The sequence below is a fragment of the Onychomys torridus genome, chromosome 7, assembly GCF_903995425.1.
Source record: "Onychomys torridus chromosome 7, mOncTor1.1, whole genome shotgun sequence".
Taxonomy (NCBI): domain Eukaryota; kingdom Metazoa; phylum Chordata; class Mammalia; order Rodentia; family Cricetidae; genus Onychomys; species Onychomys torridus.
Genome location: NC_050449.1, coordinates 33,121,526 through 33,187,878, shown reverse-complemented (window position 1 = coordinate 33,187,878; position 66,353 = coordinate 33,121,526). Strand labels below are relative to the sequence as shown.

General features: G+C 39.7%; 2 protein-coding genes across 2 annotated transcripts; both read left to right on the top strand.

The window, feature by feature from the left end:
• Positions 1–16,544: 16,544 nt before the first annotated feature.
• On the top strand, positions 16,545–48,604 carry LOC118587557 (von Willebrand factor A domain-containing protein 5A-like). Its single transcript, XM_036193590.1, has 18 exons — positions 16,545–16,602; positions 18,251–18,308; positions 18,424–18,626; positions 18,896–19,118; positions 19,232–19,407; positions 19,674–19,788; positions 22,834–23,003; positions 23,257–23,345; positions 23,536–23,680; positions 24,120–24,199; positions 37,971–38,085; positions 38,836–39,000; positions 39,267–39,367; positions 39,657–39,904; positions 41,565–41,684; positions 42,140–42,270; positions 47,924–48,050; positions 48,525–48,604. Exons 2-18 carry the CDS (start codon positions 18,266–18,268, stop codon positions 48,602–48,604), a joined length of 2,331 nt encoding a protein of 776 aa, XP_036049483.1. The 5' UTR covers positions 16,545–16,602; positions 18,251–18,265.
• Positions 48,605–57,513: 8,909 nt separating this feature from the next.
• LOC118587811 (olfactory receptor 149) lies at positions 57,514–58,479 on the top strand. The gene has a single exon (XM_036193901.1). The coding sequence runs from the start codon at positions 57,544–57,546 to the stop codon at positions 58,477–58,479; it is 936 nt and encodes a 311-aa protein (XP_036049794.1). The 5' UTR covers positions 57,514–57,543.
• Positions 58,480–66,353: the final 7,874 nt, after the last annotated feature.

Below are 66,353 nucleotides of genomic sequence, written 5' to 3'. Positions count from 1 at the left end.
TGAGGGTCACACTACTGGGGCCTGTGCCAATTTGATAGGCATGCACTACCATCTGGGCAATGGTAAAATCCAGACCCACCTGCTGATGAGGACTGTATCTGGCTCTTTGGTCTTACCATGGCTGGAGCCTATGCTGAAGTACAAGTCCTGTTTTGCCACCAGAGGTCACATTGAAGCCCAGGGGTGGGGCCACAAACTGAGGCCTTGGTAGTGCCCAAGCCAGAACTGTCCTGACCTGAGTGGCTAATAATTCCACCCAGAGCCAGGATGTTGTCAGAGCCCAAGCTGCTACTGAGGGCCATGTCTGGGCTGTGGTCCAGCTGCAGCTGGGGTCTGTGGCCCATGTAACCTCAGGAGCCATGGGGACCATGTGAGATGAAATCAGAGGGCCATGCTGAGCCATCCCCACCATTTGCTGGCTCAGGGAAAACTGGCCTTGCTTCTCACTTGACATTGCCACGTGGGAGAGCTGGCCCTTGGACTCAGGAGAGATGGCCCTGGCCTTCACTACAGGCAAGGGTGAACTGACCCTGAGGGCATGGGCTTGGGAAGCTGACTCTGACTGCTTGACTGGGGCAAGTGGCCCCGGTGGCCTGGACTGACCATCTTAGTTACCACCCAAGCCCACTGTTGGGCCTTGAGTTGGCCTACCCTAACATCTACCCCATCTAAGACCTGCTGGAACTCATGAAGGGACTGGTGCTGTGGAACAATATCTTCAGGATCTCCATGACTCGGGCATCAAAGGGATACCCCAGAGGAGTTCTGGTGAGAGTCCAGTGATGATGGTGTACCAGAAACCAGAGACCTTGAACCAGACCAGTGACTCATTGCAATGAACATTTGCCCGTCAAGTTGATTAGACAAAAGGGTATAATATATGACACCTCAAGGCTCCCAATGCCACCAGAATGAATGAAGAAGTGTTGGAGAGGTGAGAAAGACATTCTAGCCAGTAGGTAATTGCAATTAGTAATATTAATATTAATATTAATATTACTCATAGTGATCTGTATCCTCCCAAATCAATTGCCAATCAAGAAAATATAAGATAGGTTTGTTCAAGAGCTAATCTGGTAAGTATGTTTTCTTAATTGACTCTAGCTTGTGTCAAATTGACATAAAACTAACCAGCACAGACAGAATGGGCATCAGTATTCTTATGTAGCTGTGAACAATAATAATAACTGGCATGGAAAGATGTGTCCATAGGTTTCATAGTTACATGGATGCTATGGGGGTAATCAAGTACTTTCTGGTTGGATTTAAGGACTGTTTCACAGGAGAAAATACATTCCTGGTACTGCAAATCTGTCCTAAAACATGTGGTTGGGACCCTCACAAGCCCCAGCAGTAAGCCCCCTACTATTATTTTGATAAATAGACAAAAAAATCAAACTGTCATATCAATTCCTAACTGTACCTATAGATTAGTTGCAGTTCTCAGACATCATCAGAGATTCTTACTTGTGTAGCAGAAGGTGATTAACACAGAAATTCACAACTGTTCAAGTATAGAGAATAAATGTCTGTGGAGTGCTCTGGTACAAATGGAAATCTATATCACAATCTGTCCCCCAAAGGTCAGGGACCATTATGGAAGAGGGTGTAAAAAGACCCTAAGAGGTAAACAAAGGGAAGACTGGGGGAAAAGTATTTATAGACAGGACAGAACCTGTGCACTCAGGAACTCAGCAGCTGTGGTTGCCTGCACAGTGCCTGCAGGAGATCAAATCAGTGAATTTTCCAGAAGGATGGGAGAGGGGATCATGAGCCCTGACTCCTAACTGAGAAGCTATTGACAGATAAAGGCTTCTAGGGAAGGTAGAGTTATTTCTCTTTAAGAGTGTGGCTGCTGGAAAGTTGATCAAGTTCCAGTATATGACCACACACCCATGAGTTTTCTGTCAACACAAATTAAGCTCAGTGGGTCATACAAAAAAATTATAAAGAGGACACTAAGTTAGAAAGGGTACAAAGGTAGGTAGGAAGTTGATTTGGACAGAGTTAGAGGGAGTCTTGGGAGCTGAATACAATCAATACATAGTTTCATGGATACAGTTTTCAGAAAATTATTTTAAATATTATAGTAAAAAACTGTATTTAAAAGACATCATCCATACACTGAAAAACCACTCAAGTTGTGTCTCTAGAGATTTACTGACTAACATCTGTTTTCTTCTAACTTTCTAGTTGGCCATGTCCTGCTGAGGGTAACCATGCCCAATCCTTGGTCACTTATTATTGCTTACTAGAAAAGCTTAAAGAATGTCTATATACTGAAAAGTTTTCAATACAATGAAATAGGTTTCTGGCCTCATAACTGAGAATTTACTGATGATTTTATATAAAACCTTTCTTTCTGTGGATATTGCTCTGTATAAATAAAATGCTGATTGGCCAGTAGCCAGGCAGGAAGTATAGGTGGAACAAGTAGAGAAGAGAATTCTAGGAAGTAGAAGGAGGAGGTGGAGATACCTACCAGCAGGCACCAAGACAAGGAAGATGTAAGGTACCAGTAAGCCACAAGCCACATGGCAAAGTATAGATTAATAGAAATGGGCTGAATATAAGAGTAAGAGCTAGACAATGGTAGGCCTGAGCTAATGGCCAAGCAGTTTAAATAATGTAAGTGTCTGTGTGTTTATTTTATAAGTGGGCTGCCAGACTAACAGGGCTTGGCAGGGACTGGAGAGAAGGTCTCCAGCTACACTTTCTTATTTCCTTAATGCACATTCTGTTTTTATTCCAATTAAAGAAATTGATCTCCCATATTGCTATGGATGGGAGGCATCCCAATAATTTTATGTATTGGAAACCAAATCTTTAACACAAAAGTAATGAGATGTGGGATCTTTGAAGCACAGTCACTGTGAGGCAAGTGGAATGATGTGGTTATGACACCAGTTATCATGTTTGTGTTCCCAAACTAAGTATCAATTCTGTTTTCTTCCATCTCCAGTGTGTAGGCTCTTTTCCCATCAGATTCCATTATGACAAAAGGCCCACATCATATGTGAACTTTTGATCTTAGTTGCTCTAGCCTTCAAAGACTTAGTTAGCCAAATAATACCTGATCCTTATACATGACCTAGAATGTCTTATACTTGCATCAAACAAACAAACACACATATCCTTCAGTATTTTTGACTCTCTCTATTGGCCAGGTGCCTATTTCCTCTGTCTTCCTTTGATATCACAGGTGACATCAAGAAACACCAGTTCTCATCACAGAAGCTCTATTTTCTCTTGCTGGGGACCAGCCTCAGCAGTTTCTGGGGTCTGAAGGATGGGATACCTGGAAGGCTCAGTAACGACTCAGAGACAATGTTCGTGCAAGCTGACAGGTCACTTCGGGCTTCTGCAGTTGCTAAGTTTCTTTAGCTTCCCTAACTTTTATTAACTTCTCTTAGCTTCTGCTTTTGCTCTGGTGACCTCAGTCTTTCCCATCCCCCCATTCCCTCCTACAAGAAGGTAAGGCTTCCCACGGGGAGTCAGCAGAGCCTGGAACATTCAGTAGCAGTAGGTCCAAGCCTTAAGCTTTTAGTGAACAATATCATATCTTTCTTTATATAGACTATAACGTACAGGTTATCTCCCTTGCTTACTAACCCAACACTGTTAAAGGTTCATACACATTCAATAATTCCATTTTGTCTCTTTCACCTTCCACACTTTGTTAACAATTGCTGTTTTCTTTGCTTCTAGGGAGTTGTTAATAAATACATTCTGTAAGTGAATCATTCAGGATTTGCACATTTATGACTGCCTTTTTTTCCTTCATTAAATTGTTTTATTGAAGTTATTTCCTGGCAGGGATGAGAATACTAATAAACATAAATCCATACAGTTATCTCAAACCCCAATGCCCTAATCAATTCTGGGTTTACAAATAGTACTGTGTAGACAAGATCTCCATCCAGACAGCCAATAAGTATTTCATTTTTTATTTTATAATTACTTTAATTTTACATATCAGCCTCAGAATCCCCTGTCCTTCCTCCTTCCACCCCCAACCTTCCCCCCGAATCCACTTCCCATTCCCATCTCCTCCAAGGCAAGGTCTCTGCTGGGGATTCAGCTCAGCCTGGTAGATTCAGCTGAGGCAGGTCCAGTCTCCTCTTCCCTATATCAAGGCTTTGAGCAAAATGTCTCAGCATAGGTCCTAGGTTCCAAAAAGCCAGCTCATGTTGGCCTTTAAAAAAAAGAACAATAAAATATCTTAGGTTTCACTTGGTTTTATTCATGTTGTTTGAAACTAGAAGATTTTCTTTGGAGTAAAAGATAATTATGCCAGTTATCAAAAATGCAATGATGATTCAGAATTGACACAGGAATGATAAACTCAATCTAGAACTTTTTTCCCCTCATAGTTTTCCTAGATTACTAAACAAATGGACAGTCCTGGGTTATCTTGAAAAAAAAAAAAAAAAACTTTCCTAAGTCCTTTGTAGTGACATGCACATAATACAATTTAGCTTTGTATTTGAAAATAGAAAATAATACTTCAAATATATGTGAACTTGGGGACCATCTTGACTAGTCAAACATAGGTTTGGAAATCCATGGTGCTTTGTCTGCTTGTCTTGAAATAAAGTATTCTGTGAGTAACTTGGGTGAGACAATACAAGAAATTAACCTGAAACTGATGAAAAGTAACAATGAATATGTACATTATGGTAATGATTAAAGAAGGTTTTATTTGCTGTAAATGTGAGCTAATACTAAAATATTTAGTACTGATAAGTAAAAATGCTGCTGTGGAGATTAATGACACAGAATCATCAGTCTTCAGAATGTTACAAACTAGAAAGCAACAGCAAGACCAACTGGACAATGAAATAATATATGCACCTTGATTGGGCACATCTTCAGGAACAGAGCTGTTGCAACACTAGACCTGAATTGTGTCGATTGAAGCTTTTTAACAGAAATATAAGACTGTAGCAATGAGTTAAAAAGCTGTACAATATCCAAGAATGAGAGGAATTAGCAGGAGGCTAGAGAGATGGCTCAGTGTTTGAGAGCACTGACTGCATGTTCAGAGGACCCAGGTTCAATCCCCAGCCCTCACATGGAGACTCACAACTCTGAAACTCAAGCATGTGGAACACAGACTCATGCAGGCAAAACATGAATACATATAAAATAAATAAAAAATAAAAAAGAAAGATTAACGTAGCAGTTTTCATGTTCAAAACATGTAGGTCCATCAAAAAGAAGTATCTATGGACTAATGAACTATAAAAACTGAAGACTTTTCACCCATAAAATAATTATTCAAATAATGAAAATTTATATAAAGTAATTTACCTCTAGTATCTACATGACTAATACCACAAATGAGCACTACATATAGCATGTGTTATCTCAGAGAAAAGAGCTACAGCTGGAGATAAACTGCATTTTCATAGTGAAATTGCTCTAACCATGAAGCATGTCTAGAAGAAGAAATACTTTAAATGAGAAAAAGATTGTTGTCCATGTTCTCATGTGTCAGAGAAAATTGGCTATGATCAATTTCTCCTGGCTTTAGCAAATTCTTATAATGTGTGGAGACTAGAATTCATAATGGTCCTTCAACATCCACAAAACTGCCTGAAAGATGCTCAGGCAACTGAAATCAAGGTACTACCTTTTTTTTTTTTTTTTGGCTTGAAAACCTGCTGTTGACCAAGTGCTGTTAAGTGAGATAATTATGAGCAGTGATGCTGGCATTTCAAAATACAATATCCTTGCCCTTTTCACTCAGTGTATATATACATGTTTGATTACAAATATGTACATATTCAAATGCAGAAATTGGCAGGGAGAAGAGAAAAAGAAAGTGAGGGAGAGAAGAACAGCAGAAGAGAGGGAAGGGACAATTAAGAGAGAGAGATAAGAAGAGAGATTGGTAATAAGAATAGGACTGTGAGATTATCAGAAGACAGCTAGCTAAGCTTTCCTTTTATCCATCCTACAGGATTCCTGAATACCATCAACCTACAGAATGCTTCAGACATCATGCCTAATTCCATACACTTTTAGCTTAGAGTTTTAAACTTCCCCAATAGTTAGAAGGAAAGCCAGTAGTTAGGTGGGTGTATCTTACTCTCTCTGTATGGTAAATGCACCATCCCTAGTTCTTTTAGAGGTCATAGGAGTCAGCTAGCTTCTAGAACACCAGTGTTCTGAGCTGCAGCATGAACTGTTAGAAGGTCTTATTAATAAAAACAAACCTGGAGCCAGGTGGTAGGGTGAACGCTAGAAGATCAGAAAAGTAGAATAAGCCACGGATTCCTCACCTCACCAATTCCTCAGTTGATCCTGTTTCCTCAGACTGGAAGCCACTGAGCTGTCATCCAAATGGATCTCAGATGAACTGCTGCTAAAAGCTGAAAAGCTTAAGCAGTCTAGTTCCTGGTTTTCACGCCTTATATATTTTTCTGCTTTTGCCATCACTTTCTGGGATTAAAGGCTCACTCCTGGGATTAAAGACATGAGTGCCATCATGCCTGGCTGTTTCCAGTGTGGCTTTAAACAGATTCCAGATGGATCTCTGCCTCTGGAATACTAGGATTAAAGGTGTGAGTGCCACCATTTTCTGGCCTCTATGTCTGTCTAGTGGTTATTCTGTTCTCTGACCCAAGATAAGTTTATTAGGATGCATAATATATTGTTGAACACAATATCACCACACTGAGCAAAGTGAAACAAGTTGTAGTCAAAATTTCTCTTAAGATCTGCTACAACATAAGCTGTCTTCAGTGTTTTTGATCTTAGCCATTCTGATAGGCATAAGATGGTATCTCAGAGTCATTTTGATTTTCATTTCCCTGATGGCCAAGGAAGTTGAATACTTCCTCATTTGTCCTCCAGTCATTTGAGACTCTTCTGTTGAGAAGTCTCTGTTTAGATATGCACTCCATTTTTAAATTGGATTATTTGGTGTTTTGATGTCTAGTTTCTTGAGTTCTTTATATATTTTGGCGATCAGCCCTCTGTCAGATGTGGGGTTAGTAAAGATCTTTTCCTATTCTGTAAGCTGTCATTTTGTCTTATTGACTGTGTCCCTTGCCTTACAGAAGCTTCTCATTTTCAGAAGGTCCCATTTATTAATTGTTTCTTTCAGTGTCTGTGCTACTGATGTCATACTTAGGAAGTGGTCTCCTGTGACAATGCGTTTAAGACTACTTCCCACTTTCTCTTCTATAAGGTTCAGTGTAACTGGATTTATGTTGAGGTCTTTGATCCATTTGGACTTTAATTTTGTTCAGGCCAAGAGACATTTATCTATTTGCATTCTTCTACATGTAGATATCCAGTTATGCCAGCACCATTTGTTGAAGATGCTCTCTTTTTTTCCATTGTATAATTGATCCCATCTTGCGCCTGTCAGAATGGCTAAGATAAAAAAAAAAAAAAAAAAACAAAAACAAAAAAAAACACTGATGATAGCTTATGTTGGAGAGGGTGCAGAGCAAGGGGAACACTCCTCACAACACTCCTCACTCCTGGTGGGAGTGCAATTTTGTACAGCAACTCTGGGAATCAGTATGGTGGTTTATCAGAAAATTGGGAATCAATCTACTTCAAGACCCAGCAATATCACTATTGGGCATATACCCAAAAGGTGCTCAACCATATCATAAGGACATTGTCTCACCTATTTTCATGGTAGCACTATACATAATAGCCAGAATGTAGAAACAACCTTGATGCCCCTCAACCAAAGAATGGATAATGAAAATGTGGTACATTTATACAATGGAGTATTATGCAGCAGAAAAAAAAAAACAACCTCATCATGAAATTTGTAGACAAATGGAGGGAATTAGAAAAAAAAAATCATCCCGAGTGAAGTAACCCAGACCCAGAAAGACAAACATGGTATCTACTCACTCATAAATGAATACTAGACACAAAGCAAAAGATAAACAGGCTATAATCCACAACCCCAGAGGAGATATGTAAAGAGGAGGACCTTAAGAGGGACATGTATGGATTGCGCCAGGAAGGGGAAAGGGTTAAGATCTCCTGGGTAAACTAGGAGGGGGCATTGGAGTGGAAGGGTTTGGGGTGGGGACATGAGGGTTTGAGATGGCTGAGTTGCAGGAGGGACAGAGAGGGAGAGCAATTAAAGAGATATCTTGACAGAGTGAGTCATTATGGGGTTAGGGAGAAATCTGGTGCTAGGGAAATCTCCAGGAACCCACAAGGATGTCTCCAGCTAAGACTCATAGCAATGATAGAGAAGGTGCTTGAACTAACCTTCCCCTGTACTCAGATTGGTAACTACCCTAATTGTCATCATAGAACCTATATCCAGTGAATGATGGAGGCAGATGCAGAGACCCACAGCCAAGCACTTGGCCAAGCTCCTGAAGTTTAGCTGAAGAAAGGGAGGAGAGATTATAGGAGCAAGGGGGTGGGGTCAAGATCATGATGGGAAAAACCACAGAGACCTGACCCAAGCTAGTGGGAGCTCACAGACTCTGGACTGACAGCTGGAGAGCCTGCATGAGACTGCACTAGGCCCTGTGACTGAGGGTGACAGTTGGGTGGCTTGATCTGTTTGTGGGTCATCTGGCAATGGGACCAGGATTTATTGCAGGTATGTGAACTGGTGGTTTTAAATCCCATTCCCTATGGTGTGATGACTTACTCAGCCTTGATGCAGCGGGGAGGGGCTTGGTTCCTTTGTTGAATACCCAAGGGAAGCCTTACCCCCTAGGAGGAGTGGATGGGAGTGGTATGAGGGGAGGTGGGTGGAGAGTGGGAAAAGAGGAGGGAGAGGGGAACAGTCATTGGTGGGTAAAATGGAAAAAAATTAAATAAAAAGAAGAAAAAAACCTGCTATAAGCATTAAAAATTCTATTACTCCATTTAAAACATACCTAGGACCATTTCCATCCAGGTAGAGCCAAAGCACCCTCAGGAAGTTGACTAGGGACACACACATGCACCTGCATGTGTACAATCAAGTACACTGTAAGTACATTCTATTTTTATAAGTACTAGACTCTAAAACACTTTATTTTATTTTATTTATTTTTATGAATGCAAAACTAGTACTCTTGGGAGGGAATGGTCCTATGACTATGTAGGAATCTTATCTATTAACTTTTCTCATAGCAGAACTGCTCCCTATTTGCTAATTTTTTTCTAGGAAACAAAAGAGACATGTAGGCAAAATTTGAAGAGTTCAATCTTGAGTCTGGAGGAATCAAAGATAGGGCTTGAAGTCAGCCACAGATACTCCATAGCAGTTTCTGAGGCAAAATGAGACAGTAACACCCCAGTAATGAAGCTACTGTGGCACGGCACTGAATCTAGTTCATATTAAGTTCATTTTTCAAATATTAAAACTTAAATATGTAATATGTTAAGCACAATAACCAATAAAGTGTCCATTTACTGACATTATCAAGAGTTGTTCACAAATCATGAAAATAAAACCACAACTCAAGCTGCATCTCTTCCTGTATGAGTCATAAGAATGTTAAAGCTGAGCTTTGCAAAGGACAGTAGATCACACACCCCAAGGCAGTTCTGGGTTCTGTGCATATTCAGTAACTTATTTCTGTTTACATAAAAAAGAAGAACAAGAGGGAGGAGAGAAGGATGAGGAGTAAACAGCAAGGCAAAGAGCAGCATGTCCATTAGTCCTGGCACAAAGGATAGAAGTGGGAGCTTATGAATCAACAGGTATAAAGTTAAATTAGAGAACACAGATACATACTTAAGTTCTGCTTTATAGCATTATTATTATAGTCAACTATATGGTATATAAGTATTTGAATCCATTAGAAGTTCTGGGTTTTTTTTGAAAGAATTTTTGAACCATAACCATTATATGAATAACAAAGCACATGAAAGTCCAGCATAGACTGAAAGGCAAGATGTGCCCACTTGGCCCTAGTTACAGGAATAACCAAGCCTCTTTAGTTGGTTTTGAGGTCCACTCCATAAGACACAAACCATGCCTGGTACTGTAAATTAATTATAAAACTCATGGCTGAGAGGATGCTAGGGCCTAGAGACAAAGTTACTGCTGCTAAGCTAATTTTTCATGTTGCTAACCTGGCTTTCTAAAGGTTTATGCTTATACCACAATCATGTGCTAATCTCACTTTTAATTAGAGAGGACTCTGTTCACAATGAATGGCAGTGAAAGCAGAGAAACGTGCCTGCTCAAGGTACTGAGAATATGTGACAGTGGATTACTTAACCTTAAACAGGGCATTTACATCTCCTCTTCTAAGCCTCAGGAATCATTATGGGGAAAGTAACAGGAAGAATATAAGAGCCAAAAATATGGAGCAGCACTATAAAATGCTACATTCTGGGCAGAACACAGCCAATGAAATCATGACTTTATAGCAGCTTTGGATAACTGCACTGAGCCTATATAAGGTTGGGCTTATCATCAATTACACATTTCTACCTATTGAACTATTGACTACTGATGGATAGTAGTAGAAAGGGCGTCACTCTGTTCAGTTGAATACCCACTGAGGTGTTCACCAGACTCCAATGACAAGTTCCAAACTCATGGTCACACAGACCACTCTGGTTAAACTCAGTGGGACACAAAGCACAATAAAGAGAAATGAATTATCTCACTGAACATGGGGAAGTTGAGCTGGTACCTAACTAGAGCCTTTATACCTATTGATTAGTATTCATGGTGCTGGAAGGTACTCTGCATGCTACCAAAGAAGGGAGACAAACACCAACCCAGTTACAAACCCTATACTATACAATAGTGAGCTGCCTGCATGATATACTGCTATAATGGTGGCACAAAATTTATGGAAGTTACCAACCACTCTTTAATTGTATTTAAGGCCCACTCCATGAGATGGAACTCATACCTGACACTGCTCAGGTGGCCAACTATCTGAGGTGGACCTAGGTGAAAACCAACTACTGCTGTTCTGCTAAATAATATAGCAATACAATTCTGATATTCTCCTAATGATATTCTGCTTTACCCATAGATCAGTGTCTTGCTCAGCCATCTCCAGAAAGGCTGATCTCTTGCAGTAGTTGGTAATTAAGACAGAGATCCACAACTGGACAATGTGGAGAGAGTGAAAGACCTTGGAACACTCACTCCTAAAGGGGATGTCTTATCAATCTCTTTCTACCTCAGGGGGCAGAGATCTATGTGGGAGAGGAGGCAGAAAGATTGTGAGAGCCAGAGGGAGGGAGAACACCAAGGAAAGAAGATTATCCAGATACTGACTTACACAGAACTGACTCATGTACCTACCCATAGAGACTGTGGCAGCGTACACAAGGAGGGCTTGCACAGGTCTTCCAGATACAATTGGCCTGACTCATGTATGTACTGAGAGACTGTGGCACTGTGCACAGGGAGGGTTTGCACAGGTTCATGCCAGACAGGATCTCAGGGCTGAAAGTGAGAACTGGATAAGACCTCCCATTCCTAACTAAAGATATCTCCAATCGATAACTGCTTGCAAAGGAAAAATCAGTTTTCTGCAATGGAGTCTCATTAGGTATAAAAACCACACTTAAGAGTATGCTCTGTGTCCCACAGTAGGTGACTGTCCCAAAACAAACTCAGTAGTGTTTTTGTAGATTTTTTTACTGCATGTTGCTTTGTTTGGGCAGTTTTATCTTACTTGTCTTTTGTTTGTATACTGCTGCTTCCAATATTTGGTGTCATGTGTTTTGTTTTTTGGTGTGTGTGTGTGTGTGTGTGTGTGTGTGTGTGTGTATCTATGTCTGTGTCTCTCTGTATATGTGTTTCTTGTGCTTCTTCACTGCCTGTTAAAATGATAGTTTGTTTTCTAGATTTTTTTTGTATGTTTATTTTTGAAAAAAGAAAAAGGGCATGGAGTTTGATTAGTGGGGAGGATCTGGAAGGATCTGGGATATGGGAAACCTCAGGCAGAATACATTACATTAATTTTCAACTAAAATAACAGGAATTCAAAAAAGAGACTTGTAGAGAGGAGGGGAATAATAGGATGGAAGGCATACTAGAATATTATTATGTGATATTTAAGAATATGTCTAAGAATGCTAAATCACAAAATGATACCCTAGACACCATAGTGTTATAGCTCCGTGTTCCATGGAGTAATTACATGGTATAATTCTGATGTAGAGAGCCTGCTGTACTTGGAGTCATGTACTGGCATTGCACATGCAAATGCATAAAGTGCATGATTGTTGATATTAACAATGAATAACTATGAGTTTATTATAAATTATATCCAATCACACTTTCAGTGTTTTATCATTCACTCCTTCTGTTTATATAAAAACAATGAAACTAGTATAGGACAATAAGCCATGCTATTCCAGCACTGACTTCATCCCCTTGTGTTACTGTGTCTCTTGATTGCATCAAGAGCTGTTAAGGTGGTTGATATAATGTATTCCATCTGTGGCTGTGCAAGAAGTTGCAGACAGGCTTTTGGAAAATGTCCATGGTTAAGAAACACAGAGTTCTTTTCTATTCAAACAGTTTCACTGCCAAATACATTGCTAAAGAATGAATTACATGTTTTTCCATAAAATCCTTGATTATTTAATTTACCAAATATTTTATAAGAAGAGTCAACTTTGCTTTCACAATGAACAACACAAATAAAACCAACGCAAATGAACACATAAATAAAACTCATTCAAGCTTTAATAAATGTAGAAGTTCACATAATTTTGTGTACACTTTTATGTAATTTTCCTACAGATAACCAGCATCCTAGATGTGTTACTTGGTTCACTGACTTTCAAGCAAACTTTCACATCTGCTCTGCAGGCAACATCAAATTCTAGACTTTGATTTTACCACACCAGAGGACAAACTCTGCCAGCTTTGCCAGCATTTATTTTCCCTACCCATATACTGCAGCCATCAGAGATCACTTACACTTGGGGAGAGGGAACAACACAGGATAAGACTTCCACAGAGACTCATTCTATTTTACAACCAGTTCAACATATGGAAAAAAGAGAATCTGTGTTCACACTGAGCTTTACTATATATTTGCATATGTATGTGTGAGCCTCATATCCAATTTGATCTATTATAACAAAACAGTCCAGGAGGTAATTATAAATTTATCTTAATTTCATAGACAGAAGAACATACAATTTAGGAGAAAAATATTTGTTAGACATGTGTGTCCTGTCTCCAGATATAACCTATAGACCAAAACCAATTCTATAATATAAAGCTTATCATTTTCCTATTAGTCAGGTTTAGCACAGAGCATGCTTTTGGTGAGCAAGCTTGTGAAGGAGCTGTACAGCATTTTATAACATTTCATTTTAGATAGTACAGCTGCAGTATTCAGCCTTGAAAAACAAAAACCTAGAAGGGGGCAGGTCTTCTCAGATGTTTGACTGTTGCTGCTTCCACTTTGTTTTACAGCTGCCAAAAGCAGATGGGTCTTGAGGAAGTGGGTGGAGACTCTGCTCTGCCCTCTCTTGGGAGAAGCCTCCCTACTGCATCTAAAGGCTAAGAGCCTCTTATTCTAGCCGAAACCACAAAGACTTGTAAGTGCCTTTTAGCTGGAAGCCCTGAGGTTTGGGGGATGCTGGTGGAAACTCATCCTGGCGTGTGATGCCTGAAGATTTTTTCGAGATTGATAGCATATAAATGATCCTAATTTCAGGTTCATATTCTCTCTCTGTGTTGCCAGGGATGACATATAAGATGGCTGACGTGCTGTAAGCAGAGATTGGAGAAAAGGGGACCTGGGGTTGTGGACCATCAACCCTCCCTGTGTTCCCCTCTAGATCTTCTGCTTAGCATGCCTCTAGAGGGCCAAGGCAGAAATGTCCCAAGGTCATGCTTTATGGCATGCATATGTCATGCCCTCCTCCATATAAATACTTCTTATAATACTAGTCTTTTTCTTCTATCTGATCTTCATGTTCTGTGTTCCTAGATCAATGGTGATTTCTGTGATACAGGAAAGGAGTGAAGTAAATATCACAGGAAATTATACAAAGATGATCACTCAGGCTGGAGTTAAGGCAGTTATGTAGTTCATGGAAAAGAACCTGCAGCCTGGGGAAGCTTTTTAGGCTTGGATAAACTGTACCAAATATGTGGTTAACTATAGCACATGGTATGATATGTACTAACACACTGGATTTCAATTGGCCATGATGAATAATTCAGTTTCTGAGGATATTCCAAGGACATTGTGTAAAACTTGAGACACTAAGGGGTATTGGCTGAAGACTATGGATGGAGTAACATATAGATGGGATGACAAACTGAAAGTGTGGGTACCTAGAATAAGAAGAAAATAGTGGCCTCTACCAAGAAAGGGAGATGGCAACTTTAACTCAGATATTTTTTATTCCTCCTGAAGGAGTGTGGAGATAATGTGACAACTGATGGAGTGATTGCTACAAGCTTTATTGGGTTCCTAGATTGAAAAGAGCTGCCAAGAAAGGTGAGATTCCTTTCATAGAAGCTCTGTAAATTAGATTAGGTCTTCCTTGGAATTGTTGGATATAGAAGGACAGAAGTTGCTGACTTGCAGGGACAGATTTCTTGTCTGAGGTCATTGTAGCCCACCAGTCATGGAGCTTAGTGTTTGCAGAGGGCTGAGGAGTAACTTAGGTGGCTACAGAAGTCTTGAAGTCGGAGGAGGCTGTGTGAGAAGGAAATGACTGTCTGGTATATTAACCACTGTTCTTATTTTTACCTTTTTTTGTGAAATTGCATGTTGCTAGCCTTTGGGTCAAGTGCTCAGAAGATTGTATAATCATTAATGATAAAATAGATTATGCTTGCTTTGGTGTTAAGTCTGGGATAGTTCCTATGTTTAGTAAAAGATGATGAAGAATATATTGGTGATTTTCTAAGAATAATCTTTGGAAGCATGAGAACATTTTGTCTTTGGTGATTTCTCCTTTCCTTTCTGTTCACCCTTTACTTATATTAAAAGACTGAGGTCACCAGGGCAAAAGCAGAAGCTAAAGAAGCTGTAGCAAAAGCTAAGAGAAACTAGGAGAAGCTAAGAGAAGTTAGAGAAAGTAGGAGAAGCTCAGAGAAACTGAGCAACCGCAGAAGCCTGGAGTGACCTGTCAGCTTGCAAGAACACTGTCTCTGAGTCATTATTGTGCCTTTCAGGTATCCCATCCTTCAGACCCCAGAAACTGCTGAGGCTGGTCCCTGGCACTGCGTGGTGATATATTGTGTACCCTAATAAAATTTACGTGAAGATCAGAGGACAGAACAAGCCACCAGATTAAACATAGAGGGCAGGCAGTGGTGGCACACACCTTTGCTCCTAGCACTCAGGAGGCAGAGATCTGTCTGTATCTCTGTGAGTTCAAAGCTACCCTGGACTGCATGAGATTGATTCAGTCTAGGAGAGAAACAGAGCCAGGCAGTGGTGACACATACCTTTGACCCAGTACTGGGAAGCACACATGCCTTTCATTCCAGTAAGCGAAGGCTGGGCGGAGAAAGGTGTATAAAGTGTGAGGAGACAGGAACTAAAGGCTTTTCGGCAGAAGCGTCTCTTTCAGCTAGAGGCTTTTTGGACTGGAGCCTTTCGGGTGAGGACTCAAAGGATTTCAGTCAGAGGATTCCTAGAATTGGTGAGGTGAGACATGGCAGTGGATTGTTCCTTTGTCTGTCTGATCTTTCAGGATTTACCCCAATATCTGGTACCATTTCTTTTTTTATTTATTAATAAGACCTTTAAAAATCGAGCAAATTGGTTTGGGGATTTAGCTCAGTGGTGGAGCGCTTGCCTAGCGCAAGACCCTGGGTTCGATCCTCAGCTCAAAAAAAAAAAAAAAAAAAAATCGAGCAAATCTCTCTCTGTCTTTGCCTCTGTCTGTCTCTCCCTCCCCCCCCCCATCTTTCTTCTTCTCACTCTTCATCTATTTCACAAAATAGGTTTTTGTTGTTGCTTTTTGTTTTTCTTTTCAGTTTTAGGTAAGTTTGTCCTATGAACATGGAGCTTTCATTCTCCAACCACCCTGATCCGTTGCAGCCCATAAATGCTTTTCTATAGACATTTGAGAGATTGAAGTTGTGTCTTTTGTAAATTTTTGGCACTGAAGGTCTTGGATCGAGAGTCTCTGATTAAATAATTATTTTTATTCACTCCACACTGCCATCACTTTTCTGGGCTTGAAGCACGGATTGTCCCCTTCCTGCAGCAGTAACTAGCAGGGTGTGGCCAGCTGATTCATCCTACTTCCTGCCTGCCTTTGAGCTGATACTGTCCCAACAGTTACAAAGCTGCAGGGCCATCCACCACCCAGGCAACTCCCCAACCCAAAGTCCTTCGTTATCTAGTGTTACACAGTTTAAGTCTGTAACTGGTCACTTCGGGAGCCAGTCTCTACCTCAAGGACCTTTGAGAGCTTCCATCCTGTGCGGCAGAAGGAACACTTACCACAGGTGACCGAGGAAGGGTCAGGAGAGGGTAAAACACCATTTGGGGAAATTTGTTCTGAGGTTGGATTCAGGAAGTCCCTGTTTCATTGTAGGAGACGCTTGTCTGTCTGCCTCTCTCCTCTCTCAGCCTCCTGCTGTGGCCACTGCCAGCCTGAGATATCTGCTGCCAGACACAGTCCATCCTTCAGCTGAGCTGCTCTTGGGTGAGTCTCCTGCTCTAAGCTTCCTGCTGCTGTCAGTAGAAATTCTTCTCCCCCTGCTCCAAGCTCCTCTACATGTCCCCAGGGAAAGTCCTTCCCAGTGCTTGCTGCTCTCCTCCCCCTCCTTCCTGCTTCTCTGTTACCTCTGTCCTGCTGTCCAGAAATGAGCCATTCTAACACTGTCAGACTTTTCCAATAGCTCAAAATCGCAGGTGTAGAAAACAGACACTTTTTTGGTAGAGATTTTTGTGACTGAAATGATAAGAAATCTGTAGAAAACACCACTGATATCAGAGGGATGGTTTCCAGAGAGACTAAGACAGTGTCCCCAGCCTTCAGCCTGGCCTAGGGCTTAGATATGGAAATCAGGATTTTGTACAGGCTGACAAGTTTTATTGCACTGAGCTATCACCCTAGTCTGAGAGCTTTAAAGGGTCATGAGGATCAGCCTGAAGGACCTAGAAAAAGCTCTCCAATGCCTTCAGAATCCCTAATACTCAGAGGACCAAGGGTGTTCTTTCAAGAGGGTTTTCTTGCCTGTAGATCTGAAAGACAAGGCTGGACTTTTAAGGGACTCATCCTTGGGCATCTAAACAAGCATGGTGTGTGTTCCCAGTTGAGACCTTTTAGGTCCTTAGGATGAATTTCCATGAAAACCACACTTGATGGTGTTGGGCACAGTGACAACAGAGGGAGGCAAGCTAGCACACAGTCAGGTTTAGAAAGGCCCAGAAGAGCTTTGAGGGTTATCAGGACCATGATTGAAATTAGCCCAATCACTAGACTCTGTGGATAAAATAATAATGTAAATAATTACCTAGGATAATCCATGTATTTCTTTGTCTTTCTGTTACAAGCAAGATTTGTAAAAAAATATAATTCATGAACTATATTTTGGAATGTCTATTTTAAAAGAAATGTTGCATGCATAATCTTTATATGCCTGAGTATGTCTTTTAAATTAAGTACTATTTTTAATTTATCCTTTAAAATCTTTATAGATATGTGCAATGTATTTTGATTAGTCATCCCATTCCTACCTTCTAGCTACCCCTCACATCTGCAACAGGTCCCTCTCCTAATAGTATATCCCTTTATTTTATTTTTTCTTAACCTATTGACTCGAATTAGTGCTGCTTATATGTGCAAAGGTTCAGGGTCATCTTTTGGAGCATGAGCAATCTAACAGGCTCCAAGTCCCTGAGGAAAAATGACTGTCCCACTCCAAGAAGCTCTCAACTTTAAAGCTCTTCAGGTTGGTATTGGACTGTATGTACCGTACCCCTCTCCAATGTGTGCTGAACTGTGACTGGTTTGACGGTACATGTCTTGTGTGGGTAACAACACCTGCTTTGAGTTCATGACTAATATGGCCCTGTCATGGACAGAAGACACTGACTTACAGTAGTCCTCTATGACCTTTGGCTCTCAGAAATTTTCTGACACTTCTCTCTGATGTTGGTTGAGGTGCGATAGGTGTGGGGGTACAGACATGATGATCTAGATGGTCATTTAGGGCTAAGCATTCCACAGTCACTTATTTACTCTCTGCATTGCCCAATGTGGTCTGAGAGAGAAAAGCATATAACTGGCTGGCATTGATTGTGTGACACTATCATGAACCTCTTAGTGATGTGTCTTCTCTGCACAGAAACCTGCAGTCACCATGGAACATCACTTTGGTTTAATCACTGTCAACAAGAAGCCAGGTAAGCCTGACTTACAACTCTTAGTGATGAGGTAGTTGTACCCAGCACAACTCCTCATTTATAATCCCAGACTGGTAAAGTTTGTGGATCTCCTAAACACTGATATCTTCCCCAGTGCCACTGAAGAGCATCTCAGTAAACCTGTCCATCAATGACTTTGTGGCTGGGGTGTCTACAACCTTAAATTATGAGAATAAGGAAAAAGTCCCACTAGAGGCAATCTTTGTGTTCCCCATGGATGAAGACTCTGCTGTCTACAGCTTTGAAGCCTTGGTAGACGGGAAGAAAATTGTGGCAGAATTGCAGGAGAAGATGAAGGTCTGAAAGATGAGTACATTATCTTTTCTTTTAAACTGCATTCTACCTTTATCTTTATAAACAATTCATGAGGTTACCCCATCAGATATTGACTGTTCTTTTATTCACTTCTAATTACTATTTGCCTAAAATCAATAAGGCAGAGGAAATCAAGTAGAAGCTACCAGAATAATTGTGAAGTTCACAGGATCCATGGCACTCCCTCTGAACAGTCTGTGTTTTCTTTACTTCACATGATTTCATTTCAACCCATCCTGCTCTTGCTCTAGGCCCATAGGACCTATGAGGATGCCCTCTCCAAGGGCCATCAAGCTTACTTATTGGAAGAGGATGACTATTCCAGGGATGTCTTTTCTTGCAATGTGGGGAACCTCCATCCTGGGTCTAAGGTGGCAGTTACCCTGAGGTATGTGCAAGAATTGCCTCTGGAAACAGATGGTGCCCTTCGCTATGTGCTCCCAGCAATCTTGAATCCAAGATACAAGCTCTCTGGTAAGTAATTTCTACCTTTGAAAACCAGTGGTAGAATGGCTGGGGAAATACACAAATTATGTTTGTGTTGGAAATTGTTGACATGGAAACAGAATTAATGTACTATTTTGTAGAAAGGTCAGCAAACAGTTGCTTGAATATAAAGACCCCTATAATGCCTTTGGAAGACCTGCCCTACACACTCAGATTGGTTGCCACCATCACTTCCCAGCATGGCATTGAGAAGGTCCAATCCAACTGCTCCTTGAGTCCTATTCAATACCTTGCAGATGACATGACTTCTGCTCAGGTGAGTAGTAAGAGAACACTAATGTCAGTCCCCTCTGTCTTCATTGTTGACTTGGTCCTTAATCATTCTTCCCACATTTCCCTTGTTTTTTCTGGCCATGCTTGAAGAAGCACACTATCTACCTTCTCTCCTCTGGGTATTATGTAGACTCTGTTTCATCCAGTCCTTCCTGTACTTCTGATTGTGCTCCTGATGTGAGAAGCCTGAAACACTGAAAGCAATCAGTGGCAGTTCTAACATGGCTACTCTGATGGTATTCTACTCAGGTTTCCTTGGCTGAAGGATACACATTTGACCGGGATGTGGAACTCCTGATTTACTACAATGAAGTGCACAGTCCCAGTGTAGCTGTGGAGATGGGGATGCCAGACATGAAGCCAGGTATTTTCTACTTCCCACTATAGTCCCTTTCTAAGATGTAATTCCCAATTAGCCTTGATTTTCTACCCTCTATCCAGGATCAGTATATGTCCACTAAAATATTGACTTTTCACTTCCACATGGAAAAATGACAGGGCTTAATAGGTAATCAGATGATTATGTCTTACAGGCTAATTTACATAGGTTACTAGGTAATTAGAGGGAAAATAGGACTACTTAATTCACAAGAAAATATGCAGCTCCTTATCAACATGTAACAATGACTGGTCTTACAAAAAAGGCAAATAGAAAGTAATCTTGTGACTACTTCTCCTGTCATAGGATCAGTGATCTCCCAATCTGACAAAGTCTCATGCTTCACATGGTATGGTGAGTTTACACTGTCAGATAGTGTTGGAGCAAGTCAGTTGTTTTCAACTGTTTTGAAAGTATTTGGGCTACAAATAGTAAAGTAATTACTCATTTTGACAATTCTAATATTTACAATATTTCTTTTGATATAAATGTAAATGTCTATATGATATGCAGATGATATTGATCAATATTATAATAGTATCCAATATTTGTAAATGATGAGAAGGTTATGTAGTCACTATTTGTGTCATCAGTTACATGATTAGTTACAATGTCATTATTAAAATAGTGTACATTAACAAACTGGAAGAATTTAGGTAGAAGGTCTCCAAATAATGGGATGGAAAAATTAGTTATAATTCCTAATAGCACTATAAAATAATAGTTCAAAAAGGAAAATAACGTACTATAATCTAGACAATGTGCAAATAGTTATTTGTAGGTGAAAATAATGACACTTTAAATAGATTTTTTTAATTAATTCATCATAACTCAATGTCATCTTCTTGACAGTTCTCATTTTCTTGTCTTATGACTAATAGGAAAGGTCAAATTTAACACAGAATTAATTTTAGGTCTCCTGTGTGCTGTAGAAATTGAACTTGGAAAAAAGAATCACAAGAATCCAACTCAAACTCTTTCCTTGTAGCCTACTTGATTTTTTCTTGGACTAAATTTAGTTTTCCAGTGAGTTTTGTTTCTTATTTACATCTAGTGATTGTCATATAAAACATTTCCTTATATGTATACTCAACTTTTATAAAAGCTGGCACAGCCCACATGGGTGTTTTGCTTTCTCTGTCTCTTTTGGCCCATTCTGCACTGAGTTACAAAGATCATCACACAATATAAAAGGTTGCTGCAACTCTTCATCTCCAGGTTGGATATATGGAAGCTCTTTGGGGGCCAATGTTATTCACACTGTGACATCTGAGCTTAGGCTTATCTGCTGTCACTGTAAAGCAGTGTGAGGACTTTATAATGTACCTGGGTTTCCATACTCAACCCCTTCCAATATATCATTTTCAAGTATGACCTCATGCTGAACCGCAGGTAGGGGCTTCTTCTCACACTGGTTGGCCAGTTCTCTCTGAGGTCACTCAGGGGAATTCCAGTTTCCCTGGGTTTCTTCCAACTTGCTCATCTCCCCTGTAGCTCTATGCTCTATCTTTGTTGCTGTTGATTTCTTGATCTCCTGTTTGGGTTTTCATAAAATATTCCAACTCAGACTTGGTCTTCAGTCAGGAGTATTTTTTTTTTTTTTTTGAGCTGAGGATTGAACCCAGGGCCTTGCGCTTCCTAGGCAAGTTCTCTACCACTGAGCTAAATCCCCAACCCCAGTCAGGAGTATTTTTATCCACCATATAGAACCTTAAGATGCTGCTTCTTAATAGGTAATAACTAAGGTCTCAGTTTCTTCCTTTTTATGGTGTCTCTTTGGTTCCATGAATATGTTCTCATCTCTAGTCTATGATCAGATTTGCAGGTTATCAGTGAACATAGTTGATCATATCTCAATCTAATTCCTTCCATCTATGATTCCTCATTTCTGCTTCCCACTACATATATTTTACAAGATATCTTCCTGTTTTCATGTCCTTCACAAGCACAAGGGTATTTTAATAGGCTTGGCTCACTAAAACCCTTGAATGTAATACCAACATGAAGCACATAAATACATGAACTAAATTATGTGTTAAACTTAGACTATATAATTACACAAATTTAAAAGTAGAAAAAAGTATAAAATTATAATTAACAGCTCAGTGTGAGCTAAGCCTTACCCTGAATTCTGTAAGCATATTGTATCACTTAAGCTTACAATAGTGCTATAGGAGGAATTACTACCTTGATGCTTCAGAAGAGGCAACTGAGGCTAAGAAATAGAGCTGCCCATTTATAAACAATGAACCTCTGACTTACAAAGTGAAATCACATGAATTGGTTGGAAAGAACTAGTAGACACCATACAAGGAGTGCTGATACCTATAAGACCTTCTTCTAAACAGTGTAGATATTCATTCCCATCATTCTCATGGACTTGTGGCTTCTCAGTAAGAGTACTGGTGTCATGCTAACGATCTGTCTCCCAGGGTGGCAAGAAATCTACTTTACACATTCAAAACAATGCTACTCTTGCATCAGCTGTATATCTAAAGATCTGTATCTGGTACATATGTATAATGTTTCCCCCAGTTTTCTAGGGGTACTTTCCTGAGTGGCCTGCTCTTGGAATTTGTCATTTAAAGAAATATGCATATAAGTATCATTTCCCCCCAAGGTTCCAAATGAAGATATAATCAGTGACGCAGGCATCACATTCCCATTAATAAAATTGAAGAGATTTATCTCTGTTAGGAATATTGTCTGTATCTTTGTGTCATGATGGAAGCTGCTAAGCTATTGTGCCCTCTTCAATTGTTAAGATGCCTAGAATTTGCACACACTGATACTGCTTTGTTATTGTCTGTTAATTCCTACCTTGTTTCCCCCCCTCTCCCTCTGTTCTGCTTCTTTTTCTTTTATGTTGACCACTCACATTATTCATGTGCACACAGCACAAAAAGAGAAAACACATTTATTTGTTTTTTGAGTTTCTCAGTTCTCTATTGAATTGATAATTGGTTCTTGGGGACTTTAGAACATTTGAGTTTCCTTGTACCTTACAGGGTTCTTCTTCTTTCTGTACAGATATTTTGATGGGAGCTCCTTCTGTAATGGTGAGTTTCTATCCAGATATTCCAGATGTGGAAGCCTCAAGGACCTGTGGAGAATTTGTGTTCCTCATGGACTGCTCTGGAAGTATGGAGTCCCCCATGAACAACCAAAAGGATTCTCAGCTACGCATAGAAGCTGCCAAGGTAAAGCCAGATTCTTCAGTGTTTGGGAAGTGCCTTGTGAGGATGATTGGGAATGCTATGGGTAAGGCTCATTTATAGTTGTAACAATATCTATATGTCTATAAAAATAACAAGCATGGCCACTCTGACCTCAGCCTTGCAATAAAAGGTGACATAAGATGGTGACTTTTTCTAACCTTCAGAACTAGACTGGGGTCTGTATGCTTGGTAGAGCTCTCTCTCACTCCATCTCCTCATCTTTACTCACATTCAGGAAACTTTGTTGCTGTTGCTGAAGAGTTTACCCATGGGTTGTTATTTCAACATCTATGGATTTGGATCTTCCTATGAAAAATTCTTTCCGTAAGTTTCTGTGAAGAGCATGGACTGTGAAATAATGTACTTTAAAGTAGGGTCAGCACTTTTAAACTGACTATAGCAGAATAGTTAGTAATATTGGGATCATCAGAAGCAGTTTTAGTGATAGTAATTTCGGGATAGGAATAGCAATGTGTGCGACTCCCACGTGACTAGACATGCTTGTTTCTCTAAGGGAGAGTGTGAAGTACACTCAGAAATCAATGGAGGAGGCAGTGGAAAAAGTGGAGTGTTTAAAAGCAGACCTAGGGGGCACTGAAATCTTGAAACCACTCCTGAACATTTACAAGGCGCCCTCCATTCCTGGCCATCCCTTGCAGGTGAGCTTTGGAACCAAGCTAAGAGGGCAAATTGTGAAATTGTCCATTAATCTGATTCCCAGTTCTCCCATATATAATTATGTAAATAGTGCATAAACTTAAGTCATCTATTATACAGTGAAGAGAAAAAGACCAGAGGCAGTGTTCTTCCACTATTCCATGGTGCTGGCAATCAACTTCTTTTGTGGTACCAAAAGTTTAAGATGAGAGATGGGTGGGAGGATGTGAAACTCTTCCCAGGGTGTGAAACTCTTCCCACTGCAGAGTCTCTATGGCAACATGGAGCAAGTGACAGTGGAGCACTAGGGTCTCCATCCCTTTGTGAAGAAGCTACAAAGACTGTAAATAGTTGTGGTCCATGAGGACCAATGCTGTTGTCAACCAATGAATTTGGCAGAAGCCAGATGAATGCATCTTTGTTTGTTTGTTTGTTTTGCAGCTCTTTGTCTTCACAGATGGAGAAGTCAGTGACACATTTAGTGTCATTAGAGAGGTTCAGTTAAACAGCAAGAAGCACAGGTAGGAGGAGAGTGTGGTTCTACTGTGATGCCTACACCCCAAGCATGGCCACATATGACTTGTTCCATGTGATATCATGGGATCCCAAGCTTCTAAAGGGACAGTGTGACTCAAGTTAGTTAACTAGCTGACCCCGAAATTTCTATAAAGTTTTCAAAAGGAGTTTTCCACTTAACAATGATACCACAAGGTCTTTGTTCCTCATTTTTCCAAAGCTCTGAAGGACATATTGAATCATGTTTTCATTACAAAGGTGCTGACAGGTTCGAATAGAAAGTTACTTAAATCACAGGTATCTGGGTAGATGAGCTGTCGTAGTGTGCACACACTGCATCCATCACAAGTACAGAGCTAGTCAGTTATCAGTCTTCTTTTGCTCTTTCCACCACTCACTAGTTTACACCTAGATCAAATATAATTTTTGTGGATTATGTGAAATCTTCTTGTTTTGGTATTATACTGAGTCTCACGGTAGTTGTCTCTTTCCGTATAACTCACCTTGATTCTTTATCTCACTAGTTTGTTTAGTTGTACACATAATTTGTATATAACTGTAGTCAAGTTGCATAAGTGTATGTTTTTCCATGAAGTAGTTCAGTATATTTTATATTGACGCACATAATGATGGACTTTCTTTGGGCTTTGTAGTGATTGTATTACATATCACAAGCCATCTACTGGAGATTTAATTTGTATGGGAGGATGTGAATAAGCTAAAGGCAGATGTTACAAAGTGTTTACAAGGGATCCTGGACCAACTCTATAGAAAGCAAAGCAAGTCACATGAACACACCCAAATGTACTGTTCTTTAAGTAGACAAGGCTGTCCAATTTCTGTGGAATGGCAGTTTCACAAGCTGTAGTAATTTAACTCACATCAACTTGATACATGGATTCTAGTTGCTTCATTCCCTAACAATTTTAGGATTTGAGTTGTTAAAAGTTAGCCAGTTTTGTAAATGGGATCAAAGCGTCTCAGAGTTTAAAGTGTGATTTTTCCTGATAGCTCTATTTCATACAACTTTTAATATTTAATAGCCATTAAGTGGTCTCTTTAGATATTTCTTAAAATCTGTATACTACTGTTATTATTTTCTCTAGTAGATTTTCATATTTTATGGAGATGCATTTGATTTTCTGTTTTGAATATGAATATATTGAAGACTATTTTCTTTCTCTGTAGCTCATATCTTCACTATCAACAATGTTACCTCTATCTTGTTTTTTTTATTTTTTTCCCTTTTTAAAATTTATTATATTTGTATTTTAATTTTACACATTAGCCATGGGTTCCCCTGTCCTCCCCCTCCTGTTTCCACCCCCACCTCCCCACCAGCCCCTCCCCTCCATTCCCATCTCCTCCAGGGCCAAGACTCCCCTGGGGATTCATTTCAACCTGTTGGATTCAGTACAGGCAGGTCCAGTCCCCTCCTTCCAGGCTGAGCAAAGTGTCCCTGTGTAAGCCCAAGGTTCAAACAGCCAGCTCATGCACTCAGGACAGGACCCTGTCCCACAGCCTGGGAGCCTCCCAAACAATTCAAGCCATTCAATTGTCTCACTTACCCAGAGGGCCTTCTCCAGCTGGGGGCTCCACAGCCTTTGGTTCAAAATTCATGTGCTTCCATTTGTTTGGCTATTTGTCCCTGTGCTTTTCCAATCTTGGTCTCAACAATTCACACTCTTACAGTCCCTCCTCTTTCTCAACAATTGGACTCCTGGAGCTCCACCTGGGGCCTGGCCTAGGATCTGTGCATCCACGTCCATCAGTTATTGGATGAGAGTTCCAGCACGACATTTAGGGTGTTTTGCCATCTGATCACCAGAATAGGTCACATCAAGCTTTCTCTCGACCATTGCCAGCAGTCTACAGAGAATGTGTCATTGTGGATATCAAGGGTCCTCTCGGCACTCTGCCTATACCTGTTCTCATGTGGTCTTCATTTATCATGGTCTGTTATTCCATGTTCTCCCTTTCTGTTCTTGATCCAGCTGGGATCTCCTGCTCCCCTAAGCTTTCTTTCCCTCAAAACTTGCCCTTCATTACTCCCACTGTCATCCAGGTTGTTCATGTAGATCTTGTCCATTTCTCTGTCACTGGGTGATCTCTGTGTCTTTCCTAGGGTCCCATTTTCTAGGTAGCTTCCCTGGAGTTGTGTAGCAGTCTAGTCATCTTTGTTTTACATCTAGCATCCTCCTATGAGTGCGTACATACCATGTTTGTCCTTCTGAGTCTGAGTTACCTCACTTAGGATGATTTTTTTCTAGATCCATCCATTTGCCTGCAAACCTCATGATGTCACATTACCATATTTTCTTTATCCATTCTTCAGTTGAAGGGCATCTAGGTTGTTTCCAGGTTCTGGCTATTACAAACAATGCTGATATGAACATAGGTGAGCAAATGCCCTTGTGGTATGATTGAGCATTCCTTGGCTATATGCCCAAGAGTGCTACAGCTGGGTTTTGGGGGAGATGGATTCCCAATTTTCTAAGGAAGCACCATATTGATTTCCAAAGTGGCTGTACAAGCTTACATTCCCACCAGCAGTGGAAGAGAATTCCCCTTGCTCCACATCCTCTCCAACATAAGCTGATTTCTGTGTTTTTGATCTTAGCCACTCTGACAGGTGTAAGGTGGTATCTCAGAGTCATTTTGACTTGCATTTCCTGGATAATTAGGGATGTTGAGCAATTCCTTAAATGTCTTTCAGCCATTTGAGCTTCCTCTGTTGAGAATTCTCTGTTTAGTTCTATAGCCCATTTCTTAATTGGACTGTTGGGCATTTTGATGTTTAATTTCTTGAGTTCTTTATATATTCTGGATATTAGCCCTCTGTCAGATGTGAGGTTGGTGAAGATCTTTTCCCATTCTGTAGGCTGTCGCTTTGTCTTGCTGACTGTGTCCTTTGTTCTACAAAAGCTTCTCAGTTTTAACAGGTCCCATTGACTGATTATTTCTCTCAGTGTCTGTGCTACTGGTGTGATATTTAGAAAGTGATCTCTGGTGCCAATGCATTCAAGAGTACTTCCTAGTTTCTCTTCTATCAGGTTCAGAGTAACTGGATTTATGTTGAGGTCTTTGATCCACTTGGACTTAAGTTTAGTGCATGGTGACAGATATGGATCTATTTGCAGCCTTCTGCATGTTGACATCCAGTTATGCCAGCATCATTTGTTGAAGATGCTTTCTTTTGTCTATTGTACAGTTTTGGCTTCTTTGTCAAAAATTATATGTTCATGGGTGTGCAGGTTAATGCCAGCGTCTTCCATTAGATTCCATTGTTCCACATGTTGGTTTTTATGACAGTACCAATGTGTTTTTATTATGGTAGCTCTATGGTGGAGCTTGAGGTTGGGGATTGTGATGCCTCCAGAGGTTGTTTTATTGTACAGGATTCTTTTGGCTATCCTGGGTTTTTTTGTTTTTCCATATGAAGTTGAGTATTATTCTTTCCAGGTCTGTGAAGAATTGTGTTGGTAATTTGATGGGGATTGCATTGAATCTGTAGATTGCTTTTGGTAAGATTGCCATTTTTACTATGTTAATCCTGCCTATCCATGAGCATGGGAGGTCTTTCCATTTTCTGACATCTTCTTCAATTTCTTTTTTCAGAGACTTAAAGTTCTTGTCATATAGGTCCTTCACATGCTTAGTTAGAGTAACCCCAAGGTATATTATATCATTTGTGGCTATTGTAAAGGGTGATGTATCTCTGATTTCCTTCTCAGTCTGTTTGTCTATTGTATATAGGAGTGCTACTGATTTTTTTTTTTTTTGAGTTGAACTTGTATCCTGCTATGTTACTGAGGTGTTTATAAGCTGTATCAGTTCCTTGGTTGGATATTTGGGGTCACTCATGTATACTATCATGTCATCTACAAATAGGGAAATCTTGACTTTTTCCTTTTCAATTTGTATCCCCTTAATCTCCTTATGATGTCTTATAGCTCTGGCTAGAACTTCAAGTATTATATGGAATAAGTATGGGGAGAGGGGACAGCCTTGCCTTGTTCCTGATTTTAGTTGTATTGCTTTGAGTTTCTCTCCATTTAATTTGATGTTGGCTGTTGGATTGCTGTAGATTGCCTTTATTATGTTTAGGTATGTTCCCTGTATTCGTGATCGCTCCAAAACCTTTATCATGAAGAGATGTTGGATTTTGTCAAATGCCTTTTCTGCATCTAGTAAGATGATCATGTTTTTTTTCTTTGAGTTTGTTTACATGGTATATTTCATTGATGGACATTTGTATGTTGAAGCACCCTTGCATCCCTGGAATGAAGCCTACTTGATCATGGTGGATAATTGTTTTGATGTGTTCTTGGAGTCTGTTTGCAAGTATTTTATTGATTATTTTTGCATCAATGTTCATGAGGGAGATTGGTCTGTAGTTCTCTTTCTTTGTTGCATCTTTGTTTGGTTTAGGAATCAGGGTAATTGTAGCCTCATAGAAGAAGTTTGGTAATATACCTTCTGCTTCTATTGTGTGGAACTGTTTAAAGAGTATTGGAATTAAGTCTTCTTTGAAGATCTCGTAGAATTCTACAGTGTAACCATCTGGTCCTTCGATTTATTTGGTTGGGAGACTTTTAATGACTGATTCTATTTCCTTAGGGGTTATCGGACTATTTAAATGGTTTATCTGGTCTTGATTTAACTTAGTTATGTGGTACCTATCCAGAAAATTATCCATTTCATTCATATTTTCCAGTTTTGTGGAGTAGAGGTTTTTGAAGTATGACCTGATGATTCTCTGGATTTCTACATTGTCTGTTGTTATGTCCCCCTTTCCATTTCTGATTTTGTTAATTTGGATGCTCTCTCTCTGTCTTTTAGTTAGTTTGGATAAGGGCTTGTCTATCTTGTTGATCTTCTCAAAGAACCAAGTCTTTGTTTCTTTAATCCTTTGTATTTTTCTCTTTATTTCTATTTTATTGATTTCAGCTCTCAATTTGATAATTTCCTGGAGTCTGTTCCTCCTGGGAGACTTTGCTTCTTCCTGTTGAAGAGCTTTCAGGTGTGCTGTCAAGTCACTAGTGTGAGATTTCTCCAACTTCTTTATGTGGGCATTTAGTGCTGTGAATTTCCCTCTTAGCACTGCTTTCATAGTGTCCCATAAGTTTGGGTATGTGGTGTATTCATTTTCATTGATCTCTAGGAAGTCTTTAATTTCTTTATTTCTTTCTAACCCATTGGTGAATCAGTTGAGCATTATTCAGTTTCCATGAGATTGTATGATTTCTGTAGTTTTTTTTTTTGTTGTTGTTGTTATTGTTGAAATCTAACTTTAAACCATGGTGGTCTGATAGAACACAGGAGGTTATTCCAATTGTTTTCTATCTGTTTAGATTTGCTTTGTTGCCAAGTATGTGGTCGATTTTAGAGAAGGTTCCATGGGGTTGATGAGAAGAAGTTACATTTTTTTTTGTTTGGGTGGAATGTTCCGTAGATATCGATTTAGTCCATTTGAGTGATAACATCAGTTAAATCCATTAGGTCTCTGTTAAGTTTCCATTTGGCAGATCTGTCCAGAGGTGAAAGTGGGATGTTGAAGTCTCCCACTATTAATGTGTGGGGTTTTATATGTGATTTAAGCTTTAGTAATGTTTCTTTTACATATGTGGGTGCCCTTGTGTTTGGGGCATAAATGTTCAGAATTGAGACTTCATCTTGGTGGATCTTTCCTGCGATGAGTATGTAATGTCCTTCATCGTCTCTTTTGATTGATTTTAGTTTGAAGTCTACTTTGCTGGATATTAAGATGGCTACACCAGCTTGCTTCTTAAGACCATTTGATTGGAAAGTCTTTTCCCAGCCTTTTATTCTTAGGAGGTGTCTGTCTTTGAATTTGAGGTGTGTTTCTTGTATGCAGCAGAAAGATGAGTCCTGTTTTCATATTCATTCTCTTAGTCTGTGTCTTTTTATAGGTGAATTAAGTCCATTGATATTAGGGGATATTAATGACCAGTGATTGTTTATTCCTGTGATTATTTTTATTTTTTGGTGGTTTTGTGTGTACTTCTCTTCTTTGGGGTTTACTGCTCTGGTGTTATCTAGTGCCTGTGCTTTCATGGGTGTACCTGACTTCCTTAGGTTGGAATTTTCCTTCTAGTGCTTTCTGTAGGGCTGGTTTTATGGATAAGTATTGTTTAAATCTGTTTTTGTCTTGGAAGGTCTTGTTCACTCCATCTCTGATGATTGAAAGTTTTGCTGGGTATATTAGTCTAGGCTGGCATACATGGTCTCTTAGTGTCTGCATTATATCTGTCCAGGTCCTTCTGGCTTTCAAAGTCTCCATTGAGAAATTGGGTGTTATTCTGATGGGTTTGCCTTTATAAGTCACTTGGCCTTTTTCCTTTGCTGCTCTTAATATTCTTGCATCTGAAGTTCCTGTTCATTTACTCAGATTTTCTATTTCCAGCATTCCTTCTGCTAGTGTCTGCTTCATTTTTTCTATTTCCCTCTTCAGGTCTTGGACTGTTTTCCTCATCTGTTTTGTTGCTTTTTCATGATTTTCTTTCAGGGACTTATTATTTTCTTCTGCTTTATTTGTCCTTTCCTCTAATTTTTTTTAGTGTTCTTCCCATTTTTTGTTTGTCTGTTCCTCCACTTTATTTTTGATTTCTTCTATATAAGGCTCTAGCCTCTTCATGATGTTACTTATAAGGTTGTTTTCTTCTGCTTCTTCCATTATATGATGTTCATGTCTAGCTGTTGGAGAAGGGCTATGTTCTGGTGAAGCTGTATTGCTCTTTATTTTTTTGTATGTACTTCTGCTTTGATGTCTGCCCATCTTCTTGTGGATTCCTTCTTGGTCTTATCAGTGCACTTGGTCCAGACAGAGCTGACAGATTTAGGGAGCCTCTCTCTGGTCCAGATGGAAGTTCTGGGCTGGATGGGAGCTCTGGTCTAGATGAGAGTGTTGGCCGGATGGCAGCTGGGGGCTTGACTCTGAGTCTCAAGAAGTCCTTGCAGTCTCCTTATCTTGTCCAGATGGGAGTTCCAGTGTAGGATGGAAGCTCTGCTCCAAATGGGAATTCAGAGGTGGATGGGAGCTGGGGGCTGGTCTCTGAGTCTCAGGAAGTTGCTGGGGTCTCAGGCAGATAAGGGTGGAGATTGCAGAGTCTGCCTGCAATCTTGGAAAAGATGAGCCTTCCTGCAGGGCCTGCCAAATGGCTGGAAACTGGGGCCCAGTTGGGCAGGTCTTCCCGGGATGGCTGGTGACCAGGGGTAGGACCTAGAGGTGGGTGCCTCTCTTACTATAATCCCAGACACTCACCTCTGGTCCAGATGGGAGTTCCAGGGCAGGATAGAAGCTGGGGTCTGGTTTCTATGTCTCTGGAAGTGGCTGGGGTCTTGGGCAAATGGGTATGTAGGTCCACCGGAGGGTTTTGGAGAGGGGGAACTTTACTCTGGTCCAGATGAGAGTTCCGGGGCGGATCTATTTTGATTTTAAAATAGGCTTCCCTATGCAGTCCTGACTTGTGGTGGCATTGTGTTCCCAAAATATCATGCACCCTAATAAACTTATCTGGGGTCAGGGTACACTAGATACAGGGGCTAGAAAATGGTGGCACTCACACCTTTAATCCTAGCATTCCAGAGGCAGAAATTCCTCTGGAACTCTGTGAACTGAAGGCCACATTGGAAACAGCCTGGTATGGTGACACAGGCCTTTAATCCCAGAAAGTGAGCCTTTAATCCCAGGAAGTGACTACAGAAAGCAGAAAGGTATATAAGTCATGAGGACAAGAAACTAGAAGCATCTGTCTGGTTAAGCTTTTAGGCTTTGGAGCAGCAGTTCAGCTGAGAGGCTTCCGGTGTGAGGAAACAGGATCAGATGAGGAATTGGCAAGGTGAGGAGGCTGTGGCTTGTTCTGCTTCTCTGATCTTCCAGTGTTCACCTCAATAACTGGCCCCCGGTTTGATTTTATCAATAATAACTTTTAAGATTAATGGTCTGGAACTGACTGGTCTGGAACTCCTTTATTAGACCAGCCTGGCCTCAGCGGGTGTCATTCTGCCTGCCTCTGCCTCTAGAGTGCTGAGATTGCAGCCCCCGGCTACTATCACTGACTCAAGTAATCCATTTCAATTTCTATTCTTTGAAGTTTTTCTTTGGAATTATGACTTTTGCATATGCTCTGTTAATTTTTTTCTTTTCAAGCTCTGCAGATAGTTTACCTTTCACTTTGAAAAGATTTTGCTCTCTATATTGTTTTTGTTTTTGTCAGTTTCATATATAGACATAATACATTCTGGTTTCTATCTCCTGTTACCTTTTCCTTTCTCCTTCCCATCTCCATCCATCTCTCTTCCCTACCTGTTCTTTTCTTAGATTTATGTCATTTTGTTTTATAGTGTGACCAATTTTGTTTAATCAGTATCATCTCTAGGACACTGTGTTGGGACTATCCATTGAATCCTGGTGGGGTTTTTCCTTGGGTATACAGCTGAAGGCTATGAACACCCCTTTCTCTGATTCTTAGTGTGGTACTCCCATAATAGTCATGTAATTATTGCATCAATGGGTATATCCTGCCCAGAAGATGGTATAATAGTTTGTAGGGCTTACAGCTGATTAATATCATTGATGTCTTTTCTCTTTCAGCAGCCTCTTTAGTATCTCTTGATTTCTCTATGTCATACAAACAAGGTGTATGGTGGCTTCAGCATTAGAGACTTAACATCTGTCTTAGTTAGGCAACCATGAACAATGACAAGACTCTATCTTGTTTTCTGGACTCATAAGTGGCTATCCATTTCCTGACATTGGTTTTTTGTTTCATAACTAATGGTCTCAAGGTGAAGCCTTTTCCAAACATGTAGACTATCTTCCTTAAATTTTAAATAAAGAAATTCAGCACAATTGATTAACTACAATACTGAGCTCTATCTCAGGCCTCTACTCATGTTTTATTTTGAGAGAGTTTTGCCTTGAACTCTCTATAGCCCAGGCAGGATTTGAACTTTCACTTTTCCTGGTTTAAGTCCCAAGAATCTAGGATTACCTGCCTACATCCACAATTCTCTTTTAGAGTGTCTAAAATATACTTCAAGTTCATTTTCACCACAGAAATTTGGTCATCTTGTACGTGTTGTTTCATCACTGAATTCCAGTGCTTTGGGTGTCATGATGAGCATCTATACAAGTGCAGATTGTTTCTGATTCCTCTGTTCCACTGGCCTAATGGATACAAATGTATTTCAGAACTACACCACATAAATTAATCATCTCTCTGGCAATTCTTGATTTCCAGTGCTCTAGAGCATCCATTCTGCTCATTATCAAGATTTCTTTACTTATTTTTCTCCTTCTTTCCTTCCTTCCTTCATTTTTTCCCTTTTCTGCCTAGTCATGATTTCACTATGTAGACCTTGACTTTCTTGGAACTCATTATTTCTAACACGGTGGCCTCAAACTCATAGAGATCTGTCTGCCTCTGCCTCCTAAGTGCTTTTATTAGAGTATGAACCTTCATGCCTTGCTTTCAAAATTCTCTTAATTATACTTGGTTCTTTGTGTATTGTTTTGGATTTAGCTTGCAAATATCAAATATTCAACAAATTATCTGTTTGGATACTGATTAGAAAGACAGTGATATTGAATGCGTATAATCCAAGTAAAATATCTGGTGTTGAAATAATAATCAATAAAATAAATGAAATAAATCAATAAAAACAAGATAAGTAAATTATGCACTCACCTTCCAAGGACAAAGACATTCTGTTAAATAACCACACTAAAAAAACCTTACTCATTAAATGATATTTAATATTCATATAATATCATATGGTACTAGAGTCCATATTTCATAATTTTCCCCGAAAGTATTTCATGGCTATTTGTTTATTTTTGTGTCTATTCCAGGAGTTAATCATTATGAAATATCACTCAAATAGTTCCTTTGAATTGTGAAGGAGAGTTTGAACTACTTTTGTAGAATTTCAAGTTTTAATTCATATTTAGGATAATGCAGGATGTTTTCAACACAAATATTCCAAAATCAGCATTGTGCCAAGAATGTTACTTTGACCACTTATCTAAAGGTCAGCTCCTGACAGACTCCTTTACAATAATGTGCACATTTTATCAAGTAATATTTACTTAGTATCCTTAAATTTCATGCTATTACCCAAATCAGTAATTCCTTATACAGAAACAAAACAATAACTGAATGCTCCTCCTTCTCCTCTTCCTCCTCCTCTTCCTCATCCTGGTCCTCATCCTTATCTTCATTTTCCTTCCCTTCTTCTCCTTCTCCTCCTTCTCCCCATCTTCTTCTCCTTGTGTCCTTTCTTTTGTGGTACTGGTGGCTTAATGTAGATACTGCATAGCACTACTCAGAGCTGCATATCCAGTTCACATAGTGGTTTATAAATTCACTGTTTTCACCTTACTGCAAAGGAGAACATTTCATGTTCCTTCCTTTACTCCTTTCCTTCTTTTTCATTCTTTTTAACAAATTCATTTCTTTTGTTCCATAAGTTGTGCTTCGTTTTATTATCTCTTGTTATGCCATGTTCAGAGGCTTGCTCTTTTCTGAAGGGAAATGGAGGAAGAATGGATCTGGGAGAAAGAGAGAGAGAATAGGGGATAACTGGGTAGAATAGAGGGTCTGGATGTAATGTAAGAGAATAAAAATAATATTTTACTCTTTCCCATACTTTATGACCCTGTAGTAAGACATTTCTGCAAGCAGCCCTATGGTGAGAACAAAGATCTCATTATTTAATTTAGCCAGGGCTCCCAGCTAAGGGATGTGATGATTGTAGGCTTGTTAGCAGACACAATGGCAAAGTTAAAAACAAATACTGCAAATTTTAATGATTCCCATATTTCCAAGGCAACAAAATAGTTTTTTTTCTGAATGTCTTCCTTCCTGTTGAGATTCTTAGTTTCCATGGCTTCAGTAATTTCCCTCATCTAGTAGAATATTCAGAATCTCTGTGAACTATTTTATAATTATGTGTAGAGATTTTCATTAGTTTTACCTATGCTGTAGTAACAAATAGTTTCCATTTTTAAAATTTTTAACTGATATATAAAAAACATAAAATTGTATCATTTATGGAGTATAGCATCAGATTTCATGCACATAATTTATTTAGATATTTAGATCAGGTTAAACATATTTATATCTTCAAATATCTATATATCCTTTCAAAATTCTTTCGTCTTGTACTTGAAAATGGATAATCTATAATTATTATCTACATTTAGCAGTATATTTTATGTTACTTATCAGATGTTTTTGTCTGTACCAAACTTGATTTATAAGCTTTTATTTTTGCCTTCAGTTTCTGGTCATTGGCTTTGCATAGTGAATATGTCGATTCCAGATGGTATTTTTAAGTAGATCTAGCACTAGTGCTCTCTCTCTCTCTCCCCCCCATCCCCTCTCTCTCTCCACTCACATCCTAGACCAGACTGGCATTGGAGTTAGATCCATCATTCAGCCTCAGCCTCCCTACTGCCAAGGTTCCAAGCATTCTCCAACAGTCCCAGCTGTCCTTGTCTGTCTGGCTTTTTGTTTTGTTTTGTTTTGGTTTTTTTGAGACAGGGTTTCTCTGTGTAGCTTTGTGCCTTTCCTGGAACTTGCTTTGGAGACCAGGCTGGCCTCGAACTCACAGAGATCCGCCTGCCTCTGCCTCCCAAGTGCTGGGATTAAAAAGGCATGCACCACCACCACCCGGCGTCTGTCTGGCATTTTTGAGCCATTGCTTCTCTACAAAGCCTAGGTCCCAAGTCTTTTGAGCCTCTTGTCTGAGCTCCTCAAATCCTGATATTATAGGAGTGTGCCACAATACTTCCTTACTTGTACATTTTCTATGATATTTTTTTCATTTTCTTTTTCTTCATCTTCTAAGTTCTTACACTTTACTCTCCTTTCTTTAGTTTTTATGTCATATTATTAATTATATAATTTAGTATAATGATTGGTGTAAGGATTTTTAATTTTCTCTTTTGATGTTGTTTTGTATGGTTTTAATTAATTGAACTGGTTATTTGACAACTTCTTATATATACTTCATACTGATTGCTCTCATCCCCACCTTCCTTCTCTTATCTTATTGTGTGTGTGTGTGTGTGTGTGTGTGTGTGTGAGTGTGTGTGTGTGCAAGCACACGTGTGCACTCCTGGAGTGTGTGCATTTGAGTAAAAAATGATAGTTAAATTTCAACAAAAGAAATTCATTCACTTGTTGAGATAGGTGGTGATTTTGTCCTTTATTATTCTATGTGGAAATAATGAATATTGTTACATCTCAATACCAACTTGCACTTTTGGGTAAACCTATCTCACTACTGATGAGCAATCTTTGCCACATCTTGTGGAATTCAGTTAGCCAATATGTCTTAGGATATTGAATATTTATTAATGAGAAGTAATCCTATGAATTTTAAATTATATTGTGAGGTTTTGATATCTATGTCTTCTGGCATCAAAAGATGAGCTGGAAACACTGCCCCTTTTCTATTGTGTGAAAACTTTCTTTCTTAATTGTTTATTAGAAATGGCCAATGTGCTCTTCTGACATAGTGGACTTAGTAGATGTTATTGGACTATTGGTATTTAAATGTTATCTTTCACCTGATGGGTCTTACTCTTTGCTTTTAACCATGCCTAGACTAGGAACCGACAACCTTAATCCAGCTAAAGGGTAGTGAATTTCACGGCTGGACCATTTCTTACTTATCTCTACCTCTCTACATTGTTCTGTGAAAAATTCTCAGGCATTTTCAGGAGCAAAACTGCCACTGACAAAGCTCAAAACTCTACAATTTTCCTACTTCCTCTGAAACTGCCTCTGCCTTCAACCATCCACATTTGCCCTGTGCTTCAGGTGGGAGGTGACCAGCATAGGTAGGCTCATTTCTCTTTCCTTCTCTCCATTTTAAAGTCTTGGCTTTGGGTTTTTTTTGGTTCATATTCTCCCAGCAGTCATTGGAGCCTGTTGTCTTGGTAGTTGTCTGCTTTTACACACATTATTCAAACTACTATTTATAAGTCTCTAGTCCTCTCTGGCTTCAATAACACAATCTAGTGTTTCTGTGAGTAGAACTCACAGTGTTTTGTCCTGATCCTTGTACTGAGTTCTTTACTGTCAGATTCTAAGAATTGGTGAATTTCACCGCCATGACATCTGCATAAAGAATGCATGCAAACTCCACTAACCTGTATTCTATTGATGAACTTGAAAATGCTAAAACCAGTAGTGACTGCTTTATAAGTTATTGAGAGGGAATAAAACTACAATACAAGCTTTCATCCTCACACTTACATACTGAAAACACTCATTCTCAGATCCCATGTTGTGGGATTTGAGGATGACAACTCATATTAACATAAAGTACATGGATACTGAATGTATAAGCAAAGATGTCAGTGTATTTACTTGTCACTTTAATATTTTCATAGTTTACTGAAGGCTTTCAGAGATAAAATACTGCTAGACAGCCATTGCTCCTCTGCACTGTAGTGGGGTAAAGAACTTAAGACAGATTTTGCAAATTCTCTGGGTCCTAGATCTTCAACAGCAAAATGAAACAGAGTTTTTCTTCATAGAAGACTCATGGCATTAAATTGTATTACTTACTTAAGCATTTATTACCTCCCATGGAATAAAGTCTGATTTCTAAATGATAGCATTGCACTGACTTTGAGGTAAATACTTTATCTCTTCATCACTTTTTGATTAGCCCATGTTAACTGAAAATTCTGCTGTGGAGAACCCATTTCTAATGTTCAACATTCCACTGTTGCAGATGTTTCTCATTTGGTATTGGAGAAGGAGCCTCCACCAGTTTAATCAAAGGCATCGCTCGGGTATCAGGGGGCTCTGCAGAGTTTATCACAAGCAAGGACAGGATGCAGACCAAGGTGAGAACAGGCCAAGTGTCCAGAGTTGCAAATGCAGAATGAGTATAGGACAGGACAGGGGCAGTGCTGCAAAGGCAGATGATCCACTCTCCTGGAGGACACACTTGAATGAGTCTCAGGCTACACACTTAGTGGGTCTGCTTGATACTTTGTTAAAGAGGGTTCCAGTCTAATATCTAAGACTGGCTTCTGACACTGGTAGCTGGAGATCTAGAGAGGAGATAAATAAAGGGGTTTTGACTTTTGTTTTGAAGACCAGAAAGAAAGAAGGTAAAAGCTTTGGCTGCTCTGTCTGAGCCTGCAGTCTGTACTCTCAGTAGATTGGGTAGAAATCCAGTCTCCATGCAAAAGATACAAAAGAAAAGATAAGAAAATATGTATGTGTGTGTGTGTGTGTGTGTTAGACTCAAAGGCATGGTAAGTGCACATTCATTTATTAGTACACAAAAATGCAAGACATCTCTGACTATATTTCTAAACTTCTCTTTCTATGTTGTTACCATTTCTTTTCTAACTTATTTCTGCAGAAGCATCTTTTCTTAAATATTTCCCTCATTCAAATCTATACTTTTATGTCTCTCAAGTGTAACTTTACTATATATACAAATAGAGAAAGAATTGCATTTCTCACTTAGCAATATTTGTTAGACATGAGATGCATTACATCCTTGGTCTTGGTTAACACTCAATGAATGATCATCATTATTATCTTTTTTTATGGATAATTCTGGCTCTTCTTTCCTCCAATAGGCTCTTGGGTCTCTGAAGTTTGCGTTAAACTGTTCAGCGGATGACATCGCTCTAAGCTGGGATTTGCCTTCTGGTCTGTTAGCTAGCATGCTTTCTCCAGAGCAGACTGTCATTTTTAGGGGTCAAAGGTTAATCATCTATGCCCAACTGACTGGGACTATGCCCGTGAGTCTCTATTCTTGTTCATTACTCAGTGAGACACTGTATCAGCAGTTTTATTAACACTGATGATGGCTTATGATTTCAGCAAGATGTGTCACTTGCCAGACAGCCAGTGTCCCACCCTCTCCTCCATGCCATGTCCATATTATCCTGTACTACCTGATTTTTAGGGTTACATTGCATTGAGCTGAGGAGCTTCCCTAGTCTTCATAACCATTGTCCTGGTTATGTGTGTCTGCTTGTCACTCCTGCTCTCTTCTTATTTGTAGCAAGTGGAGAGCTCAGGAGAAGTGTGCCTCAAGTACACTCTTCAGGGCAGGAGTCTTGAAAACAGGGTGACCTTTTCCCTACAACCCAAGGCAAACGCCGGGTAAGAACTCAGCTTTGCTACTCCATCTTCACTCTTCCCCACCTCTCCTTTCCCTTCTGCTCCCTTCCCTTCTTCTCCTTCACTCCCCTTCCTTTCTCTGCCATATAGATGATTCAGTTATGCCTGTCACTGACCTTTGCTATTTCCTCTAAGACCTTCTCTTTCTCATACATTCATGTGAAGTCTTTTTCTCTACATGCCTTTCTGTCCACAACCACTGGTTCTTAAAGGTCTTGGGTGCTTGGTTTGCATTTCTTTTTCTGTAATTTTGTGTTGTGTCTTCTTTCAGCTTCACCATTCATCGCTTGGCTGCGAAGTCCCTGATTCAGACCAAAGACTGGGGCTCCCATGAGACTTCACAAAAAACACAAGAGGATGTTATAAACATCAGTATTCAGTCTGGAGTCCTCAGCTCTTTCACAGCTTTCATTGCCATAAACAAGGAACTCAACCAGCCTGTGCAGGGGCCTCTGGCTCACCGAGTAATTCCAAGGCCGGTGATGTCTGCATCATTTTGTGCATATAAAGTTAAGAGTCGTAAGTTTTATCCCAATTCAAACTTATATATATACATATAACGAGTGTCAGATATCCAAGCACATCATTTAAACAATAAGTTTCAGAATTTCTTAAAGTTAATTTCCTAATTTCTCCCTGTTTTCCTCTTCTTTCCACATCTAGGATTTATGGCTTCCTTTGAGTTTTCTAGAGAAATAGATTATGTCTGACTGGGAGGGAGATTTAATGTAAAAGTACAAATGAACACAAAGACATATTATAATGCACAAGCATCTATAAACCTTGAATAATCATCATTTAATGTGAATCTGATTTCTGTTGTTGATAATGAGTCAAGCAGATTGCATCTGATAATGTTAGTGGTAGAAGAGAGGATTTAAGAAAATAGTGAATGTCTGAAAGATTGATAGAGGATTATTAGGAAAAGAAAAAAATCTAGCATAATTTTTCTGGGATGGCTGAGCGTTCAGATGCATTTGGTGACTTTTGTAAGTCAGCATAAATACTGATCAGAGCCCTGGTTTTTGTGAACCATTTACAGCAAGGATCAGCAAATTTAACCTAAAAATGAAGTGGATAGTCAGCTGAATTAATTTCTAGTGTAAGATTTTGTCATCTTGTTTCAAAATTATGGCTATGGTATTGATGGGACTGATAAGGGTGTTAATTTGTTTGATTGGAATATAAATCGAAAGAAAAAATAAAAGATTAAAGGAAGGTGACATATATGAAAAAATAGAAGACTTAGGGACTTAGAAGATGTAAGTCAGGTCAAAGACCTTTTTTAAAAACATGAAACCATAAGTTAAAACACTAGAAATATGGGTATTGTATTTTAAAGGTAAGATATTTATGACAAATCAATATTTCATGATACCAATGCCTTGAGGGTATGGGAGAGGTGTGTAAGACCCACAGTCACAGGATCTGAGGAAGGCAAGATCTTTGCATTAAGATATTGCATAGGCTAATTAGATGGATGATGAAAATTCTCAAATTTATGGGTGAGTTTGGAGTGCACTGGAAGTCTGTGGTGTGGTTTTTGGGTGGTTTAGTTGCTTGTAGGAGGTGACTGAAGTAGTTGAGAGTTGATAGTAGTACGAATATGTAGAATAGAGAGAAGGTAATATTCTTGGGCTTAGACAATTGCCAAGCTAACCTTCTGAACCTTGATGTTTAGGGTACGGTTGAGCTTCTTTTGAAAGGAAGAAGGGCAAAAAGATTTGGAGGACAGAAAAATCATTTTAAGGTGTATCTGGAAGAATGCTTCTGTATTGAAAGAAAGATGCAGCTGTAATTGTTCAGCACATGTCAGTGCTTTGAGACCACTCAGTAGGAAGTAGAAAGAAGGCTCAGAGGGTGACTGTCTGTATTGGAGGAGGACACACAGGAGATTGTCACATTGTCTTTAGTGTGTGAAGCTGATATTGATAGGAAGGTTGATGGCTCCAATCCTCACACTTTTCAGTCTTTGCCTGTTGCAGATAATGCAGTCTCCACTGTACATTTATGTTTTGCAGGTCGCAAGCAAAGCTTATCCTCCAGAAATTTACTGTCTCCACCGTGTCTATACACAATGAATGGTTAGCATCCATAGAGGTCTATGAAGACATACTTCTACAGTCTGAGGGATTTTCTTTCTAGGAAAAATTTTCTCATCAATGTTTGTTTGTCACAGATACTGAAAATTGTATAGCCAAATCTTCGTGTGTTAGTAAGGGAAATGTGGCATCCACAAGAAAGGTGAAAAAGTCAGATTCTTCCATCAAGAAAACCAACTTGCAAAATGACTACAAAGGTGAAATGGTCCTCAGATTGTGTCTCTGACTTATGCAGCCAAAAACTAACCTTCCATGTTCTTTATCCGGGAGCTTTCTCTGCCTGTGGGGTGACTTAATTGAGGCAGCAGGAAGGAGGTAAGATTTGGCATTGCCATACGTTTGCCAGAATGAGACTAGCTTCATTAATCTACAATACAGCCTTGATAGCTTCTAACATACTGTAATTGATTGGCCTCAGGTTCTTTGAGTCTTCTTGGGAATCTCTGCCTACACAGTCCACCTAGAGTCAGGGCCTGGTCCCAGCAGACACTGCTGCTGTTGTGTTCAGAACTCATGACAGATTACAAATAGTCAGTAGAATTCCTGTAGAAGCCTCACTGCAGCCTAATATTTCAGGATTCCTCAGGTGGGCTCTGATTCCAGTGACTCCCATAATTTCCCATGCCATATCTCTTATATTTTTTTTACAAAGGTTTTGGAGAAAAAGTTGCTCTGCAGCTGATTTTGCTCCAAAAGGCAAATGGCTCATGGGAGCTGGATGAGGATCTGACCAAGATCTTGGGCACCGATTTGGAAGACATCAAGGCTGCAAACCCTGCCAAGGTGAGATGCAAAAATGGAAAAAAGGAAAGAGTGCACTTCATGATGGTAGGAACATAATGAGAGTTGAAAAGGACCAGGGCTGAGGTGAGATAAGAATATATATAATACAAAGGTGAAATTAACTTACAATATACAGAAGATAAAATTATTTATACTTCAGATGGACCTTAAAAAACATAGAAATTAATGGCCTAGATACAGAACAGTGTGGTCGGACTTACGGACGTCATTAAACATATTCCAAAAGACATAATTGTAAAAAAAAAAAAAAAGCATTTTATCTTCATACTGTAACAGACAGATTTTTCTTTATATTTGTATTTTAATTTTACACATCAGCCATAGGTTCCCCTGTCCTCCCCCTCCCATCCCCACCCCCACCTTCCCCAAGCCCCTCCCTTCCATTCCCATTTCATCCAGGGCCAAGACTCCCCTGGCGATTCAATTCAACCTGGGGGATTCAGTACAGGCAGGTCCAGTCTCCTCCTTCCAGGCTGAGCAAAGTGTCCCTGTGTAAGCCCCAGGTTCCAAACAGCCAGCTCATGCACTAAGGACAGGTCTGGGTCCCCTTGCCTGGGTGCCTCCCAAACAGTTCAAGCTATTCAATTGTCTCACTTATCCAGAGGGCCTGATCCAGCTGGGGGCGCGACAGCCTTTGGTTCATAATTCATGTGCTTCCATTCATTTGGCTATTTGTCCCTGTGCTTTTCCAATCTTGGTCTCAACAATTCACTCTCTTACAGTCCCTCCTCTTTCTCGACAATTGGACTCCTGGAGCTCCACCTGGGGCCTGGCCTATGATCTCTGCATCCACTTCCATCAGTTATTGGATGAGAGTTCTAGCATGAGACCATTAGGGTGTGTGGCCATCTGATCACCAGACTAGGTCAGATCAGGCTTTCTCTTGACCATTGCCACTGGTCTACAGTGGATGTATCATTGTGGAATTCTGGGGACCTCTCTAGCACTTTGCTTCTTCCTATTCTCATGTGGTCTTCATTTATTATGGTCTGTTATTCATTGTTATCCCTTTCTATTCTTGACCCAGTTGGGATCTCCTGCTCCCCTGAGCTCTCTTTCCCTCAAACCTTGCCCTTCATTACTCCCACTGTCATCCAGGTTGTTCATGTAGATCTCATAGCCAAACTAATGGAAACACATGAATTATGAACCAAAAGCTGTGGAGCCCCCAACTGGATCAGGCCCTTTGGATAAGTGAGACAATTGAATAGCTTGAACTGTTTGGGAGGCACCCAGGCAGTGGGATCCAGACCTGTCCTTAGTGCATGAGCTGGCTGTTTGGAACCTTGGGTTTACACAGGGACACTTTGCTTAGCCTGGAAGGAGGGGACTGGACCTGGCTGTACTGAATCCACCAAGTTTAAATGAATCCCCAGTGGAGTCTTGGCCCTGGATGAGATGGGAATGGAGGGGAGGGGCTGTGAGGAAGGTTGCGGCAGGAATGGGAGTGGGGAGAACAGGGGAACCCATGGCTGATGAGTAAAATTAAAACACAAATATAATAATAAAAATCAATCAATCAAACAAACAAACAATGCTGATATGAACATAGGTGAGCAAATGCCCTTGTGGTATGATTGAGCATTCCTTGGCTATATGCCCAAGAGTGCTATAGCTGAGTCTTGGGGGAGATGGAATCTCAATTTTCTAAGGATGTGCCATATTGATTTCCAAAGTGGCTGTATAAGCTTGAAATCCCACCAGCAGTGGAGAAGAGTTCCCCTTGTTCCACATCCTCTCCAGCACAAGCTGTCTTCAGTGTTTTTGATCTTAGCCATTCTGACAGGTGTAAGGTGGTATCTCAGGGGCGTTTTGATTTGCATTTCCTGGATAATTAGGGATGTTGAACAATTCCTTAAATGTCTTTCAGCCATTTGAGCTTCCTCTGTTAAGAATTCTCTGTTTACTTCTATAGCCCATTTCTTAAGTGGACTGTTGGGCATTTTGATGTATAATTTCTTGAGTTCTTTATATATTCTGGATATCAGCCCTCTGACAGATGTGGGGTTGGTGAAGATCTTTTCCCATTCTGTAGGCTGTTACTTTGTCTTGTGGACTGTGCCCTTTGCTCTACAAAAGCTTCTCAATTTCAACAGGTCTCATTGATTGATTGTTTCTCTCAGTGTCTGTGCTACCGGTGTCATATTTAGAAAGTGATCTCCAGTGCCAATGCGTTTAAGCGTACTTCCTACTTTCTCTTCTATCAGGTTCAGAGTAACTGGATTTATGTTGAGGTCTTTGATCCACTTGGACTTAAGTTTTGTGCATGGTGTCAGATATGGATCTATCTGAAGCCTTCTACACATTGACATCCAGTTATGGCAGTACCATTTGTTGAAGATGCCTTCTTTTTTCCATTGTACATTTTTGGCTTCTTTGTCAAAAATTATTTGTTCATGGGTGTACGGATTAATGTCAGGGTCTTCCATTAGATTCCATTGGTCCACATGTTGGTTTTTATGCCAGTACCAAGCTGTTTTTTATTATGGTAGCTCTATAGTAGAGCTTGAGGTTGGGGATTGTGATACCTCCAGAGGTTGTTTTATTGTACAGGATTCTTTTGGCTATCCTGGGTTTTTGTTTTTCCATACGAAGTTGAGTATTATGCTTTCCAGGTCTGTGAAGAATTGTGTTGGTAATTTGATGGGGATGGAGTTGAATCTGTAGATTGATTTTGGTAAGATTGCCATTTTTACTATGTTAATCCTGCCTATCCATGAGCATGGGAGGTCTTTCCATTTTCTAACATCTTCAATTTCTTTTTTTAGGGACTTAAAGTTCTTGCCATATAGGTCCTTTACATACATAGTTAGGGTAACCCCAAGGTATTTTATATCATTTGTGGCTATTGTAAAGGGTGATGTATCTCTGATTTCCTTCTCAGCCTGTTTGTCTATTGAATAGGAGTGCTACTGGTTTTTTGAGTTGATCTTATATCCTGCTATGTTGCTGAAGATGTTTATAAGCTGTATCAGTTCCTTGATTGGATATTTGGGGTCACTCATGTATACTATCATATCATCTGCAAATAGGGAAAGCTTGAATTCTTCCTTTCCAATTTGTATCCCCTTAATCTCCTAATGTTGTCTTATATCTCTGGCAAGAACTTAAAGTACTATATTGAATAAGTATGAGGAGAGGGGCCAGCCTTGCCTTGTTCCCAATTTTAGTGGTATTGCTTTGAGTTTCTCAACATTTAATTTGGTGTTGACTGTTGGCTTGTTGTAAATTGCCTTAATTATGTTTAGGTATGTTCCCTGTATTCCTGATTGCTCCAAGACCTTTATCAGGAAGTGGTGTTGGATTTTGTCAAATGCCTATTCTGCATCTAGTGAGATTATCATGTTTTTTTTTCTTTGAGTTTGTTTATATGGTATCTTACATTGATGGACTTTCATATGTTGAGCCACCCTTGCATCCCTGGGATGAAGTTTACTTGGTCATGGTGGATATTTGTTTTGATGTGTTCTTGGAGTCTGTTTGCCAGTATTTTATTGAGTATTTTTGCATCAATGTTCATGAGGGAGATTGGTCTGTAGTTCTCTTTCTTTGTTGCATCTTTGTTTGGTTTAGGAATCAGGGTAATTGTAGCCTCGTAGAAGGAGTTTGGTAATATACCTTTTGCTTCTATTGTGTGGAACAATTTAAAGAGTATTGGTATTAAGTCTTCTTTGAAGATCTGGTAGAATTCTGCACTGAAACCATGTGGTCCTGGGCTTTTTTTTTTTTTTTTTTTTTGGTTGGGAGACTTTTAATGACTGATTCTATTTCCTTAAGGGTTGACCCCTCCTGTTCTCTCTCATTCTCATCCCCATCTGCCTCTATTCCACCCATTAAATAATCTATTCTATTTCCTCTTCCCAGGGTGATTCAAGTGCACCCGCCCTCCTTAAGTCTTCCTTGTTACTTAGCTTCTCTGGGTGTGTGGATTAGAACATATTTATTCTTTACTTTGTACCTAATATCCACTTTTGAGTAAGTACATACCATGTTTTTCTGGGTCTGGGTTACATCACTAAGGATGACTGTTTTTTTTTTTTTCAAATTCCATCCTTTTGCGGGCAAATTTCTTGATGTCATTATTTTTAACAGCTAAGTAATACTCCATTGTGTAAGTGTACCACATTTTCTTAATCCATTCTTTCATTGAGGGACTTCTATGTTATTTCTAGTTTCTGGCTATTATGAATAAAAACTGCTATGAATATAGTTGAGCAAGTGCCCTTGTGGTACGATTGAGCATCCTCTCAGGTAGAAGTAATAGGTCTTCAGGTAGATCAATTCCCAGTTTTCTGAATAATCGCCATATTTACTTCTATAGTGGCTGTACAAGTTTGCACCCCCACCAGCAATGGAGGAGTGTTACCCTTGCTCCACATCCTTTCCAGTATGAGCTGACATTTGTGTTTTTTATCTTAGTCATTCTGACAGGTGTAAGATGGATTCTCAGAGTTGTTTTGATTTGCTTTTCCCTGATGACTGAGGATGTTGAACATTTCTTTTAGTGTTTCTTAGCCATTTGAGATTCCTCTATTTGGAATTCTCTGTTCAGAACTGTACTCATTTTTAAATGGATTATTTGGTTTGTTGGAGTCTAGTTTCTTGAGTTCTTTACATATTTTGGAGATCAGCCCTGTGTCTGATGTAGGGTTGATGAAGATCTTTACCCATTCTGTAGACTGCCATTTTGTGCTATTGACAGTGTCCTTTACCTTATACAAGCTTTTTAGGTTCCTGATGTCCCATTTATTAATTGTCAGTGATTAGTGTTCTGTTCAGGAAGTTTTTTCCTGTGCCAATGTCTTTAAGAACATGTTGGTGTTGATGGTCCTACTGCAACAGGGGAACCTTTTGAAATCTGTGGCCTGTGTTACCACTGAAGGCCATGTGGACATACATGGTCTGTGCTGCCACCTGAAGCCATGTTGATATCATTTGCAGGGGTGCCTCAGGGACCATATTGGGAACTGTGGCCTATCTTTCCCTGAGGCCATGTTGATGTCTATATTTTATACTGAAGTCTTCAGTACAGGCTATGCTGAAGTCTATGGCACCTGCTAAAGTCTGAGGCCATGTTGGTGGTCTGTGCTGTCACACACACACAAAAAATGTGGAAATCCATGCTCCAGCTGACTGTAAAGGTCAAGAGAGCTCCTTTTGTGTCTATTAAGTGGACTAATTCCAACATCCATCATTTCTAGAGTACTAACTTTGGAAAAATCTTCTCACTTTTGTATTACTTGTGTTTATGTTTGGAAATGTGCTATTGATTTTTCCTTATGTATTTTTATAGGCAATTGAGGATACAAAGAAAAAATTCATGAACATAATACTTCAAAAAAATCAAATATAAAATTTCTTCTCTTAGTACAGTCTAATTAGCCATGTACTGTGTATATGGGTTGTTTTGTGGAATATGATGATGGCTACACTGGACTTACATCTTAAGTCCATTTCTACGTGGTACTGGAATGTTTTCTCAAGTCAGTATGTATGGTAAGGATGGGCCAGGGAATTCCATGTAGCATCAGATTAAGGAATGATGAGGAAGGAGATAGTGAATCTCTCTGCTTCCTCTTGAGTGGCATCCTGCCCTGCATGAGCACCATGGAAGTTTCTGTCTGTTTTGCAGGATGGGGACCCCTCTGCCTGGGCCACAGTATTGGCTATACTCTGGCTACATGCCAATGGCAAGGACATGAAATATGAGTGGGAGCTTCTGGAAAGGAAGGCAGTGACCTGGCTTCATGACCATGCAGGTAGAAGCACAGCCCCATCCACCCCTTTCCCTCTTTCCCAGATATGTTTCAGGAGCTATGCCTATATGTGTAGCAGAAGGTGAGTACTAGAGAGTTGCCATAGCTGCCCCTACCATGTTATCTGCTCCTTTAGCTAATCCTTCCTTTTCAGGAGTATGATGAAATACGTACTTGGTGGTTGGGACAAGCTAAGCAGAGGGAAGGAACATAGATGTGGGTGCTTAGCTGAGTAAGACTAGCCCTAGACATGTAGCTGGTACTCCTGTAGGGTTATTGTGTCCTTGCTGCCATGTTCCTGTGGACAGCAAGACTAAAGGAAAATCAGAACAAGGAAGGAGGGGGAGCCTGGGTACTGCAGGAAGCTAAATCAGGGCTGAAGGGGATGAGAGGAATAATTGAGGAAGGCTCAGGAAAAAGCCTCCCTCTCCTCCCAATCCTTCAGTCTGACTCTTGTGTCCTGTCCCCTCTTCACAGGCTCCTCCATCCCCATGCTTGTGCAAGCTGCCAATAGTCTCCTGAAATTACCTGTGACTCCTGCTGTGTTTGGCCTGTGAGGATGCTACTCATGAAGCAAGAATGTTTCCTGGCTACGACAGAATCCCAGACTTTCGCCTTGGCTGAGATAGCTTTTGGGTTCCATCTTTACCTTTTTCTTTCTTTCATAACAATAATGGATATCTCCACAACCTTGCTTAACTTGTCTAGGTCCCTTTGGATCTAATCTTCTGCCCCCATCATTTCCTCTGTGAGAAGTTGTCATGGTCCCCTAACATGGTTTCTGCATTGTGACTTTTATTTTATTCATATGCAGAATGACACTTGAAGTTTCCCAGAGAAATCACAATAAAGTGGGTGACATGGAATCTCGAGTCAGCACTGTAGCATTGATCCTGGGCCTGAATTAATAATCTGCATTATCGTTATCTGCTCAGTTTTGTTCTTACATGATTTTCACGATCATAATAGTGACATTTATGTTCATAAGAGCAGGAATTGGATGAAATTTGAAAATCAACATCAATATAACAAAGAGAGAGACAAAAGCCATACATTGCCCATTTCAGAACTGCTATGGAGATCTTGAATTGATTCTGTTTATATATTTAACTCTATTACATGTCTTTATTTCCATTTCCTAAGTACCTTGGTTTAACTAATACTAGGAGATTTATGTTTCTGCTTCATTCATCTCTAAACACCTTGTGAGATGGCTGCAAGTTCTCAGACCTGACCTGTGCTATGAGGTTCCTAGCCAGGCTCAACACAAGTGTTAAAGAACAGCTAGAATTAAAAATAAAGAAGATCAGTTAGAATTTAAAATGATCATGTCAATCAATGCTCTTTCTTTTTTATTTTTTGTCACTATGACAAAATACTTTAGAAAATTAACTCAAGGGACAAAAAGATTTTGGATGGGGATGACCCAGTGGGTAAACTGCAAGCCTGAGGACCCCAGTTCGGATCCTCAGAGTCTGTATGATAAGATGGAAGTGGTAGAGCTGCCTCTAACCCCAGTATTTACAGACACAGAGAGAAGATCCAAGGAGCTCACTGGCCAGTCCATCTGGACAATGGGTGATCTCCAAGCTCAGTGAGAAACTGTCTCCCAAGTAAGTGGACAGTAATAGACGGAGACCCCCATTCTTTCCTGAGCAGTTATCTATGGTATCTATACTGTAGATTCTAAATGAATGGAGAGGCCTTGCTGAAAGTCATGCCTGAGTTCCTGATCCAAATGTTCCCTGTAGACAATCTACAGGAAAGAGCTTCCAGTGTCTCCACTGTTGGCTTTTTTATATCATGGTAACCCTGGTAAACAATAGGTTTTTTTTTTTTTTTTTCCTTTTTTGGTAGTTGTTCTCAGATGTCCAATGTTTTTAGTACCCTTAGCTGTTTGAAGTTCTTCCTCATTCTTTGTCTCATCCCCAGGGAAATAGCCTGCTCTTGGACAAGGAGGACTGGAGACAAACAGTGTCAACTCTGAGACGAGGGCAACCCATCTTGTTCTTAGAGTCTCCTCTCAGCAAGCACAAACAGCACATGACAATTTACCAATATAATTTATACTGTAATATCCAGTGTCCACTCTTGACTTGTAAACATGCCCTCCCACCCCCGACACACACATACACAAAGAAAATGGAAAGATTGATTTGGGTGAGTTGATTGATTGGTTTCAGGCTGCTAGAAGCAAAAATATTAGAGTACCAACTGAGATTTCTAAGTTCTTCTGCTAGAGAATAAATTGGATCAGGGATAGATGAATTGTGATAGAAATAACGGCAGTTTGTTTAAACAAACAAACAAATAAATAAAGACAAGAGGCGCTTCGGGGGTAGAAGTAGGCTAGTTAGCTGAAAAAAGGCAGCTGCTCAGTAGGTATAAGACACAGGTTAGTTCCAAATCTGTATAAAATGTTTACATAGCTCCAGCAATCTCCAATGCATATTGTATCCCTTGTATATTGCCTTGGTAAGAAATGATTTCTAGTCTTTCTGCTAAGTGGCATCTTTAATAGGTGAATATTCCTGCCACTTTTCCCAACTTCACGCTTCTGCCTCAACTTTCCACTGAGAGCTGTGGCCCAAGACATCTTTGGAGAGTTTAAGGGTGATGATCAAGTTTTCTGTTACTTATGTATTGATGCAGGGTGATTCCCCTGCCACAAAACCCTCTCTCTAGTTCATCTATGGTGGAGAGAAGAGGATTTGGATTTTCTGTATAAGGACTTGCCTAAGATCCTTGTATCACAAAGAGCTTAATTTGAAATTGCCAGGTGACCTATAAGATAAAGATTAACAGATTAAAGATGTGAACTCTAAACCAAAGAAACATGATTACACCAATTAATGACTCCCTGACAACAAAATGGCGAGAACCAATAAATTAATGTCATGTTTGTCCCAGGAGATCCCATATTATGTACCTTGAGCACAAAACATAACCCTCCACATATGCTGGTGCAAACAGCCCTTATTAAACTCAGTGGATCACATAAAAAATGTGACATAAAAGTAGGAAGAAGGGGACTGCTGGGAAGAAGAGTTTCATCAAGAATGGAGTAAGCAAGGGAGGAAGTGAGAATGACCAAATCCATTGTGTGCTGTATTAAATTGTCATTGAATAACAAAGACTATAGTCATATTCACGTGAATGATTCTGAGGTGAAATTCCATGGTGAAATAGATTAAAAGGGAGATAATATTAGGTTGTAAGCATTAAGTAGCAAGAATGTCCCCCCAAAAGAAACAAAGAGCACAAAATATAAACTAAGTTTATGAACTCTAACATCTTAAATAATGGAATTTATCGTTGTGTTATAGTTGACTTGTCTGTGATTATCTTGTGTGTTTGTTGGTAGCCCCGGACTAAGAGTTTTGGAGTTGGTTGTGGTGGTGCATGCTGGTAGGATTTGCTGAAGGAGGCAAAGGCAGGAGGATCACAAGTTTGAGGCCAGCCTGGGCTACACATTTTAAAAGTTGGGCAGTGGTGGCGCATGCCTTTGATCCCAGCACTCAGGAGGCAGAGCCAGGCGGATCTCTGTGAGTTTGAGGCCAGCCTGATCTACAGAGCGAGATTCAGGACAGGTATCAAAATTACACAGAGAAACCCTGTCTTGGGAAAAAAAAAAAAAAAGAGTTTTGTAGGCTGGTCTATAAGCTCCGAGTCATGGTGTCATTTTCTCTCCCTTTCTTTAGCCTAGTTTTTGGTTGTTGAAGTTGTTATTGATCAGTATTACTGCAGGTCAGTGTAGGGTTTTGCTCTGCTTTCCTTCTTGTGCTTGAGGCAAGGCTGATGCCTGTAACTGAGCTACGTCCCCTTTACTCTTAAGGTCAATTGTGGCTGCCTAGTGTTACTCACTCTACTTCTAGAAGCTAGGCCATCACCTGGGATGGGTCAGTGTCTAGTGAACAATGTTGCTTCCCAGAAGCATTGAAGTATTTCCCTCTATTACCCCCTACCATTCTTAGGAATTTACCATGAGTAAAGTCCAATTTCTGGGGTCAATATGGCCTCTCTGATCAAGAAGACTGATGACTTCTCAAAGTTTAAGGCTACTTTTGAAGATGTCGTCATCTTTCCCTGGAATCTAGTTGATGCGACTTCCAAAACATTGGCTGTGACATTGGACCCTCATTGGTTTTGGCTATCATATGTGATTGCTGAATGTGCGGAAAGTCAGATACACCAGAATTGAATAATGAAGTGTGGTTTAAGAAATTTAGCTGTTGTGGGGAAAGATGGCTCAGAGGTTAAGAGCACTGGCTGCTGGCTACTGGCTGCTTGTCCAGAGGTCCTGAGTTCAATTCCCAGCAACCCACATGGAGATTCAGAGCTATCCATAATGAGATATGATGCCCCTCTTCTGGTGAGTAGGCATACAAGCAGACAGAACACTGTATACATAATAAATAAATAAGTCTTAAAAATTAGCTGTTATATAATACTTAGCTGAAACTCAGCAAGGATAAATTGTTAGATGGTCCTTGACTCTGTCAAGACTACGTTTCCTAACTAGAAACTCAGTGGAGACTATAACCAATTATTTTGAAAAAAACAGAAAAATCTTTGTTCTTTAAGCAGATTTTTATAAACACACTATTTTAAAGTATTAACTTCCACAAACATTTTTTTTTTGTGACATACCTTAACTTTCTGGTTGTGTCCTAAATCTCCATTTCCATTTTGGAACAAACTTTTGCCATAGAAGAAAATCTCACTGTAAAATCCTTTCTAAAATCTAAAATCATTTCTTTTACTTTTTAACTTTTGATGTGTATAGATGATTTTTAAAATGATGAGATAAATGATGTAGCTGAGTCTTAATACAAAACGCAGTCAAATTAAGGGACAGCATTGCAGATGAACTGATAATATAAGAATTGAAGTGTTTTCTACTGTACAAATAATATTGGAAGACCATGTTTCCCATTTTGGAACATCTGTTTACAATGAAATCATCATCATAATTTCATGTTTAGATGATGAATAGAGTTGATAAACTAATTGCTCCCTCAGAGCTGTCCCTGAACTCCAAACAGGGCCTAAGAGGTTCTTCAAATCATTTTGAGGTAGCAATCCAGGAAGAGAGTGTTCTAGTCTTGATTACATAAACCTCATGAGACATGATCCCGTAAGTGGGCACAGAAGCTCTCGGTGGAGCACACTGCTCTGGTCATAAAAGGAAATGCAAGTTCTAGCTATTGCACTTTGGAAAACTGGGTTCATGTTTCCAGGTCTACAGAACTATTTGAATTTTTATCAGGGTTTCACTATCAGCCGTTGGTCCTCACACACTGACAGACAGCACACAGGACTTCCTGATCCTTTGGGAATGCATTTCCCTGAAATCAATAGGAAAATCCAGTGAGCCTATGGAATCACAGAACATCATGATATCTGAGCATAAACAAAGACTGGAACCTTTGAAGGTCTTTGCTTAGCTGTGGGAGATGTAGAGGGCTCACAGGAATTGGAGTTGCTCAGACCACTTATAAAAGTAAGTGCCCTCTACCCTCTCCTCATAATGTTACTGTGACTTTCCTTGCTTTTTAAAATTTTCTTAGTAGAATGTGTTGACCCATGTTAAACTGGCTCCTATCTTTAGATACGTTCTTTTAAACAGCTCTTATCTAGCCTATCTGGAATCTTTATGAGGAATATAACTGTATAGATCAAAAGTTTCAGTGTTGGAGCTGATATCAATATAGAATGTGTGAAAGGAAGAAAATATATGCTGTGTGATTTCTAAAATGAAATAAAATTTCAATTCAAATGTAAAATTAAAATTGAAAATTGATGTCTCAGCCAGTAAAGGCACCTTCCTGATCACCTGAATTCAATCCCTGGACACAAGAGAGAGAGAGAGAGGTGACTCCAGTAATTGTCCTTTGACCGCCACATGGGTACCATGGCATATGCAGGTACATGCACACACAACCACACATGTCTACACACACACACACACACACACACACACACACACACACATTGCATGCACACAAAATTTAAAAACAACCTCGCTGAAATGACTGGAGAAGAATGAGACATGAAATCTTCCCCCATTTTTGTATAAAGTACCCATAAAGAGTCCTCCACGAAGGGCTTCATTTCCCAGCAATAGAAGAGGCTTTCCCAGGAAGCAGAGGCAGAAAGAGAAAAGATCCTACTAAAGATTACAAGCGCAGACGTGGAATAAAGCAAGAAAAGTGTTTTTCTTGATTGTTTGAATGTCAACTTTCTATCTGCAGATGTGATTTCTGATAGAAATAAAAACTTACAAATAAGTATTTTAAAAAAGAATCAAGTTTTTAGAATGACTCACCAGTCCTTTGAAACACAGAGAGTATCCACTAGATGGCCTGTACCTGTGTGTGCAATGCCATTGTTACTATCATTACTAATGGAGTAGTGAGTGGGAAGGCTTAGTCTCCTAAGGTGCCTACTCTGCTTTTTACTTACATAACCCCACTCTGTTGGTTCTGTTCCTTGACTTTATTTAACACAGGCTAATGTATTTTCCATTTCAACGCAATAGCTTACCTTTTATATGTAGCTTTCTTTTACCGCCCCCCCCCCTTTTTTGGTTAAAGCTTGAGTTGACCTAATTCCATCTAGAACACATAAAGGCTGAAAGAACTGGCACAGAAGCATCTGTCAGAGTTGGGGACCTCTCTCAGCACACTAGTTCTCAAGTATGCAGTGGGAATATATATGTATGTATAATGCATGTAACAATGAAAAAAGATGCTAGAATTTGAATTAGAGGAATAAGTTTAAGGGAGGGTTTTTGAGGGGAAAAGGGGAAGGGGGAAATGATGTAATTATATATAATCTCAAAAAATAAAAAATAATTAAAAAAACAATTGTTAACAGTGACGACACTGGCGACCAAGTTTGACCTTTGGATAGGATGAATATAGAGTAAGACAGAAACATATCCCATGCACTCTATTTAATTACTCTGTCTTGAATAGCAATTTAATAATTTCCATTTAAAAATGGATAAGAGTTTGGACATGATGATGTTTTCCTTTAATCTCAGCACTCAAGAGATGAGAGCAGAAGGATCTCTATGAGCCTGAAACTAAACTTATCTACATAAGAGTCAGGCCAGCTAGGGCTACCCAGAGAGATCCTGCTTCAATAGTATAGATAATAACAAAATTCTTTTACATATCTAACATGAAACAATTAGAAAATCTAGTATATATTCTGTCCTATATTTCTACCATCTTTCTCTAAAGATAGTAAATGGCATTGTGTGGACATCTGTGTCAAGGATCCAGTACATTACAATCCAATAATAGAATTTTAAAAAATTATTTTAAAAGATGATCTGAGCCTTGAGACCAAATGAATTGCCAGTGAGTTAAAGAGACTGTGTCTGACATATAATAGCTATACAAAGCAATTGGTTTAATAAATTAGAAACATGGGTGTCTTGGGATTCTATTTCTATTTATGGTTATGCATATTAAATAGATCTACTGAGCTTTCATAGTTGAATTTGTCAATACCATTTAATTGTTACTTATCTGGGCTCTTGTTTAGCATTATTTTATTTTTCTTGAAAAATCAAAGACCCAAGTTAGTAAAAAAAATTGTTTGTAAATAAGTGTAGAAAATCAGTGTTAATGGAAGATACTTAAGAACTAAATTATGCCCCATCCAGGGCACAGAGTCCCCTTCATAAATTCTTTCTGTCATTGACAAAAGAAAATAGGAATGGACACTGAGGAGAACTTTTAGGCCATTTATTGGAGAGAGAGAGAGAGAGAGAGAGAGAGAGAGAGAGAGAGAGAGAGAGTATTTGGGGCAAGGGAATAAAAAAAAAGGTTAACAAAAAGTCTCACTTTTCATTAAAGGAGAATTAAATGAAAAAGAAACCCAATAAAAAGGCAAGGTGAACAGACCAAGAGGGTAAGAATTGGGTGCTTAGGGCCTTTTTTCGTTATGATTTTTATTATAGGAGGTACAAAATTGCCTTCTTCCCAGGTTGGCATGGGCCTTGGTCAGGAAAGTAGTACTCATCCTTCTGGGTTACCTGAGAGAAATATTTAACACTAATATTCTCTAGTTTGAGTTTGTAGTTAGCCTTGAGCTATTTTGTGTGGCCCAGAGCTCAGGAAGTGCATATGATAGGAAGGAATAACTATATTTATTGCTGTCAGTTTTCTTCTATCTATGCTATCTTTTGTCAGGAATGAATAGCTAATTATGTTTTCTGTTATCAGTTTATACTTTAGATTTGTGGACACTGTACAGTCCCTGCCATAAGTTCATCTTTTAACTTCGCAATAAATTATTAGCCACATATGGCTATTTAATTCTTATTTAAAGGCTAATGCATGAAAATGAGTTACAAGCAGCTTGGGGATTTTTAGATGTTGTGTTTGAAATCCCTTTCCTTTTGAAGTTTTTAATTCTAATACCTTTATAGGAGATCAACAATGAATACCTTCTTTAATACAAGAGAGATCATACCTCAGAGGAGGTCCCTCTTGCCTGGTCTATACGTGAGAGGCAGCCACTCTCAATATTTGTAAAGAGAGTTTCTGACCATCAAGCATTCCTCTTATGAAGGGTATTATACCCTAACACAAAAATAACAGCGATAAAGAATAAACTGACACCAATAAATGTAGCTATTCCTTCCTATCAGATACACTTTCTTAGCTCTGGGCCACACAGAATAGCTCAGGGCTGACTACAAACTCAGTACCATAGTGTTACTGACCACTGATCATCCCAACTGTCTTAGAGGCAGTTGATGTACTGATGACCATACGCCTCAAAAGATGCTTGGGAAGCATCACCAAGGATGCTCTTTTCATTCCTTTTTGTCTTCCCTAGCATCTCTTGAAGTTGTAGCTTCATAAAGTTAAGGGAGACCTTACCTTAGGGTTTGGTAATAGTTTTGCTGGGAACTTTGAGACAGTTTATAAACTTTATTGTTGTGTAAGAATATATTCAGTAAGTGTGTCTTACACTTTGTAGATGACTATGGAACACATTGTGTAAATTATCTAAATTAGTGTAGCTAAGAAGAATCAAGGTCAGGATTCCTATTAAATGTCATGATTTCTCATACAATATTTTCTTACTGCTTTGTAGAGTATAATGAAGAGTTACAGCAGGTCACTTAAATATATTATCAAGATTCAACAGACATCTTCTCAGAATATAAACTCATGTACAGTTGTGTCTAAGGAGATTATTTGACTAGGTCTTTTAACTTCTGCTCTTGGAACAGAAGACAACCATTTATATTCATGAAGCATCTTTTCTAAAACCTGGGTAGACAAACTCTCAAATATGAATTTATAGTAACTGGTACTTTTACAGAGATCTTGTTTTTGCACATCAGAAGAACGTCATTTGCTGCTTCTCAAATCATACTCAAAGTACTTGTGAGAAACAGCTTCTTAATAGATATTGATGACCTGATTGCTGACTTTTAATCTTTGCAAGGTCAAACATTCTCAAAGCTATGAAGAACCTTTCAGTAGTGACTCAGTTTATCCTGCTTGGCATCCCACACACAGAGGGTCTGGAGACTACGCTCTTTGTCCTGTTTTTGTCTTTCTACATCTTCACTCTAGTGGGGAACCTGCTCATACTCCTCGCAATTGTCTTCTCCACTCGGCTTCACACTCCCATGTACTTCTTCCTGTGCCAGTTGTCTGTGTGTGACATATTTTTCCCTTCCGTGAGTTCTCCCAAGATGCTGTTCTATCTTTCAGGAAACAGCAGAGCCATCTCCTATGCAGGCTGTGTGTCCCAGCTCTTCTTCGATCATTTCCTGGGGGGTACAGAATGTTTCCTATACACAGTGATGGCCTATGACCGCTTTGTTGCCATATGCTACCCTCTACGCTACTCAATCATCATGAGCCATAGAGTATGTGCCTTTCTGGCTATGGGGACATCAGTTTTTGGCTGCATTCATTCAACATTTCTAACTTCTCTTACCTTCCAGTTGCCCTATTGTGGCCCCAAAGAGGTGAACTATTATTTCTGTGATATCCCTGTGGTGATGAAATTGGCTTGTGCAGACACATCAACCCTGGAGATGGTGGGATTCATCAGTGTGGGCCTCATGCCCCTCAGTTGCTTCTTCTTCATTCTCACCTCATACAGCTGTATAGTTCGCTCCATCCTCCAGATCCGCTCCACTGAAGGAAGACATAGAGCCTTCTCCACCTGCAGTGCCCACCTCACTGCCATCTTGCTCTTTTACATGCCAGTGATTTTCATCTATCTAAGGCCAACACCAAGCCCTTGGCTGGATGCAACTGTTCAGGTCCTGAACAACCTGGTCACCCCTATGCTAAACCCATTAATCTACAGCCTCAGGAATAAGGAGGTAAAATCATCACTGTGGACTGTCCTACGTCCACTGTGCTTCCTACCTGGACAGTTGTAAAGAAAGATCAGTAGTGAATACTTAGGTACCCTTCAGCTTAATGGAATAGATTTAATGAATACTCAAAACTACTTTGTATTTGAGAACATTATTATTACTATCTTAAATTAACACCGTTACTGAGACACAACAGCATCTAGAGAGCAAGTGGTGAGTGGAACCTCCAGGGCCAGTTGTCTGACTCACACCCTCCTGTATCCTCAAGTGAACAGTGAAGGCAGGTGAGAGTGGAACAGTGCTCCCATAGGCAGAACAATGTGAGCCTGCTGATTGTCCACCATTCATTTAATCCTGCTTTCTTTTCATTACTTTTTTTGCACTGTCATCAGACTCAGTGCTTCTAATTCCTTATTTTTATTGTCCTATCTCATGCCTCTTCACCTTATTTTTCTTCTCCCTAGTTCTTCTTCATATTTGGTGGAATGATATTCCCATAAAATATCTGCATTAACTATTTAATCAATTTATTTGCTCAAGGGCTGCAGAAGTTTGAGAGACGTGGTCTTTATTTTTCATTGATCCTGTTACATTGAACCAAAATGATATCACATAAAGAACGGGGCTTGAGAGAATGGTTGAGCAGGCCTTATGGTTGAATTCAAAGCACCACTGGACAATATCACTTACATTTTCTCCCTTTTCAGCTTACACCTACTTGGACATGGGTGTTGATTTTGGTTTACCTTCCAGCAATTTTTTAATTTTGTTTCCAGCTAAAATGAACTACAAATGAGAAATCTGCTCTTCAATTTAACAAGCTACTATTTTCATAACTGAAATTGTTAGCAACTTGATTACAGGCAGTGGGAATAAAGCAGCTGTGTTGCTGATTCTAACAATGGCAAAGAAGAGAGAAAAGCACTGGGAAGAGGTGTCAGAAGACAAAGGAGCACAGGGAGACAGTTCTCTTCTACACACTCCTGTCAGAACCAGAGGACAGCCACAGAACCCACCAGACTAATCTAGCAACCCTATCTCTACTTGAAGACACTGAAGCTACTTTGGCAAGAGTTCCTGGAAGGTAGACCAGCTTTTGCCTGGTCACTAATCTTAAGCTCCTTAACACTCTCTCTTAATTCTGTTTTCAAATACACAAGAGCCTAAAGTGGTTTCTGGAAATCTTGTCTTATTTGTTTAGTCCATGTCAAGCCATACTCAATGCTCTCAAGATCTGTGCTTCTATTTCTCGGGGGAATGGAGAATCTGCTCTTTCATATATCTATTGTCTAGCCTGTAGCTGTTCAATCACAACATTTTTTTAAGAATAAAGATGGGGTCCTGCTCCTTAAAAAAAAAATAAACTCAGGCAGATGACATTTGATGAGTAACTTCATGCTTAACTAGAGAATGAAAAGAAGTCCTAGTGATAACTGTGAGGCCTATTGCAAAAAACAAGTAGCTAAGGAAATCGTAAGAGTAGGTCTGCAATAATGCTGTGGCCAACGATGAAAGAAAGCATAAAGTATACAGTAGATTTTTCTGAGCCCAAGAATGGGTCTCACACAAAAGAAGTTCAAGAACAAAGGTGCTTTGTTTATGTGTTGGTTTGTTGTAAGTAAGAAATGGCTAAGGAGTATGTTCCAGGGAAATACAACTTCTGCATAATGTTGGATTTCTGCCAGTTGGGTGAGGAGGAACCCGAGAATCTTATTATACCTTATCAAAGTTATCTCTCCTTAGATTATTTATCATTTTCCTTCCTATATCATTCATGTTCAAGTTTTGTTTGTTCAAATTTCTCAGCCTGATTGTACAATGAAAACTCCTTGCTTTAAGATGGAGTTGCCCTCATAAGTTTCCTGTGAGAGCTCTAAGAACATTAGAGCCAACAGAGCTAAGTAGTGGAGTTGAGAATAACAGGCACTCACCTGTGTGTTAGTACCTCTTATTACAAATTAGCTTAGGTCTAATGCACAAACAACATAATAACCACCTGATTTGAACAGCTCACATTGTCCTTCCTAAGTTATTGCCCAGAATCATTTTCCTTACAACTTTCTGGTTCTGGTCAACAAGGTCTCTCTTGGCTCCACACTGAGACATGAATTTTATTCTCTTGAAAAGATAACTTTTATTTTTATTTTAATTAATTTTCAAAATAATTATGCATACTAATGGCTTATGTGGTTAATAGTTTGAAACTTTTTTAACTTAAATGTAACTATGACCAAATTCTGGAAGGTACACTAGAATGACATTTGGGAATGTATGGGATTTTGCTGTCTACCAACTTCAACAGAGGTAACCCATTTTTGACACTTGGATTTTTATTTGATAGTCCATGTGACTAATGGGATAACTCTACTTAAGCTCTTTTATCATATGAGTATGTTCTGAAGAGATCTTCATACGGCTTTTTCAGAAGATCTTTAGTGTTAGCTAACCCCCCCTGCATTCCCTATTCTATCCTGTAAATCCTGCCCCCACTCTATTTAATCTTTCTTGCTCCATTATCTCCCCTTTCCCTTTATAGCACTACATTCTTTTCTCTCTCCCTTGAAAGTCCCAGCTCATAACCCCTTACTGATTTCCTAGCAGACATTCTGTATACACATCTGAAGAGTCAAAGCTCACATGTACAGATGAGAGAAAACACGGCAGTCTTCTTTCTGTGTTGGCTGCCTCACACAGAATGATCATTACCAGCTCTTTCCATTTAACTGTTAATTGTATAATTTTTAAATATTTGAATGCTGTTTCATTTTTTTAAATGTACCACATTTTATTATCCAGTATTTATTTAGTGATGGAAATCTAGGCTGTTTCTATTTCTTGCTACTGTGAATAGCGCTGCAATGAACATGGATCAGCAAGTGTCTCTGCAGCAGGACGCAGAGTCTTTTGGATCTATGCCCAAGAATGCTATAGGTGACTCCCGCAGTAGATCAATTATTATCTTTTGAGGAACCTCCACACTGGCTGCCATAGTGGCTGCCTGGCTAGCAGTGGAGAAGCACCCCTCTTCCCTCACAACTGCACCAGCCTTTGTCATCATTTTGTTGTTGTTGTTGTTTTGGAATTTTTGCTGTTGTTTTGTTTCATTGATTGTATCTTACCCCCTTCTTACTGGATTAAGATGAAATCATTGCAAAATAGTTCAAAATTGCATTTCCCTGATGACTAAGGATGCTGAATATTTTTAAAAATAATTCTCAGTCATCTGTATTTCACCCTTTGAGATTGCTCTGTATAATTCTATGCCTCATTATTTAGTTAGTTTCTTTTGGTTTTCATTTGTTTTATTGATGTTTAGGGTTTGTTTTGTATTTTAGTTCTCTGTATGTTCTTCGTACTAATCTTCTCTCAGATGTACAATTGCCAAAGTGTCCTGCCCCCCCCCCCCCTTTTTGCCTGTGCTGGCTAGTATTTTATGTTAACTTCAACAAAAACTAGAGTCATTTGAGGGGAGAGAACCACAGTTGAGAAAAATGCCTTCATAAGATAGGGTGAGCATATAGGGCATGTTCTTAATTAGCAATTGATGTATGAGGGCGCAGCCAATTGTGGTTGCTTTCACCCCTGGGGTGGTGATTCTGAGTGCTACAAAAAAGCAGTTTGAACAAGCTGAGGGCACAATTCAGAAAGCAGCACTCCTCCATGACCTTTGCATTGGCTCTGCCTTCAGGTTCCTGCTCTATTTGAGTTCCTGTCCTGACTGTCCTTGATTTTGAACTATGGTACAGGAGTGTAAGTGAAATAAACCCTTTCCTCCAGAACATTCTTTTGGTCATTGTGTTTCATCACAGCAATGGAACCCAAACTAAGACACTGCCTATTAACTTGAATGATGGTGTCCTGTGTTTTACAGAAGCTTTTTAGTTTCATGTGGTCCCATTTGACACATGTTGGTCTTAATGCTTGTGCTGCCAGGGTCCTGTTCAGAAAGTTCAGAAAGTCCTTTGCTGTGCCTGTAAGTTCAAACATATTCTCTGCTTTCTCCTCTATCAGCTCAGAGTATCAGATCATAGGTTCAAGTTCTTGATCCATTTAGAGATGCGTTTTCACAGGGTGGGAGACTTGATAGAGTCTCTTCATTCATCTATATGTAGCTATCCAGCTTGACTAGAGCCATTTGTTGAAGATGTCTTTTCCCAGCTATGTTGCTGGCCTCTTATAGAAAAATCAGGTGGTTCTAGTAGTGTGGGCCTCTATGTGGGTTCTCAATCCTGTTCCATTGGTTATTGTGGGTCTTTTCTGAGAAACAGACCCGTGCCTCTGTAAGAAATGCTTCGTTTAACACCGTTTCACCTCTGATGGTGATGGCAAACTCAGATCAGTAACTAGGGTAATCAAAGGCCCTGTGTTACCCAGCATTTGCCTCTTCTGATCCGGGCTTTTGTCTTGGCAGGAAGATCTGCTTTGTCATCAGAGTGCCTCTGCTAAGCCTGCTTCCCACCTGCTACTTCCCTTTGCCTACCTGACACCTCTGACTTTCACATCATCCCCAGATAACAGCTGCCTCTCTTCTCCACTCAGCCCATAATTAATAACCAAAGAGAACTCTGGTCTTTTGTCCCCCTATACATTTTTGTAATAAAGTTACTTTGAATAAAAAATTGCAACTCACAGTTCAGAGGTATTTGGAGATCTTGATTTTTTTTTTATTTAACTTTTTTTCATTTTTAATATATAAATGAGAAAATTCTGATGTTCCTCATTAAATTTACCATTGAAAATACAGAACACTAAAATATCAGAACTTAGAGCTGGATATTGTGGTTTTTCTCACCCTAACACAACCTAGAAATCTAAGAATAGGGAATCTTAATTTAGAAAAAGTCTCCATAAGATTGACCTGTAGGCAATTTTGTTATTGTCTAGATTAATGATAGATACAGGAGGGCCTAGCTCACTGTGTGTGGTGCCATCCATCCTTAGGCAGTTGATTCTGGGTTGTAGCTTTATTCCATTCTATGAGTTTTGAATTAATTTACAATTAATCTATGGGATCATTAATTTAAAATTTCACATTTTGTTTAGAATTTCATATACAGCAAGTCTATGGATACTCTTCATTTGCCAGTTATCACATCAAAATTAATGTGAGTCTAAAGTCTTGTCCTTGATATTTCTAAGTTGGACTGTATGATACTTCCATCTTCTTATAGGAGTTTGTAATTTCTCATTTTAATCATTTGCTAAAAATATCACTTCTAACTGGAAACAATGACATAATTATATAATTTCAAATGTCCTAGTCACCATATTAAAAAATAAAAGCAAAACAGCAACATTTATTCTATTTCACCATATTTTCTTGCTGAGTTTCAAATCCAGGATCCCTTCTTGGACATGAGAGATAATTCTCCTTCTGAGCCACAGCCCTAGATATTAAGAAGTCATAGTAAAAGAGGGAATATCTTACCAAGAAGGAATTTCCTTTTTAAAACAGTTATTATGAAGTGTTTGTATTAACATGTGTTTCCTAGGCATAGTTTCTAATCATTCTCATTCACTATATTTCAGAGGCTTCTTTCCTGGTTGTGACTAGAGAAAAAAATATGTAAAAAAAATCCCTTTTTTGTTGAAAATAGGTTTTTCTCTCATACAGTTTACCCTCCCTTTACTCTTCTACCATCCTTCCACCTCCCCTCTGCCCCAAATCCACTCCTCTATTTCCTTTCCAGAAAAGAGCAGGCCTCCAAGAGACAGCAGTCCAACAGAACAAATCAAGATAAAATAAGACAAACCAAAAGCTGTCCTATCAAGGCTGGACAAGTCAATACAATTGGGGAAGAAAAGAGTCCGAAGAGCAGGCAAAAGAATCAGTCACACCCTCTCCCAATTACAGGAGTCCCACAAAAAAAACACAAAAAAAAACAAAAAAAACAAACAAAAAAACCCACCAAGCTATCAGCCACAACATATACCCAGAGGACCTGGCACAGACCCCTGCAGGCCCTGTGCTTGCAGCTTCAGCCTCTGTGTGTCCCTGCGAGCCTTGCTTAGTTGATTCAGTGGACCATGTTCTCTTGTTGTCCTCCATCCCCTTTGAATCCTACTTTTCTTTTCTCCCCCTCTTCGGCAGGGTTTCCTGATCTCTAAGGAGAGGGACTGGATAGAGACCTTAAATTTAGACTTTCTGCATAATGTCCAGCTGTGGATCTCTGTACCTGCTCCCATCTGCTGCTGGAGGAAGCCTATTCAATGGCAAATGGACAAGGCACCAATCTATGAGTATAGCAGAAACTCATTAGGAATCATTTAACTGATTTTTTTCCTTCCTTCCTTCCTTCCTTCCTTCCTTCCTTCCTTCCTTCCTTCCTCCCTCCCTCCTTCCCTCCTTCCCTCCCTCCCTCCTTCCTCCCTCCCTCCCTCCCTCCCTCCCTCCTTCCCTCCCTCCCTCCCTTCCTCCCTCCCTCCCTCCTCCCTCCCTCCTTCCTTTTTTCCCTTCTTCCTCCCTTTCCCTTTCCCTTCCTCCCTCTCTTCCTTTCTTCCTTTCTTTCCCTTTTTGACTAGTCCTGTTTGATTCTACCCTAAGTCTCTGGGCTAGCCACTTTCTGGTTCCCGGCCATTCAGGAAATGTAGGGCATGGGCCCCAAGTTATACCAAACATTAGTTGGCCACTCCGACAGCTTGTGCACCATCATTGCCCCAGCACATCTTGCAGGAAGGACAGATTTGCAGGTAGAGGTTTTGTGGCTGGGTTGATATCTGTCCAGGTTTCTCTTTCTATAACTTCCAGACTACCTTCTCTCCCAAAGAGATTGGTACCATATGGGTGAAGGCTCTAAGCTTGTGCCAGCTCTATTTCTCTACTTTCAAAGAGCTGTGTGGAAGCTGTCCTCAGCAATGGGGCCCTGTTGTCAGTTTTGAAAGTGACCTTCTGTCCTAGCATCAGCCTGGGTTGTTTAGGGATCTCTGCAAGGCCACCTCAGCCAACAACTCAACAGACTGTAACCCAGTCCCACCATTGGAAGCCTTTCTTGGCTATAAAACATGGCCAGTTCAGACTCCATGTCCTTCTTTGCTAGGAGTTTCACTGAGGTTATCCTTATAGATTCCGGGAAGTTTTCACTGTATTAGGTTTCCACACCTTCTTCCAAATACTCCCCAAATCCAGCTGTCTCTCCTACACTCCCTACTGACCTTATTTTCTTCCCCATCTGTTCCCTTCAGCCACAAGTCCACCTGCAGAACTTATTCTAGTTCTTCTTCCTATGGAAAGCCATGCTTCACCCCAATATCCTTCCTCTTTACCTAACTCCTCTGAGTCTGTGGATTATAGCTTGATTATCACTTACTTAACAGCTAATACCCACATATAAGTAAAAACATACCATATTGTCTTCCGATGTGTGGGCCACCTAACTCAGGTTTTGTTTTTTTTTTCCCTAGTTCCATCCATTTGCCTACAAATTTCTTGATGTCACTTTTTTTAAAATTTTTTAAACTGCTGAGTCATACTCCATTGTGTAAATGCACCACATTTTCTTCATCCATTCTTCAGTTGAGGGGCATTTAGGTTGTTTCCAATTTCTGGCTATTATGAATTGAGCCACAATGGACATAGCTGAGCAAGTGTCCTTGTGGTAAGATAAAGCGTCTATTGGGTATAGCTGCTTCTTAAGGTAGATTAATTCCAATTTTCTGAGAAACCATCATATTGATTTGCATAGTGGCTGTACAAGTTTTCACTCACATGAGCAAGTGTTCCTCCTGCGCTACATTTTCTCACCAGGAGCTGTCACTTGTGTTACTGATTTTAACCATTCTGACGAGGATAAGATAGAATCTTTTTTTGTTGTTTGTTTTGTTTATTTTGTTGTTGTTTTTTTAGACAGGGTTCCTCTGTGTAGCTTTTCTCCTTTCCTAGAACTTACTCTGTAGCCCAGGCTGGTCTCGAACTCACAGAGATCTACCTGGCTCTGCCT

Coding starts and splice junctions, on each gene's coding strand:
- LOC118587557 (XM_036193590.1), top strand. CDS start 18,266: ATGGAACATCACTTTGGTTTAATCACTGTCAACAAGAAGCCAG. Junction 24,200..37,970: donor TTAAACAGCAAGAAGCACAG/GTAGGAGGAGAG, acceptor CCACTGTTGCAG/ATGTTTCTCATTTGGTATTG. Junction 38,086..38,835: donor AGGACAGGATGCAGACCAAG/GTGAGAACAGGC, acceptor TTCCTCCAATAG/GCTCTTGGGTCTCTGAAGTT.
- LOC118587811 (XM_036193901.1), top strand. CDS start 57,544: ATGAAGAACCTTTCAGTAGTGACTCAGTTTATCCTGCTTGGCATCCCA.